Source organism: Triticum urartu, chromosome 1A, assembly GCF_056163025.1.
Source record: "Triticum urartu cultivar PI428250 chromosome 1A, HENAU_Tu73, whole genome shotgun sequence".
Lineage (NCBI taxonomy): Eukaryota > Viridiplantae > Streptophyta > Magnoliopsida > Poales > Poaceae > Triticum > Triticum urartu.
The window spans coordinates 267,952,308-268,024,396 of record NC_141873.1 but is presented as its reverse complement, the minus strand read 5'-3'; the positions used below and the strand labels follow the sequence as shown (position 1 = coordinate 268,024,396).

Sequence of the window (72,089 nt, the reverse complement as noted above, 5' to 3'; positions counted from 1 at the left end):
ATGTCACATGTGTGTTCCTGATCTTAGTGTTCTCAAGAGTGTTGTATTAGGAGATAGACAATATAACTTGGGGGCCATTGTTGCATGTAGGTTGCATAATAATAGTATTGACGGAGATTTCTTTGGTGGAATTTATGCAACCCGTTTAGCTGATTTTCTTGAGATACCCATACGTGGAGATGATATTGAGTTGCCTCCTTCTTATTTAGATTATAATGCCATGGTTCGTCATAAGTTTGTTGAGAGGAACAATCAGTTCCTCCAGTACCGACTAATCTTCGACAGACGACGCACCTATCACGCCGCTCTCCCTGCTTCTGCTTTCTTTGACTCTCAGGCAAAAGGGAGATATGTTATAACTAGGGAGGAGGCGACCGAGTACGAGAGGAGGGCAGAGGCAACTCGCCTCCAAGCTTCAGCTCATCAGGCAATTGCCACTGCATCTCAGTACGACCCCTGCTAACTTTGATCCATGGGCATAGACCAACTTAGGCCAAAAGCCTAAGCTTGGGGGAGTACGTATCTCTCACCGACATTAGATTCATGTTCACACACTCATGCCAATTGTCGGTGCTCATATTTTTTCATTGTATCATCCATGCTAGTTTATTTTCATTTTCTCGCTTTCTTGTTGTGTGTTTGAAAAACCTTAAGAAAAACCAAAAATATTAGTTGTAGCTTTTAGTTAGTTTACTTTTCATGCCTGTGGTAGTAGTAATTAAAAGAAAACCCAAATAGATTTCTCGTTCTTCTTTTGCTTGTTGGGAGCTTTCCCGTGTAAATAATTTTGTTTCTTTTCTTTTCTTTGGGGGTCGAGAGGATAAGACCATAATGAAAATGTTGAGTGGCTCTCATATGCATTATTGCTAATCTAACAAAGAGCCCATATTACCTTGTATTCTCTCTTGAATTGAATGCTTGCAGATTCCAGCTTATTCCAATGCACGTGCACTATTATTATTATCCACACTATTCGGCCATGCAAGTGAAAGGAAATAATGACGGTATATGATGGACTGATTGAGATGAGAAAACCTGGTATGAACTCGACCTCTCTTGTTTTTGTAAATATGATTAGTTCATCATTCCTGATTTAGCCTATTATGAAAGAAACATGTTTGCAATGACAATTAGAGATTGTAGTTGCTTATGCCATGCTTAATTGGCTAGGAGTTTATAATGGTTTACCTTGCGTGCCAACATGCTATTAAAATGGTTGTGATGTGGTATGATAGGGTGGTATCCTCCTTTGAACGATTCGAGTGGATTGACTTGGCACATGTTCACACATGTAGTTGAAACAAAATCAACATAGCCTCTACGATATTTATTATATCCCACTCATGCTTGCATTTGGTGTTGATTAATTTTAATGCATGTTCATGACTGTTGTCGCTCCCTAGCTGGTTGCTTCCCAGTCTTTTTCTAGCCTTCACTTGTACTAAGCGGGAATACTGCTTGTGCATCCAACTCCATAAACCCCAAAGTTATTTCATATGAGTCCACCATACCTTCCTATATATGGTACCTACCTGCCGTTCCAAGTAAATTTGTATGTGCCAAACTCTAAACCTTCAAATAAACATTCTGTTTTGTATGCTCGAATAGCTTATGTATCAACTAGGGATGTCTGTATCCTCCATGCTAGGCGGGTTATTCTCAAGAGGAGTGGACTCCGCTCCTCATTCACGAGAAAATGGCTGGTCACCGGGATCCCCGGTCCCATTCTCAAATCAAATCGAAATAATTGCAAACAAAATTCCCCCAGGATTGTTGTTAGTTAGAGGCAACCGTTGTTTCGGGCAAGCCATGGATTGATGCTTGTTGGTGGTGGGGGAGTATAAACTTTACCATTCTTCTTGGGAACCTCCTATAATGTGTGTAGCATGGAAGATATCGAGATCTCTCGGTTGTTATGTTGACAATGAAAGTATAACGCTCAAAATATTATTCATCTCTATTTCAAAACCGAGCTTTGGCACCTCTACAAATCCCTGCTTCCCTCTGCGAAGGGCTTATCCATTTACTTTTATGTTGAGTCATCATCCTCTTATTAAAAAGCACCAGTTGGAGAGCACCGCTGTCATTTGCATCCATTACTATTAGTTTACGTTGAGTATGATTGTGAATGGATCTCTTTTACCATGAATTACAATGTCTAGTCAGTCCTTGATCTTTAAAGGTGCTCTACATTTATGTTTTGCGGTCTCAGAAAGGGCTAGCGAGATACGATCTTGTTATATCATATTATGATTGTTTTGAGAAAGTGTTGTCATCCGAGATTTACTGTTATTGCTCGCTAGTTGCTTATGTCATTGATATGAGTAAACATGAGACCTAAATGTTATTGTGAATATGGTTAGTCCATAATCTTTGCTAAAAACTTGAATGATGGCTTTACATATTTGCAACAACAAGAGCAAACAGAGTTTGTAAAAGTTTTTCTTTATCACTTTCAGTTTATCAACTGAATTGCCTGAGGACAAGCAAAGGTTTAAGCTTGGGGGAGTTGATACGTCTCCGTCATATCTACTTTTACAAACACTTTTGCCCTTGTTTTGGACTCTAACTTACATAATTTGAATGGAACTAACCCGGACTGATGCTGTTTTCAGTAGAATTGCCATGGTGTTATTTTTGTGCAGAAATAAAAGTTCTCAAAATGACCTGAAAATCAACGGAGATTATTTTTGGAATATATAAAAAATACTGGAAGAAGAATCCACGTCAGGGGGCCCACACACTGTCCACGAGGGTGGGGGCGCGCCCCCTGCCTCGTGGGCCCCCTAACGCTCCACCGACCTCAACTCCAACTCCATATATTCACTTTCGGGGAGAAAAAACCCAGAGATAAGGATTCATCGCGTTTTACGATACGGAGCCGCCGTCAAGCCCTAAACTCTCTCAGGAGGGCTGATCTGGAGTCTGTTTGGGGCTCCGAAGAGGGGAATATGTCGCCATCGTCATCATCAACCTTCCTCCATCACCAATTTCATGATGCTCACCGTCGTGCCTGAGTAATTCCATCGTAGGCTTGCTGGACGGTGATGGGTTGGATGAGATTTATCATGTAATCGAGTTAGTTTTGTTAGGGTTTGATCCCTAGTATCCAGTATGTTCTGAGATTGATGTTACTATGACTTTGCTATTCTTAATGCTTGTCACTAGGGCTAGAGTGCCATGATTTCAGATCTGAACCTATTATGTTTTCATGAATATATGTGAGTTATTGATCCTATCTTGCAAGTCTATAGTCACCTATTATGTGTTATGACCCGTTAACCCCGAAGTGACAATAATCGGGATACTTACCGGTGATCACCGTAGTTTGAGAAGTTCATGTATTCACTATGAGTTAATGCTTTGGTCTGGTACTCTATTAATAGGATGTGTTGAGGCATATCTCTCTCGATGTGGTTTTGGTGATTGATGACAATGTGTTTGCGGACTAATCGTGTGCTTTGAGCATTTCAGAGATTCATCCTTGGCATGAGACGATTTCCTTCCCTCGGAGTGTCACTCAAGATGGCGTAGCTCTTTCGTTTCTTTCTCTATGGACTAGTTGCATAGAGGGCACCGTACTATCAAGAGGGGTCCACTTTGGTATTGCTTGGGTGGAATCATCACGTACACATCCGCTTCTCACCCTCCGGGCCCTTCCGCTTCTATGGAGAGATCTTCTGTCTTCTTGTGGGTTTTGTCTGGGTCCCAGCAGTAGTACCATGGTACCCAGTGGTAGTACCGCTGAGGGGTCACAAGCGGCAGTACCGCTCCGCAGCGGTAGTACCGCCGGTGCCTCCGCAGCAGTACTACCGCTAGCTTGCCAGGTCCCTACCACGTCGATTCGAGGGGTCTTTTTCTGTGTCGAATTGTGCAGTACCTCGCTGCAGCAGTAGTGCGGTAGTACCGCCCTTCCTCCGCGGCAGTACCGTCCAGTTCCCTCGTTCCCTTCGCCTTTCGTTCTGCGCGGCAGTACCGCCGAAGGGAGCGATAGTACCGCTTAACCCAATGGCAGTACCGCTGCCTCCCGCAGTAGTACCGCCCTCTGCGGGGCTGTTTAGTGGGGCAACGGTTGGATTGTTTCCCCCACTATAAAAGGGGGTCCCCTTCTTCTCTGTTGACTTACCTCTTCCCCCTCAAGCTCCATTAATGCTCCAAGCTCCATTTTCGCCCGATGTATCTCTCTAGCCAATCAAACTTGTTGATTTGCTCGGGAGTGGTTGAGAAGGCCCCGATCTACACTTCCACCAAGAGATTTATGATTCCCCCACCTATCCCTAGCAGATCTTGTTACTATTTGGTGTTTGAGCACCCTAGACGGTTGAGGTCACCACGGAGCCATAGTCCATTGTGGTGAAGCTTCGTGGTATTGTTGGGAGCCTCCGATTAAGTTGTGGAGATTGCCCCAACCTTGTTTGTAAAGGTCCGATTGCCGCCTTCAAGGGCACCAATAGTGGAATCACGACATCTCGCATTGTGCGAGGGCATGAGGAGAATACGGTGGCCCTAGTGGCTTATCGGGGAGCATTGTGCCTCCACACCGCTCTAATGGAGACATACTTCCCCTCATAAGGAAGGAACTTTGGTAACACATCCTCGTCTTCACCTGATCCACTCTTGGTTATCTCTTACCTTTACTTGTGCAAGCTCTTTAGTGTTACTTCTCTTGCTTGTTTGTTTGTTGTTGTTGCATCATATAGGTTGCTCACCTAGTTGCACATCTAGACGACCTACTTTGATGCAAAGTTTAATTTGGTAAAGAAAAGTTAAAAATTGTTAGTTGCCTATTCACCCACCCTCTAGTCAACCATATCGATCCTTTCAATTGGTATCAGAGCCTCGTCTCTTTACTAAGGACTTTGTCATCCGAAGAGTATGGTTGATACCATAGACGGTGTGGAGGAACACTCCGGTGTGAATCCGATCTCGTCTACGGGCAATGGGGGAACCTCGATCTCTCGTGAGGAGTTCAATGTGGCCTTGGAGACATTGAAAACCTCCATGACGACCGAGGTTGAAAGCTTGTTTACCAAATTCATTGAAGGGCTTAAACTATCCACCGCACCATTGAATGTGGGTGTTCCCACTGACAAGGTGACGGATGCTATCTCCGACAAGGGGGAAGCTAGTAGTGAAAATGCTCCTTCTTCTAGTGGTAAGATTGGCACCGGCATCTTCGCTCATGTGGAACCACCACTTGTTTATGGTGGACCGGTTCCTTCCACTCATTTGAATCATGCCGGTCCTCCCCCTAAGATTGTGAAAAATGAGGACTTTGATTCTTGGGTTTATCGCTTTAAGCGTCATTTAAATCATGTGAACACTAATCTTTGGAGAATCATTGAAGAATGTTTCCATCCGCATGATCCAAGCAACTTCACTCCTCGAGAAGCCGCGGATAATCAATTCAATGAGAATGCTCTCTTTATCATTCAAGATGCAATTCCACCTGAAGATCCACCTCACCTTCGGCCCTTCGCCTTGGCCAAAGATGCATGGCTTTGTGTTGTCTCTTTCTACCAGGGAAGCGCAAGCATTCAACTCTCCAACTATGAAGTAGTGCAAGATGAAGCCGATGAGTTTGCAATGAAAGAAGATGAAGAACCTCGTGAGCTTTATCGGAGAGTAACCAAGCTCGCGGTCTCACTCCGAGATCACGGGAGCAAGGACACGGATGACAATTGGATCAAGCGCAAATTCCTCAAGGCAATGATGCCTTACCACAAGGCCATGCCCTCCGTCATTCGTCAAAGGCCGGACTTCCACACTTTGACCTCAAGTGAAGTGTTGGATGAGTTTGTGGCTATGAACATCTTGGACAAGACCGCCGACAATGCGGTGCTTCGTTCTCAAAGGGCAAAGAAGCCCAACCTTGCATTGAAGGCCAAGGTTTGTGTTGAAGAAGAAGAAGAAGAAGAAGAAGAAGAGGAAGAAGAGGAAAGAAACCCCGAAGATACAAAGTATGCCTATCATGAACACTTGGCACTTGCTTCAAGGCAATTTTGGAGTAAGAAAAACTCAAGGCCAAACTTCAACAAGAACAACTCAAGTGGCACGAAGAGCAAGCAACGTGTAAGGACTTGCTACAATTGTGGCAATGTGAGTCATTTTTTTGCGGAGTGCCCGTATGAGAAGATGGAAGACAATGGTGGCAAGCTCATTCGAAAGGACAAATCCAAGTCTTTCCCCAGCAAGAGCAACTTCATCAAGAAAACCCCTCACAAGGCATTTGTGGTTCAAGAAGAGTACCATGAGGATGATGATGATGATGATGATGAAGATGGTGAGTCGGTTGCCATGGCCTCCGTTGCCATTGCAAAAACTCCATGACTATCTCTCTTCGACTCACCCAATGAGAACATCACCGCCAAGTGCCTCATGGCTAAAGCCACCAACAAGGTAACTCCCAACATCAAAACTACCATCATTAATAATCCTTCCTTGACGGATTGCATTGATGAATGTGAGGGATCTAATGTGGAGGAAAATGAGTTTGAGTCCTTTATGGGTAAACTCAAGGGTAAATCCAAGAAGCATTTTGTTGCTCTCTTGGAACAACTTGGTGAAGCCAATGACGTGATCGAGTCTCATGAAGATACCATCTCCAAGATGGAGGGGCATAGTCATCACTATGCCGATGAGATTTCGGATCTTTCCAATGCTCTTGAGGAAGAGCGTGGTCTTCGTTTGGCTCTTGAGGAGTCATACAATGATGATCATGTTAAGTTAAAGAAAGATTTTGATCATGCTCTCGTGGTTTCCCGTGTGCTAAACTCCGAGAAGGCCAAACTTGGGGTTGAACTTGCTAGACTCAAAGAGGAGTTTGATCTACTGGACAAGGCTCACAAGGTCTTGAAGGGTGCTCATGCTACCCTCAAAGAGTATCATGATCAACTCCAAGTAAAGCTAACCAAGGAGAAAGCCACCTTTCCTCGTATGATGTTAGTTGATAATGCAAATGCAACTACCCGTGTTGTGAGCATGTGCATATTGTTGAGGAGAACTCTAAGCTAAAGGTGCAACTTGAGAAAGGTCTTGTGTCTTGCATACAAGGCGAGAAGAGCCTCAACGACCTCTTGACCAACCAAAAGGGAGTTTTGGCCAAGGAAGGGATTGGGTACGTGTCCTAGTCCAAGAACGAGAAGAAGAATGACAAGGCCAAACGACCTCCTCCTCTCAAGCAAACCTTTGTGAGGGAGGGTGAGGGTGCTACCAAGGAGAAGGAGAAAAACTCCATGAAGGGTAGTGGTGCCAAGAAGGGAAATGCTCCCCTTCCCAACAAGGCCGGCGACTTTAACCCTTCTTATGTGTTGTGCCGCGCTAGAGATGGGCATGTTTATGCCAAATTTGTTGGTTCTCCTTATGAGTACATTGAATGGTCTATTTGGGTTCCTAAGACCCTTGTTACTAACATCAAAGGACCAATTACAAAATGGGTACCTAAAACCAAGCATTGATCTCTTGTAGATGTTAGCTTCCGGTGGGGGATCATGGTTGCTCGATAGTGGAGCTACTAATCACATGACCGGAAGCAAGGACTTGGTGGTGGACGTGCAAAAGATTCCATCCATGCCCACCAATGTTGAGTGGGGTGATGCCTCGTCTTCTAAGGTATTGGGACTCGGCAAAGTTGTCATTTCTCATGATCTTACGACCGAGAAGGTCATGCTTGTTGACTCCTTGCATACAATTTACTTTCCGTTCGTCAACTAGAACTCATGGGCTTTTCCACTTTCTTTGATATTGATTCCGTGGTCCTCTTGTGGAGCAAGACTCTTAAAGTAGCCTTTGTTGGGCATGTCGAGAATGGTCTCTATGTGATTAACTTTTTGAAGCGACCCACTAAGACCGCGACATGCCTAATGGCTAAAGTTGACATGGGATGGCTTTGGCATCGCCGTTTAGCCCACGTCAATATGAGATCTTTGCAAAGTATTCTCAGAGGGGACCATGTCCGTGGACTAACAAATGTTAGTTTTTCCAAAGATCGTGCTTGCAGTGGTTGCATTGAAGGAAAGCTACATGAGAAGGCTCACCCTCCCACGACTATCATCTACTCGAAGAGGCCTTTGGAGCTCCTTCACTTGGATCTCTTTGGACCTCCATCCTTTGATAGTATTGGGGGTAGAAAGTATTGCTTGGTGATTGTGGATGACTATTCAAGATACACTTGGGTATATTTGTTCAAGAGGAAGAGCAAGACCCAACAAACCGTCATCGACTTTACAAATGAAGCTCAACGACAACACAATGCAAAGATTTTGACAATAAGAAGTGACAACGGCTCCGAGTTCAAGAACTACACCTAGGATGAGTTTTTGAGTGATGAGGGAATCAAGAATCAATATTCCGCACCCTATACCCCTCAACAAAATGGTGTAGCAGAGAGGAAGAACCGGACATTGATGGATGCAGCAAGGACCATGATGGCGGAGTTCAAGTCTCCATACAACTTTTGGGCCGAAGCCATCAACGCCGCATGCCATGCATCTAATCGGCTCTACCTCCGCAAGGGCTTGAACAAGACTCCATATGAGATACTCACCGGTAACAAGCCCAACCTCAAGTACTTCCGAGTGTTCGGGTGTAAGTGCTTCATTCTCAAGAAAGGTGTCCGTTTGTCTAAATTTGAGGCTAGAGCGTATGAGGGCATATTTGTTGGTTATGCTACAAACTCTCATGCTTACCGTGTTCTCAGTAAGTTCACGGGACTTATTGAGGAAACGTGTAACGTGGAGTTTGATGAGAATAACGGCTCCCAAGTGGAGCAAAGTGGTACTTTGTGATGTACGTGATGAAATTCCTCCCCAAGCCATAAGAAGAATGGGTATTGGTCATATCCTACCCATTGAGGAACCCCTTGTGGCCGAAGGAGAAGGACAATGTTCTACTCAAGTGGAACCTTCACCAACCCAAGACCCACATGCTTCCGAAGAACAAAGCGAGGGCCCTCAACCTCAAGAACAAGACCAAGGGCAAGATCAATCTCAAGATGGTGTTGCAACATCAAGTGATGCCCAAGGTCAAGCTCCCTCCATCGAGCAAGTTCAAGATCAAGTCCCACATGATCAAGAACAAGCTCAAGATGACGCTCAAGATGATCAAGTGACCACTCCTTGTCTCACCCCCGAGGAGGAATTGGAGCGTCGTGCCACCAAGGTTTCTTCCAAGCGCTCCACCAAGGATCATCTCATGACGAATGTGCTTCGGAGCTTAAGAAAGGGGGTAAGCACTCGTAGACAATTAGCAAACTATTGTGAACATCATGCGTTTGTCTCTTGTGTCGAACCCCACGAGGTCTATGAGGCGCTCGAAGATCCGGATTGGCTCAATGCCATGCATGAAGAACTCAACAACTTCGAGCGCAACAAAGTGTGGAGATTGGTGCCAAGACCGACGGGGAATCACAATGTCATTGGAACCAAGTGGATATTTAAGAACAAGCAAGATGCCCATGGGATTATCATTCGCAACAAGGCTCGTTTGGTAGCACAAGGCTACGCCCAAGTCGAGGGTATCGACTACAGTGAAACCTTTGCTCCCGTTGCTCGTCTTGAATCCATTCGCATGTTGATTGCATATGCTTCTCATCATAACTTTAAGTTACAACAAATGGATGTGAAGAGTGCTTTTCTTAATGGTCCTATTAATGAATTGGTTTATGTCAAGAAACCCCCTGGGTTCGAGGATCCCTACTTTCCTGATCATGTGTATCAACTCGATACGGCACTCTATGGCCTTAAACAAGCCCCACGTGCATGGTATGACCACCTTACCGAGTTGTTAAAAGACCGTGGTTTTGAAGGTGGGCTAATCGACCCCACTCTTTTTACTAAGAAGGTCAAAGGGGAGTTGTTTGTGTGCCAATTATATGTTGATGATATTATCTTTGGTTCCCCTAACAAAGCTTTCAATGAGGAATTTGCCGCTCTCATGACCTCAAAGTTCGAGATGTCTTCCATGGGAGAGTTGAAGTTCTTTCTCGGGTTCGAAGTGAAGCAAAGGAGAGAAGGAACTTTCAGCAACCAAGCCAAATACACTCAAGACATGCTTAAGATATTCAAGCTAAGTGATGTCAAGCCAGCGTCCACTCCCATGCCCACCAAGTGCCAAGTTGACGTTGATCCCAATGGTAAAGCAGTGGATCAAAAGGTATATCGCTGCATGATTGGCTCCTTGCTTTACCTTTGTGCATCTAGACCGGATATGTGTTGAGTGTGGGAATTTGTGCACGGTTTCAAGCCGCACCTAAGGAAAGTCACTATGTGGCGGTCAAACGAATCTTTCGATATTTGGCTCATACCCCAAACTTTGGCTTGTGGTACCCAAGAGGAGCAAATTTCAAGCTTGTAGGTTATTCGGACTTGGATTGGGCGGGAGACAAAGTGGATAGGAAGTCCACTTCCGGAGGGTGCCAGTTTCTTGGTTGCTCTTTGGTAAGTTGGTCTTCCAAGAAGCAAAGTTGTGTGTCTCTCTCATCCACGGAAGCGGAGTATGTGGCTGCCGGTAGTTGTTGTGCACAACTTTTATGGATGAGGCAAACTTTAAAGTATTACGGTGTCACTTGTGACAAAGTGCCTCTTTGGTGTGACAATGAAAGTGCCATCAAGATTTCCCTCAACCCCGTGCAACACTTCAAGACAAAGCATATTGAGATTAGGTATCACTTCATCCGGGATCACATTAGGCGAGGGGAGATCGAGCTCAACTATGTCAACACTCATGATAACCTTGCAGATATCTTCACGAAGCCTTTGGATGAAGCAAGATTTCGCGAGTTTAGGCATGAGCTAAATATCATTGATTCGAGCAATGTGACTTTAACCCCTGCACACCCCACCTCACTCAACGTGTTGTCTAGTTTAGGTGTAGGCATGAACATAGGGGGAGTGTTGTTCTCTCAATGAACTTTCCCTCCCCTCATAATGCATAAACTAACCAAACTCTTTCACATTAGCCATTTCTTTATGGCACTTGTGAAAGTGCAACTATCCCTAGGTGGTTTTGGTAATTCCTAACAACATATAGCTCATTGAGCTAACATTATTCCAAGATTAATATTTCAGGAAAAGCTCAATGAATGGCATGGCATGGATGAGGAAAGTGGACCCCTAAAAATACTAAGGCCAAAAAGATTGGCTCAAGCTCAAAGCTCAAGACTCTACATTTTATATTTTAGTGATCCAAGATCACATTGAGTCTATAGGAAAAGCCAATACTATCATGGAGGGATGAGGTGTTGCTTGATGAGGTTCTTGCTTCATAGTGCTTAGTGATATGCTCCAAAATCCTCAACTACCTGCCCACATCCACATATGACCTAAACCAAAAGTCAAACTCGGCCCCACCGATTCTTTCTATCCGGCGCCACCGAGTTCAGATGTCATAGCCACTGCCACAAACCCTAGGCAAATCGGTTTCACAGATAGGGATCTCAGTCACACCGAGATGGGGTTGTAATCTCTCTGTTTCCCTTCGTAACGTTTCGGTCCTACCGAGATGAGCGATCGGTCCCACCGAGATTGCAATGTAAACTCTCTGTTTTCCCTTCGTAACGTTTCGGTCTCACCGAGATGAGCGATCGGTCCCATCGAGTTTACCTGACCAACTCTCTAGTTAGCTTATTACCAAAATCGGTCACACTGAGTTTGTGTAATCGGTCACACCAAGATTACGTTATGCCCTAACCCTAACCATATCGGTCCTACCGAGTTGCATCTCAGTCCCACCGAAAATCCTAACGGTCACTAGGTTTGCTAAATCTGTCCGACCAAGTTTCTCAGTTCGGTCTCACCGAGATTGGTAAATTGTGTGTAACGGTTAGTTTTTGTGTGGAGGCTATATATACCCCTCCACCCACTCTTCATTCGTGGAGAGAGCCATCAGAACATACCTACACTTCCAATACACATTTTCTGAGAGAGAACCACCTACTCATGTGTTGAGGCCCAGATATTCCATTCCTACCATATGAATCTTGATCTCTAGCCTTCCCAAGTTGCTTTCCACTCAAATCTTCTTTCCACCAAATCCATATCCTGTGAGAGAGAGTTGAGTGTTGGGAGACTATCATTTGAAGCACAAGAGCAAGGAGTTCATCGTCAACACACCATTTCTTACTTCTTGGAGAGTGGTGACTCCTAGATTGGCTAGGTGTCACTTGGGAGCCTCCGACAAAGATTGTGGAGTTGAACCAAGGAGTTTGTAAGGGCAAGGAGATCGCCTACTTCGTGAAGATCTACCGCTAGTGAGGCAAGTCCTTCGTGGGCGATCGCCGTGATGGGATAGACAAGGTTGCTTCTTCGTGGACCCTTCATGGGTGGAGCCCTCCGTGGACTCGCGCAACCGTTACCCTTCGTGGGTTGAAGTCTCCATCAATGTGGATGTACGACAGCACCACCTATCGGAACCACGACAAAAACATCCATGTCTCCAATTGCGTTTGAATTATCCAAACCCTCCCCTTTACATTCTTGCAAGTTGCATGCTTTACTTTCCGCTGCTCATAGACTCTTTGCATGCTTGCTTGAATTGTGTTAAGATTGCTTGACTTGTGCTAAGATAGCTAAAATCTTCCAAAGACTAAAATTGGGAGAAGGATAGATTTTTAATTGGTCAAGTAGTCTAATCACCCCCCTCTAGACATACTTCCGATCCTACAAGTGGTATCAGAGCTTTGGTCTCCATTTGCTTTGATTTCCATAGCTTTTGGTGGTCATAGCCTTGGTTTCACAACCTAGGAGAGTATGGCGTCTAGCAAGGAAAATTATCACCGTAGAGGTCCTTACTTTGATGGTACTCATTTTGCTAGTTGGAAGCATAAGATGAAAATGCATATTCTTGGACATAACCCCGCCGTTTGGGCTATTGTGTGTGTTGGCTTGCAAGATGAATTCTTTGATGGGAGAGAACCGAATCGTGAAGCTACCGCGGAATATTTGAAGATGCTACAATACAATGCTCAAGCTTGTGATATCCTCTTCAACGGATTGTGCCCCGAAGAATTCAACAAAATCAGCCGTCTTGAGAATGCAAAGGAAATTTGGGATACTTCGATTGATATGCACGAAGGTACCGACTCCGTCAAGGAATCCAAGTTAGATGTGCTTCAAAGTCAACTTGACAAGTTCTAAATGAAGTATGGTGAAGGTGTCGCTGAAATGTACTCTAGGCTTGCTCTTATCACAAATGAGATTGCCGGCTTAGGAAGTGAAGAGATGACCGACAAATTCATCATCAAGAAGATCCTAAGAGCCTTGGATGGAAAATACGATACCGTATGCACATTGATCCAAATGATGCCAAATTACAAAGATCTCAAGCCAACGGAAGTCATTGGAAGAATTGTTGCTCATGAGATGTCACTCAAGGATAAGGAGGAGCTCCATAACAAGTCAAGTGGTGCTTACAAAGCCTCATGTGAAGCCCCCACATCATCAAGTGAGAAACAAACCTTCAATGAAGAATTGAGCTTAATGGTGAAGAACTTCAACAAGTTCTACAAGAATAGAAGCAAAGAGAGAAGTTCCAAGTCAAGGTCCTACAATGACAAAAGATCTTCTAGTCGAGAGCGAAACTGCTACAATTGTGGAAGACCCGGACACTACTCCAATGAGTGTACGGCTCCCCACAAGAGAAGAGAAGATTCTCCCAAAAGAAGAAGTAGAAGAGAAGAATCACCATCAAGGGAGAGAAGGAGTAGGGATGATCGATATGAACGAAGACCCTCTTGGAGAAGCAATGATTCGGAAAGGAAGGACAAGTCATCAAGAAGCTACACAAAATGAAGACATCAAGCTCATGTTGGTGAATGGGTATCCGGCTCCGACTCCGACAATGACTCCGAGAGAAGCTATCACTCCAACTCCGAATATACTCAAGATGAAGGTGTTGCCGGTCTAGCACTTGTGTCAACCAACTCCTACGACATATTTGATTCACCAAATGGAGGAATTGGAAGATGCTTCATGGCCAAAGGTCCAAAGGTATCACACCCCGAGTATGTTGATTTCAATAGTGATGAAGATGACTTGTTAGGTGATGATGATTTACTTGTTGACAACTATAGTGATGAATACTATGATGAAACGAATGACAATGATAAGGAGAAGATTTCTTCTTACATTGTCAAGCGTTTACTCTTATCCACTTACATGCCTCAAGTCAAGTCTAGTAACAAGAACAAGAAAGATTCTTCCTCTAGTAGTAACAATAATCATGCTAAATCCAATGTTGTTGCTTCTAGTAGTTCTCTTGATTCCACTAATGATTCTCTTAGCCAAGTTACACTTGAGCAAGAAAATAGCTTATTGAAGGCAATTATAGAGAAAGGTGTTTACAAGAGCCTTGCTGGGAGTAAGCAATTCGAGGAAATTGTACGCAAGCAAGGAAGGAACCGGAAGAATCAATGTATTGGTTTTGAATGAAAGTTCAATGCCAATGGAGTTGAGTGGGAAGAAGATCAATACCCCAAGACAAAGTTTGTTCCTCAACAAGAGAAGTATGATCTTACTTCTTCCAAAGGGACACAAGCTGAAGATGATCTTCCACCACAAGACCACAAGCAAAAAGGCAAGGACAAGCTTCAAGAGGAAATTGATGCATTTGAAGAAGCTCCTAAGGCCTTGGTCAAGTGGATTCCCAAGACTACATCAAGTTCCACTTCATCAAGTACAACTAAAACTCCGAGGATTCCCATCAAGATGGTGTGGATCCCGAAGAAGAAGAACTAGAGAGTTCTTGAGGGTGACTCCGCCAACATACTTCACTCTTATCATTTTGGCAAGAACAAGTGCAATCAACTTCCACATCTTGCACTAGTTCAAGGAGTCACAAACCCTCTTGTTGGTAAGACAAGGGACAAGGTAACCTAAAGCTTTCATAGACATCATCTTGTGTGTGCATCACTCTATGTATATGGATACACTTGTTTGTTCCTTGTGGGACTAACCCGTGCAGGTATTGAATGTGCAACTCACTCCAAAGGATAGCTCCGAATGATCTACATCAACATTGAGCATCCACATCTTCAACACCTACATGAAGTCATCATCGACAAAACCCAAGGTTAGTTCATCCCTCTTAGGGGGGATCTCACATCTAGGGGGAGCTTTACTCTAAAAATTGAGTTAAAGCAACTCTAATGGTGTGAACACAACAACGCTTTATGTAAAAGTGGTAACCCCACTTGTGCTTAAATGATGAGTATGACCTATGATCAAATGTTCTCATTTGACTCCTAAGTCAATATACTCATATATAGATGACCTAGTCATCGCCAATTGCTTGATAGATACTAGAATTGTTTGTGCATGCTTTGCCACATATTTCATTTGTCATTTTATTGTGTGAGCATGTTGGTTGCATAATTTTTTTTTGACTGGGAACTGTGGGGCAAAACCCCCACAGCAGATCAAAACTTTATTGAAAAAAAAACAGATACAACAAGTTGATTACAAGGAGTAACCAGGTTACAGGGAAGAGGAAAAAAGAAAAGAAAACCCTACAAAAGTAGCTTAGGGGGAGGTAAGAGATCCACTTGAGCAGGTCATCCTTGTAAGCAGCTCTGATTCTGTGCTGCATAAGGCTAATATCCTGCCTAAACGCAAACCTCCATTTATTGAAACTGGCCCTCTCATTTCTGAACACTTTGGCATTTCTGATGATCCAAATATGCTGGTTGCATAATTTAATCATTCGAGGACATCCACTTGTTGTTTTGATTGATTGGTTCCTTTTTCTTTTGTCCAAGTGGATGGACAAGAATGCCTAAGAACCTTCTCTAGCTATCTATGCTTTTCTCGTCTCAAACTCTATTCATGCTGCATCAGATTCGAACCACTCTGTGTGAGGAGCACTCAGAGTCCCCGATTCGTCATAGACTAAAACTTCCAAAACTTCTTTGTGTGTTTCGGTCTGACCGATTCATCCATTTCGGTCATACCGAGATCACTAAGTTGATCTAGGTTTTCAATCTCGGTGCAACCGATTTGAACTTCTCGGTCACACCGAGTTGGAGTAACTGCTTGCACTTATGCATCTCGGTGCCACCGAGTTGTTCCACTCGGTCACACCAACAGGGTCAGGCTATATATATCCACGGGTCAAATTTTGGAAAACTTTCCAAACCTCCTCGCCCGCACATAGCCTGCTCTGCCTCCCCGGGTCTCCGGATCATCCTCCTCGTCGCCAGCCGCCTCTTGTCGCTGGTCTCCGCCGCCGTCAACGGGAATCATCTCCGTCGTTGCCGCCGTACCGAGTTCATCACCGAATTAGGGTATGAACTTGATCACTATGCTATCCTTATCTGATTCCTAGCACATTGTGTTCGCCATGTATCTTGCCACGATTGAGATCATTCTATCCATCGAAAACACTCCGTAGTTTAGTCATGAATTGAGAATTTAGGGCTAGGTTTCCGCCGAAACCATCTCGGACCCACCGAGTTGTGGAACTCGGTACCACCGATTCGGCTCAGGCCATTGCACATGTGATTCTCGGTCTGACCAAGAATTGCAAATCGGTGTGACCAAGTTCAGGACTTTGTGAAACTCTAGCAGTCTCGGTGCCACCGAACTGTGACTCGGTCTGACCGAGTTCACTAGTTTAGGTTCCAACAGCTGCTTCGGTATCACCGAGTTTACAAATCGGTTGATCCGAAATGCTTTCTGTGAAAAACTAAAACTAAGTTTTTGACTCATTCTTTTGCAAAAACCTCTGCATTTTGTGATGCTCATCCACTCTATCTCATCTATATCTATTCACAGGGTCTACTGTCAGTGTTTGCAATATGTCTGATCAGAGTGACAGCCAGAACAAGTCAGAGGAGCAGGTTCACTTGAGTAAGGGCACTAGTCCCTCTAGCAGCTCTGATGATGGTAGCAGGAGCACCCCAAGCAACTTACCCAAAGCTGCCACCAGGGCCATAAAGAAGAAAACTTCTGAATTTGAGGATGAAGACTATGTGGCAGTTGAGGATGAGGCCACTTCCAAGATGAAAGTGGTTAAAAAGGAATATAGCATTGCTGCTGCAAATAAGCCAGGTCTAAAGACCAAGAGGCCAGCAGGAAGACAGGCAATGTCTAAAGCCAGAACCTCTACTCAAGTACCTTTGGAATCTGAACCCAAAGAGGCTGCTACAGAAGGGAAGAAAAGGAAAGAGAGGGTCAAAAAGACCATTGCCAGAGTGCTTGGGAGATCTTCAATCATGAGAGATTCTGAAGAGGAAGAGGAAGAGGATGCAGCACCAGCACCCAAAGCTCAAAACCTTATGGGAGATGCTATAAGGCTAGGGGCTGTTCCATCTAAGCTTAAGACTACTTCTAAGGCTGCTGCTCCAGCTCCAAAGCCAAAGCCAAAGAGGAGCACCAGGAACATCCCTGCTGAGGAGAAGAACAAGGCCCAGTGCCTGAATCTGAAATGGAAGAAGAAGATGATGAGTTACCTGTCTTGAGGAAGTTGAAGCCAAAAATTCCAGATCACAATGATGCTCATCTAGTAGCTGAGAACATGAAGATAAGAAAGGATTCAGGATTGAGGATATGGAGAGAGTCAGATCCATATGCCACCAGAAGGAGAACTGCTGTGGACTACATGTTCCATACCAAAGAACAGCAGGATTTCTATGAGACAGTGTTGCTTGACAAGAAGCCCATAGTGTGTGACATGAGATGGGTTGATTGGAAATTCATTGAGGAAAATAAGGATCGCTTCCCTGATGTATATGACAGCTTCAAGGCGTGTAGAGTCTATGAGTTTGTGGCTCATAAGCTCACAAAGTGGAATGGTGAGCTCATCATGCAGTTCTACTCCACATCTCATTTCTACCCAGATGGAAGGATTGTCTGGATGTCTGAAGGCACTAGGTACCAGTCAACAGTTGCAGAATGGGCTCAATTGATCAATGCCCCAGAAGAACAAGAAGATGACTTGGATGTCTATGCCAAGAAGAAGAAGGATCACAACACCATGGCACACATGTACAAAGAGATCCCAGATGCTGCTCTTGAGACACACAAGTTTGGATCTGTATATTACCTTCTATCAGGCTTGCCAACAATCAACTGGATCCTCAGGCACACTCTCTTGCCAAAGTCAGGTGATCACAAGATGATCAAAGGCCATGCAATAAACTTGCTTCACATTTTTGATGTCCCACAGAAGTTCAAAGTCATGAGCCTTATAGTTGAAACTATCAAGAGGACAGCTGTAGATCAGAAGAGGAGTTGTGGGTATGCCCCACAGATCCAGGAGCTGATCAAGTCCAAGATGGGCACTGGCACATATTTGCTGGACAAGGAGAACCTGCCCATCTACCCAAACTTCGAGGACAACACTGTGGTTATGAATGAGGATGAACCATCTTCTGTGCACATTCAAGGAAAGAGGGAGAAGGCAAAGGTTGAGAAAGCTGCAAAGATGCCAACCATGGAAGAGGCATCTCAGTATCTTCTGAAGAGCAAGCAAGATCAGCTTGGCTACTTGATTGCATCCACTCTAAGGATTGAGAAAGGGCTTGCCACCCTTACTTAAAACCAGGAGAGCCTGGAAAGGATCGTGGAGCAGAAGTTCTATGACTTGGATGTGAAGGTAACTGAGATCCAGTCTGTTGTGGAGCAACTTCAGGATGATATGCAGGAGAGGAAGGGCAAGACAACCATTGATGCATTTGCCAGAGTGCCTAGAGCGTAGAGATCTGCTGCAGTGCCTGTTCCAGACAACAGAGCCACTTCATCTGCACCAGCTACAGCTTCAGTGCCACCAGCTCCAGCACCTACACCATCAGCTCCATCTACATCGATTGAAGCCTTCGTTCTTGGAGTTATCCGGACACCACCACCTAAAGACCAAGCCTAAGAGACAATTTAGTACTATGCATTTTCTAGGAACTTTTTGGTAACTTGTTGCCAAAGGGGGAGAAAAATGTATAGATCATAGGCTTCGAGAGAGAGAGCGTTGCTTTTTATTCTCTCTTGCTTTGGTGGTTGAACTTTATTTGCTTGTTTGAGATACTTTCTGTCTGTGTGATACTTGGATGATCATGTGTGTTTGATCATATTCTACATTAATGCTTGTTGGATGACATTATCATTTTATCCCTATATGATCATTCACTTTGCTTGGTGATGAGTGCATGTATTTAATAATTATCATTTTGAGCGCTCCACCAAGATGTATGTGACATGGAATAGTAACCCATGAGCCTAACTCTCTGTGCATTTGCAGTCCAAAGCAAATCATAAACTATGCACAAATTTAGGGGGAGCTCTTGCTTTTCACATACTTCTCAAAGTGATAATGTTTTTCACTCTTATTATCATTCGTTGAAGCTTTGATCTATATGTTGTCATCAATTACCAAAAAGGGGGAGATTGAAAGTGCAACTATCCCTAGGAGGTTTTGGTAATTCCTAACAACATATAGCTCATTGAGCTAACATTATTCCAAGATTAATATTTCAGGAAAAGCTCAATGAATGGCATGGCATGGATGAGGAAAGTGGACCCCTCAAAATACTAAGGACAAAAAGATTGGCTCAAGCTCAAAGCTCAAGACTCTACATTTTATATTTTAGTGATCCAAGATCACACTGAGTCTATAGGAAAAGCCAATACTATCAAGGAGGGATGAGGTGTTGCTTGATGAGGTTCTTGCTTCATAGTGCTTAGTGATATGCTACAAAACCCTCAACTACCTTCCCACATCCACATATGACCTAAACCAAAAGTCAAACTCGGCCCACCGATTCTTTCTATCCGGCGCCACCGAGTTCAGATGTCATACCCACTGCCACAAACCCTAGGCAAATCGGTCTCGCCGATAGGGATCTCGGTCACACCGAGATGGGGTTGCAATCTCTATGTTTCCCTTCATAACGTTTCGGTCCTACCGAGATGAGCGATCGGTCCCACCGAGATTGCAATGTACACTCTCTGTTTTCCCTTCGTAACGTTTCGGTCTCACCGAGATGAGCGATCGGTCCCATCGAGTTTACCTGACCAACTCTCTAGTTAGCTTATTACCAAAATCGGTCACACTGAGTTTGTGTAATCGGTCACACCAAGATTACGTTATGCCCTAACCCTAACCATATCGGTCCTACCGAGTTGCATCTCAGTCCCACCGAAAATCCTAACGGTCACTAGGTTTGCTAAATCTGTCCGACCAAGTTTCTCAGTTCGGTCTCACCGAGATTGGTAAATTGTGTGTAACGGTTAGTTTTTGTGTGGAGGCTATATATACCCCTCCACCCACTCTTCATTCGTGGAGAGAGCCATCAGAACATACCTACACTTCCAATACACATTTTCTGAGAGAGAACCACCTACTCATGTGTTGAGGCCCAGATATTCCATTCCTACCATATGAATCTTGATCTCTAGCCTTCCCAAGTTGCTTTCCACTCAAATCTTCTTTCCACCAAATCCATATCCTGTGAGAGAGAGTTGAGTGTTGGGAGACTATCATTTGAAGCACAAGAGCAAGGAGTTCATCATCAACACACCATCTGTTACTTCTTGGAGAGTGGTGACTCCTAGATTGGCTAGGTGTCACTTGGGAGCCTCCGACAAAGATTGTGGAGTTGAACCAAGGAGTTTGTAAGGGCAAGGAGATCGCCTACTTCGTGAAGATCTACCGCTAGTGAGGCAAGTCCTTCATGGGCGATGGCCGTGATGGGATAGACAAGGTTGCTTCTTCATGGACCCTTCATGGGTGGAGCCCTCCGTGGACTCGCGCAACCGTTACCCTTCGTGGGTTGAAGTCTCCATCAACGTGGATGTATGATAGCACCTCCTATCGGAACCACGACAAAAACATCCGTGTCTCCAATTGTGTTTGAATTCTCCAAACCCTTCCCTTTACGTTCTTGCAAGTTGCATGCTTTACTTTCCGCTGCTCATAGACTCTTTGCATGCTTGCTTGAATTGTGTTAAGATTGCTTGACTTGTGCTAAGATAGCTAAAATCTACCAAATACTAAAATTGGGAAAAGGATAGATTTTTAATTGGTCAAGTAGTCTAATCACTCCCCCCCTCTAGACATACTTTCAATCCTACAACTTGTGCTTCAAAGATGAGTGATGGTCATGGGCCCAAGGTTAAAATCTTCGTGGCACCATACTTCTAAACTCAAACATAGGTGGCATCGGCCATCGCCCTCTCATAGAGAGTTAAGCCCTTTTTTCCTTGTCCTCTTTGCGGCTGAGCGATACTACCACTGCGGTTGCGATACTACCGCTTATGAGGGTTAAGCGGTACTACCGCCCTCACCAGCGGTACTGCCACTAAGGGGCGGGCGCTGGGGGTTATATCGGGGCGGGGGAGTTATTTTCTCCCCATACCCATTCGCCCCCACTCGCTCGTCTTCCTCGTCGCTCCAGCGATGCCTTGCCGCGGGAGGGCACCGGCTGGCCGCCGTTTTCCGGCCGCTTCTCTCCATTTCCTCTGGTGGAGTCGTTCTACATCTCGTCCTCCAGCCATGGATGCCGGTATTGCCTCCGTTCTCAGTTTCTCTTTGCCTAGATCTTGCATCTAGTTCTTAGGGGCAATAGGCATTGTTTTCTAGTTTTTGGCAATGAAGGGGCTTGTGGTGGATGGAGTTTGCTTCTAGGCTCTTTGCATTGATGTTTGGTAGGATAAATTTTTGAATTTGGCATCCCGGTAGTGCCAGATCTGACCACGGCAGTAGAAAACCGATGTTCCCCATTCTGAGCGGTACTACCCCTCACCTTGAGCGATACTACCGCGCGAGCGGTGCTGCCGCTCACCATATGAGGTACTGCCACACGAGCGGTACTTCCGCGGGTAGATGGCGGTACTACAGTCGGATGCCCACTTCCCATATTTTCTACCTCACCTTGATCCTCTTTGTCTCATTTGGTGGCTTATGCTCTCTTCTTTCATTTGTTTCTTCTGCTCGTGTGTTTGGTTCCAGGTGATGATCATCCTGAGCAGCAGGTCCGCCGTGTCAACCCCGAGCGTGCAACGTCAAAGTGCTACCGCACCTCAGAGCCAGCAGGTGGTTCCTCTAGTACTCAACCTCCACCAGCAGGCGCATCCTCAAGTGCTCCACCACCACCTCACCAGTCGAAGAGATCCTCCAACAAGCCAAAGGGAAAGACTGTGACTGAGATGACTTCCAAGGAGTTTTGGGCAAAGCATCGCCGGAACCCCTATGAGGAAGACCAAGATCCCACTTTGGTCAACCGCCCGTTCTGGAACCGCTTTCAGTTTGCCATCTATTTTGATGTGATCAAGGCCAAGAAGAATCTGTATGTTCATGTACGCTCCATCGACACGGATGCTATGGAGAAGGACCCTGAGTACTTTGGCAAAGCCCTTCAGATGTGTTCTCAGCTGAACATTCTCAGGATCATGCAGTTCAACAAGTATTTTGATGCAGATTTGGTGGCTCAATTCTTTGCTACCGTTCATCTTGGAACTGATGTCGACAGAACTCTGACTTGGATGACCAATGGCAAATTGCTTTCTGTCAAGTGGCAGGCCTTCATGGAGTTACTTAATGTGGAAGATCACGGGCTTGAGACTCCAGTCAGCTTCCGCCCTCACCGCAATGCTACATCCACTCACAAGCAAGCCCTTTGGCCCTACTGTACTGTGAAGGTTCACCCAGTGACTAAGAAGGAAACCTATGAGATGTCTGCCTATCCGGACATTCTTCATCGTGTCTTCCGTGAGACTCTCTTCCCTCGCATTGGGAATCTGGATATGGTCCACTCCTATCTCGTGGACATGCTTCTTTTCTGCCAGCATGACAAGGAATAAAACACTGGAGAGAGCCTGGACATTTCTCATGTGATGTGGTCTGAACTTCTCTCTGCCATTTCTGAGTGCAAGTGCCCGATATATGGTCCATTCATCATGAGGCTCATTGAGAAGGCCTGGGCACATGTCTATCCCAGAGTGATGTTGGAAACTGGAGACTTGGTTTCTCATGAGATGAAGCGTCTACGGAAGAAGGACAATTGGGGCACCCCAGTGCCTAAACCTGGGGGCCCATCTACTGCTGCCGCTGCCATGGAGACTGAGGCTGAGGCTGACAATGAGGACTATGAGCCGTCTGGGACAGAGCCCTCTTGGCGAAAGAACCTCAAGCACAAGATGAGGAAGCTCTTCTACATGGAGTCACACGGCCAGTACATGACACATGTGGCGGAGAAGAAGGCCAGGGGGCGTCACAAGGAGCTCATGCGTCAGTTGGGTGCAACCGTTGTTAGTGGTTCTGAGGGATAGATCACTAAAGAGGAGGAATGGATTCACCAATATTACCCTTGGACCGATTCAGACGCCGAGCAGTTTCCGACCAACGACGAAGATGCAGACGATCACGCTGAGATGCGATGTTCGAGATCCTCAGCTTGCCATCACCTGGAGCCATAGCATCGCTTTTTGCCCTTTTGGTGTCTCGATGCCAAAGGGGGAGAGAGTTTAGGGATTTGTGTTGTTGCCGTGTTGCGAGTGTGTCTTTGTGTCTTGTGTTTTCTCGTGTGTCTTCTCGTTGTCTTTGTTTGGTTTGGTTTGGTGCCAGTAAGTGTCAGATTTCGGGCTCCGCAAAACCCTTAAGATTCGAACACAGGGGCGTGACGAAGATCTCTCCCACTACACGTCCACCTAGCGCCTCGCTCTTCTCCTGGTGGTGGGAATGGAATGCAAGCAAGCAAACAAGTAGAGCACACAAGAGTTTACCCAGGTTCAGGCCACCTTGCGTTGTAAAACCCTACGTCCTGCTTTAGTGGATTGGCCTCACGAGGGCTCGAGTATGAACAAATACAGTGGTTTCCTGAGCTCAGGAGGTGAGCTCAAGAGGGGTGAGGAAGCGGATGTTCTTGCTCCTTTGCTATGCTATGTCCCAATGGGTTGGTCCCTCTCTATGCTAGGAACCCTAGCTACTTATATAGACGGCTAGGGTCCTCTTCCCCCGAAATGTTCAGGCGGGAAGGGAATCCCACAATGGCCATTTGAGGGGGAACACAAGGACGCTCCTATCCTAACAAAAGGTGGTCTTCGCCTGCAAAGAGGGCAGGCAGTGACGCAGTGGTGGGCTCGGCGATGACATCCTTCCTGCCGTCCTTGCAGTCTTCGGTCTTGTTGCACCAAAGGGGAAACCTTTGTCTCGCCCCTCAGGAACCTGCGCTTGCGCGATCTCCTTTGCACCGATATGGAAACTATGCCCGCTGGCACGGTTCGTCATGGCTTGCGTCACTGCCTCCTCCCGAGGCAGCCCTTGCCTTGAGATCTCCGCCCTCCCAAAGCAGCCTAGCCGAGGCCACTCTTGGGAGAGGTCTTGGTTGCCCCTCCGGAGCAGCCTAGGTGAGTCCGCTCCCTAAGGAGGTCTTGGTCATTCTGCTCGCGATGGCTGGCCCCCTCGCGAGGGTCTTGAGCAGCTGGTCGATCAGCTGGGCCCTACCGGGCCGTACCAGGAACGTGACGTGGGCCACAGACAGGCAAGTCTGGGTACCCTGGTTCCTAGTACGCCGACAGTAGCCCCCGGGCCCAAGGCGCACGCGGAGTTGGCTTCTGGGCGAAGAATAGTCGAGGACGGAGCGCCGCGGGCCCCAAGGACTGCGGGCCAGGCTGGCGCGTGACGGTTGGATGGGACGTGGCGACTCCACTCCCCACACAGCCTTGGTAACCGTGTGACTAGACGACTCCCTGGCGCAGGCGACACGGCCATCATGGCCATGACCAATCGATGGTTGGCCTTCCTCACCCTATAAATGAGGCCCGGGGGGGAGCCCCCAGGCCATCTTCAAGCCAGCGCCGCGATCTTCTCTCCTTCCTTTGTTCCCTTTCGCCCCCAAGATCTTCATGGCGCCGCTGAGGAAGTCCTCCGCCGCAGAGAGGGGCAAGGGTGTGAAGGAGCTGGTCTCGCCGCCGCTGAAGAGGGGCCGGGGGCGCCCCCGCAAGCATGCCGCCACGGACATGACAGTTCCTTGGGGAAGCGGGCGCGGCTTCTCGGGCTCCGACGGGGTCGCCGGCGAGAGACGTGGAGTCTCTCCTCTCGGTGGGGGCGGTCATGGCCGCGGTGGTCGAGGTGGCGCAGGGGGGCGACCAGCACCGATATGTCCCCCGTGCCGGTAACTCCACTCCTCCGACGCGGCCTCCGAATTCGTGATGTGGGTGGAGAAGCCCGGCAGCATGTGGCTCTGGCTTCCCCGCTGGTTCCACGCCGAACTTCTGGAAGAAGGGCCCGACGGCATTTGGCTACAGGCCGACGGGTGCTGTAGCGGAGCCTTCTGGGTGGGGGTCGAGGTCCTTGCTTCAGGCTACGTGTTCCTTGGTCATGGCTGGCAATCCTTCACCCATGCGCGCCGGCCGCGGGGAAAGTGCACCCTCCACTTCAAGTACAACAGGGTGTCTTCGCTGCTCGTCAAGGCCTTCTCGGAGGGAGGAAGGCGGCTTGGGTGTTGCCCAGAGGTGGACGACGATGAGGAGGGTGGCAACGGTGTCCTACGGAGCAGTCTCCCTCTGAAGACGAGCTCGGCCTCGGCAGGCTCAGTGGGTCCCCCCTGTGTGGCAGTAGCAGCTCGTCCAGCGGCGGCGGCTATCCTGGGCGGCCGCTCCGCCGCGCCAGGCTCACCGAGGAGGAGGGGCCCTCACGCCGCTGCTCTTCGGTGAAGCGCGGGGAGTAGGGCTCCGTATTGGTTGAGGTGCTGAATATGCCGATCCACGAGCACCGAACCCGCCTGGCCCTTGTTTTTGATTTTCTTCATTTCCTTCCTGTATTTAGTTTAAGCTGCCTCGGGTGGGCGTGTAATGAACAATGGCATGTATGCATGAAATGGAAGTCTGCTATTATTTTCGTTCTGGATGAAATTACTTAGCTTGTGCACCGTTATCGTCGTGAGACGAAGTCCTGAGGCGGGTGGCCTCCTGATGTCACGAGCCCCCAGGCGAGTCATGAGGACCGCCGGGCTCGGAGGCCCCGAGCGTAGATGAGCCCTGGTGAGTTGAGGAGGGCTTGCGCCCTTGATCTCACTTGAGAGCGCGGAGCGAGGACTAATATGCCAAGGCCTGAGCAGGCTTGGCGAAGTAAGTCATGAGGGCTGAAGAGCCTGACACCAGAGCCTGGGCAGGCTGGGCAAGGTGAGGTCGTGAGGTCACGGTAGCCGAGAGCTGAGACCGGCCGTATCCCAGCCACCACGTGCGAGGTGCGCGAGGGAGGATAAGCGGCACAGCCTGGCCCGAAGAACTGAACTTGAGAACAGTGCGAGAAAAACGAGCGAAACCAGAGCAAACTGCAATAAACTTGAAAAACTTCATAGCATGGGGTAGAGGAAGGGCTGACAGCCAAGGAAGTAGAAAAGGCTGACAGCCAAACACCAAGGCAAAAAAAGGAAAAAGGTCGCGTCCGACCCCTAGATACGTCTTCTTCCCAGCGCGGAGCTAAGGACTGCCACTGGGACGTGGGTGGGAGCCCGATCTAAGGGCCCGTAGGCAACGCACAGGTGACTCCAAGGCGTGTACAACCCCAGCTCATTATTACGTGAGAGTGTCATGAGCGGAGACCTTCACGGGCATGGAGCCTTGATTGTCTTCATGGGCACGGAGCCTTGATTATGGATAGAACCTCCTGAGGTGCTGAATGTTCCAGGAATTCTGGATGAGTATCCCATCCTGCGTCTCCAGGCGCACAGCGCCGGGCCTAGAGACACGAGCAATTCTGAACAGGCCCTCCCACATAGGTGAGAGCTTGTGTAGCCCTTCCCTGGAGAGGACGCGCCTCAGGACCAAGTCTCCAACTTCCAATGTTCTCAAGCGGACGCTGCGGCAATGATACCGCCGCAGCGCCTGCTGATATCGCGCTGCCCTGAGCGCAGCACGGCGGCGGCCCTCCTCGCCAAGCTCGAGGTCCATCCGCCAGGTGGCGTCCTGGCGTTCCTCATCGAAAGCTAAGACCCGTGGGGAGCGACTCTTGACCTCGTGAGGGAGGACCGCCTCCGCACCATAAACGAGAAAGAACGGGATTTCCCCCGTAGGTTTGGTTGCGGTGGTGCGGATTGACCACAGCACGGACTGGAGATCGTCGATCCATCCCCTGCCGCAGGCCTCGAGCTTTTTCTTGAAGCTGCGCGTCTTGAGGCCACGCAAGACCTCTGCGTTGGCGCGTTCGGCCTGCCCATTGCTCCTGGGGTGGGCCACTGAGGCGTAGCAGATCTGCGTTCCAAGGTTAGCACAATATGATCTGAAGAGATTGCTCGTGAACTGCGTATCATTATCCGTGATGATGCGGTTGGGGACGTCGAAGCGGGTTACGAGGCCCTTGATGAACCTGCCTGCCAATCCTGCGGGAATCGTGCGCACCGGCTCCACCTCGGCCCACTTGGTGAACTTGTCGACTACGACATAGAGGAAGCGGTAGCCCTCCGTCGCTCGAGGGAACGGTCCCAGGATGTCCAGCCCCCAGACCGCGAAGGGCCAGGAGAGCGGGATGGTCTGAAGATCTTGCGCTGGCTGATGGATTTGCTTGGCATGGAACTGGCATGCCTCGCAGGCTCGCACGAGCTCCGTGGCGTCGTCCAATGCCGTGGACCAGTAGAAGCCGTTGCAAAAGACCTTGCCCATGAGGGTGCGGGACGACGAATGATGGCCGCAATCCCCTCCGTGGATGTCGGCTAGCAGCTCTTGTCCTTGCCTCCTCGAGATGCATTTTAGCGAGACGCCATTAGGGCGCCTCCTGTAGAGCTCACCATCTTGGATGCAGTAGGCCGAGGCCTGCCGAGCCACGCGTTCCGCGCCTTCCTCCTTCTCCGGCAGGGTGCCGCATAGTAGGTATGCCTTGAGTTCCTCAGTCCAGCAATCTTCCTCAGGTTCGGCGGTGAGCAGCAGGCTGGCTCCGGAGGGCGGTGCACAGGGTGGTGCGCCGACCTCGGGAGCCGCTGGCAACCCCTCATGCGTGGATGCCAGCTCTGGGGTAGGTGGTGCTGTCGATGGCCTGAGCAATCACTCCTCGAAGACACCTGGTTCCTGCGGCTCTCGTCGGGAGGCCCGCTTGGCGATGTCGTCTGCTTCCTTATTCGTGCCCCTCGGCACGTGCTGCAGCTCCAGTCCTAGGAACCGCTTCTCCATCTTGCGCACCTCCTCCAGATAAGCTTCCATGTGTTCGTCCTTGGGCTTGTACTCTTTGTTAGAGAAGTTGACGAGGAGCTGCGAGTCGCCTTTGATGGTGAGATGCTTCACCCCTAGTGCGGCCGCGTCCTTGGGCCCGATGATTAGGCCCTCGTACTCTACGATGTTGTTGGAGACCTTTTCGCCACGCTGGAAGCAAAGTTGCACAACGTAGCGGAGCTTGTCGTGAGTGGGTGATACTAGCACGGCACCATCGAAATATACCACCCATCCTTCCGGAGTTTCGTTGCCCGGGGCCAGCGAGCGGTCCTCGCCAGCCCCCTGGTCTGGAGCGTTGGTCCACTCTGCCACGAAATCAGCCAGCGCTGCCCCTTGATGACCCGCGTGGTGCTGAACTCCTGCTGGAATGCCTGCAGCTCGATTTTCCACTCAGTAACCCTCCCAACGACGTTCGGGCCCCGGAGTACCTTCTCCAGGGGGTAGGCTGAGACGACCTTGATGGGATGGCCTTGAAAATAGTGGCGCAGCTTCCTGGAAGCAACGAGGAGTGCCAGCAGCAGCTTATGGGGCATGGGGTAGCGCGAGCGAGCGTCGTGGAGCACGGTGCTGACGAAGTACACGGGATGCTCCATGAGGGTTGGTGATGCGGGATCCTTAGGCGCTTCTGATGGCTCAGGAGCTTTACATAGGCCGGCAGGGTCGCCAGACGTTGTGGCCGTGTCGGCTCCGGAGGTCGTGCCGTGAGTTAGCGGAGTTCCGGAGGGCATCGGGTCTTTCCGTGAGCTCTGGCCCCTGACCCTTTCCTCTCGTGCCACTACCAACGCCGCGCTGGTGGAGTGAGGCGTAGCGGCGAGATAAAGGATCAAGGGTTCCTGAGGCCTTGGCGCCACCATAACCGGCGGGCTGGTGAGGTACTTCTTGAGATCTTGGAAGGCAGCGTCGGCCTCTGGAGTCCACTCAAAAGGCTCCTTCCTCTTCATGAGCTTGAAGAAGGGGAGGGCGCGCTCGCCGAGCTTCGAGATGAAACGCCCCAAGGACGTCACACATCCTGCAAGTTTCTGCATTTTCTCAGGGTCGTGGGCGGCTTCATTCTCTCGATGGCTTTCACCTTCTCCCGGTTGGCTTCAATGCCCTGGTGCGAGACCTGGAATCCTAGCAGCTTGCCCGAGGGGACCCCAAACACACATTTTTCCGGGTTGAGGCATAAGTTCACCTTGCGCAGGTTGGCGAACGTTTCCTCCAAGTACCCGATTAGGGTCTTGGCCTCCTTGGACTTGACCACGATGTCGTCGACGTAGGCCTCTGCGTTCCTCCCGAGCTGAGGGCTGAGGGTGATGTACATCAGCCGCTGGAAGGTGGCACCTGCGTTCCTCATCCCGAAAGGCATGCAGATGTAGCAATAGGTCCCGCATGGGGTCAGGAACGACATCTTCTCTACATCTTGTACTGCCATTTTGATCTGGTGGTAGCCCGAGAAGGCGTCGAGGAAGCAAAGCATGTCGCACTCGGCCATTGAGTCCACGATCTGGTCGATGCGAGGGAGAGGGAACGGGTCCTGAGGGAAGAACTTGTTGAGGCTCGTGAAGTCGACGCACATGCGCTCTTTGCCTCCTTTCTTCGGGATGATGACGGGGTTGGCCAACCATTCTGGGTGGCGCACCTCCCGGATAACGTCTGCTCCTTCTAGCTTTTGGACCTCCTGGACGATGAAGGCCTGCTTTTCCGGAGCCTGCCGCCGCGCCTTTTGCTTGATAGGTCGTGCGTTCGGGCACACCGTGAGGTGGTGTTCGATGACGTGCCTAGGCACCCTGACCAGGTCGGTCGCCTTCCATGCCAACACATCCTTGTTCGCCCTGAGGAAGGCCACCAACGCCTCCTCTTGCTCTGGAAGAAGGCTCGCACCAATGGTGAAAGTGGAGCTCGCGTCTCCCTCATCGACGGGTACCTGCTTGGTCTCGGCGCGATCCTGAGAGAAGAGCTGTTTCTTTTTAGCTGGAGCGGCTTCGGCGGCCTCCGGAGCCCCCTCTATGCTTGGGCGAGCCACGGTAGCGGCTCGATAAGCGTGCTCGAGGACCTGAAGAGCAGCCTTGGTGTCTCCTTTGATGGTGATGGTGCCACTACTCCCGGGCATCTTGACGATGTTGTAGCCCGGGTGAGTCGCCGCCATGAACTTGGCCAGGGCCGGGAGACCGAGGATGGCATTGTAGGGCAGGTGGATAGGCGCAACGTCAAAGTCGACAAGCTCGGTCCAGTAATTGGCGTGCGTCCCGAAGGTGACGGGGAGGCAGACCTGCCCGAGCGGGGCGGCCGAGCCTGCGACCCCCGAGAAGGGTTTGGTGCGGAGGAGCCGCCCGTAGGCCACCGGCAGACGACCAAAGGCCTCCGGAGAGAGGATGTTGAGCCCGGCGCCGCCGTCGACGAGGGTCCTTGTGACGGCCACCCCACAGATGGTGGGGGTACATACCGTGGGGAGGATGCATGTGCCGGTTGTAGCTCTGGTGCGGTCGTCGGGGCCGAAGACTATGGTGTGCCCCTGCGCGCCAAGCCCCCGCAGGGCCTCCTGCGGCCGAGCGGCGGCCCCCAGCCGTCGAAGGTGTGATTTAGCGTGACGGGTCGACACCGGCGCCTAGGATCCTCCGATGATGCAGGCGACCCCGTGGCACGGTGACGCCCCGCCGACAGCATCCAACAGCTTGCCGGGGCGAGGCACCCAAGCGTCAAGTCCCGCGGCAGGCGGCCGGTGTTAGAGCATCTCCTGGGCCGTTAGAAGCGCCACCAGCGAGGCCAGGGGAATCGGGAGTGGTGTAACGGGCCGCTCCCCAGTGGGCGGGCCGGCGATGGGGTCGTCGATGTGGGGGACGAAGCGCCCGTGAGCAGCGCGGTCCGTCGACGCCGCCCAGGCAACGGGAACGGCCCCAGCCTCCGCGCGGATGAAGCAGGCAGGTTTCGCCATGGCGTCGTAGGGTAGAAGAGGGGAGGCGAGGTCGTCGGAGAGGCGAGATCTTGACACACCCCCTACCTGGCACGCCAAATGTCGGATTTCGGGCTCCGCAAAACCCTTAATATTCGAACACAGGGGCGTGACGAAGATCTCTCCCACTACACGTCCACCTAGCGCCTCGATCTTCTCCTGGTGGTGGGCCTCGCGAGGGCTCGAGTATGAACAAATACAGTCGTTTCCCGAGCTCAGGAGGCGAGCTCAAGAGGGGTGAGGAAGCGGATGTTCTTGCTCCTTTGCTATGCTAAGTCCCAATGGGTTGGTCCGTCTCTATGCTAGGAACCCTAGCTACATATATAGACGGCCAGGGTCCTCTTCCCCCAAAATGTTTAGGTGGGAAGGGAATCCCACAATGGCCATTTGCGTGGGAACACAAGGATGCTCCTATCCTGACAAAAGGCGGTCTTCGCCTGCAAAGAGGGCGGGCGGTGACGCGGTTGTGGGCTTGGTGATGACATCCTTCCTACCATCCTTGCGGTATTCGGTCTTGTTGCACCAAAGGGGAAACCTTTGTCTCGCCCCTCGGGAACCTGCGCCTGCCCGGTCTCCTTTGCACCGATATGGAAACTGCCCCCGCTGGCACGCGCTGGCGCCCGCTAGCACGGTTTGTCATGGCTTGCATCACTGCCTCCTCCCGAGGCAACCCTTCCCTTGAGATCAACGCCCTCCCGAAGCAGCCTAGCCGAGGCCACTCTTGGGAGAGGTCTTGGTTGCCCCTCCGGAGCAGCCTTGGTGAGTCCGATCCCTGAGGAGGTATTGGTCGTTCTCCTCGCAATGGTTGGCCCCCTCGCGAGGGTCTTGAGCAGCTGGTCGATCAGCTGGGCCCTACCGGGCCGTACCAGGACCGCGACGCGGGCCGCAGACAAGCAAGTCTGGGTACCCTGGTTCCCAGTACGCCGACAATAAGACCTAAGTTCTAGACATATGGTGTGAGACATATGCTACCCTATCGCTACCTTATTACTTATGTCTATTCAGTACTGTAGTATCTTATGAGTTGCATGCTTATCCTGTTTTATAGCCTGCTATCATATATCCTGTGCTTAGAATTGTTGGACTATAAAATATAGGGGGAGTATTGATCCGAATGTTTGTGTCTTGCATTCCAAAGGCTCCACTAACTACGTGCACACATTCAGGGGGAGCCCATCTATATTTTGTAGTTCTAAGTATCCATTCTGTTATATCTTTTCCTTGTGCAAATCCCTAGTTGTCATCAATCCACCAAAAAGGGGGAGATTGTTGAGGCATATCTCTCTCGATGTGGTTTTGGTGATTGATGACAACGTGTTTGCGGACTAATCGTGTGCTTTGAGCATTTCAGAGATTCATCCTTGGCACGAGACAATTTCCTTCCCTCGGAGTGTCACTCAAGACGGCGTAGCTCTTTCGTTTCTTTCTCGATGGACTAGTTGCGTAGAGGGCACCGTACTATCAAGAGGGGTCCGCTTTGGTATTGCTTGGGTGGAATCATCACGTACACATCCGCTTCTCACCCTCCGAGCCCTTCCGCTTCTACGGAAAGATCTTCTGTCTTCTTGTGGGTTTTGTCTGGGTCCCAGCGATAGTACCGTGGTACCCAGTGGTAGAACCGCTGAGGGGTCACAAGCGGCAGTACCACCGGTGCCTCCGTAGCAGTACTACCGCTGGCCCGCCAGGTCCCTACCGTCTCGAATCGAGGGGTCTTTTTCTGTGTCGGATTGTGCGGTACCTCGCTGCGGCAGTAGTGCGGCAGTACCGCTCATTTGCAGCAGTACCGCCCTTCCTCTGCGGCAGTACCGTCCGGTTCCCTCGTTCCCTTCGCCTTTCGTTCTGCACGGCAGTACCGCTGAAGGGAGCGGTAGTACCTCTTAACCCAGCGGCAGTACCGCTGTCTCCCGCGGTAGTACCGCCCTCTACGGGACTTTTTAGTGGGGCAACGGTTGGATTGTTGCCCCCACTATAAAATGGGGTTCCCTTCTTCTCCGTTGACTTACATCTTCCCCCTCAAGCTCCATTAATGCTCCAAGCTCCATTTTCGCCCGATCTATCTCTCTAGCCAATCAAACTTGTTGATTTGCTCGGGGGTGGTTGAGAAGGCCCCGATCTACACTTCCACCAAGAGATTTTTGATTCCCCCACCTATCCCTAGCAGATCTTGTTACTATTTGGTGTTTGAGCACCCTAGACGGTTGAGGTCACCACGGAGCCATAGTCCATTGTGGTGAAGCTTCGTGGTATTGTTGGGAGCCTCCGATTAAGTTGTGGAGATTGCCCCAACCTTGTTTGTAAAGGTCCGGTTGCCGCCTTCAAGGGCACCAATAGTGGAATCACGACATCTCGCATTATGCGAGGGCATGAGGAGAATACGGTGGCCCTAGTGGCTTATCGGGGAGCATTGTGCCTCCACACCGCTCTAATGGAGACATACTTCCCCTCATAAGGAAGGAACTTTGGTAACACATCCTCGTCTTCACCGGATCCACTCTTGGTTATCTCTTACCTTTACTTGTGCAAGCTCTTTAGTGTTACTTCTCTTGCTTGCTTGTTTGTTAGTTGTTGTTGCATCATATAGGTTGCTCACCTAGTTGCACATCTAGACAACCTACTTTGATGCAAAGTTTAATTTGGTAAAGAAAAGTTAAAAATTGTTAGTTGCCTATTTACCCCCCTCTAGTCAACCATATCGATCCATTCAGGATGCCTTAATATCCCTTAGTTTCCGCTAGGACCCTGCTGCCACGGGAGGGTAGGACAAAAGATGTCATGCAAGTTCTTTTCCATAAGCACGTATGACTATATTCGGAATACATGCCTACATTACATTCATGAACTGGAGCTAGTTCTGTATCACCCTATGTTATAACTATTGCATGATCGATCGCATCCAACATAATTCTCCATCACCGATCCAATGCCTATGAGCTTTTCATATACTGTTCTTCGCTTATTTACTTTTTCGTTGCTACTGTTACAATCACTATAAAACAAAAAATATTACTTTTGCTATGTTACCACTACTATCATATTACTTTGCTACTAAATACCTTGCTGCAGATATTAAGTTTCCAGGTGTGGTTGAATTGACAACTCAGTTGCTAATACTTGAGAATATTCTTTGGCTCCCCTTGTGTCGAATCAATAAATTTGGGTTGAATACTCTACCCTTGAAAACTGTTGCAATCCCCTATACTTGTGGGTTATCAGCCGTCATCAGAGGACATCTCCAGCTGGGAGGCTACACCACGGCGGCGGCGCAGCCCCGGCGTAGTGTAGTGCGTGTGGCGTCCTTGTTGGGTGTGTGTGGAACACCCACCACATGCTTCGCCGTTGGTGCCCGTCGGCAGCTGTTGCCGGCCGCCATTGCCGCCACACCACCGTCGAAAGCCAGGGCCGTCGCCCGCTCTCCCGCGGCGACCTGAAGGTGGGAGATGGCCGTCGTGACCGCCACCTAAGGATGACAATTTTATCCATGGACATGGATACCCATGGATATCCAACCTGAATGGATAGGGTTTGGATGTGCTTTTGCGCCCATGGGCAGTGCCCAAACCCGACCCGGTTACTCATGGATAGGGCATGGACATAATCTTGTACCCATGGATATATCCAAACCCGACCCGACAGTCTGACATAACGGGCAATATTCTGCTACCCCTACCCCATAGTCACATGCCCCACTATAATTTTATCCTTTATCTAAAACATCCAAAAGAAATTACACAATCCCCACCATAACATACTCCAATGCACCTTCTCATCCTATTATCTACACTAATTAAATGACTAGTCATTGAGAATCGGTGCCATCTCCTTGAGTTACTCCTCTCATAGACCTAGAGGTGGCCGCCGCTGCCAGCCGCTACCCCCACGTAAGGTGGATCGCTGCTGCAGCCACTATTGGCCTACGACAACCTAGCTCCATATCTCCTTGACCCCTCCGTCTTCACTTTTCCACACACTCATTGATGCATGGCCGCAGCAGTGGGACAATGCAAGGGCTATGACTGCACGGCGGGGAGTAAGCATGCCAATGCGGAGTGCACATTGTGCAATGAGTTATGTCTTATGTATAGGTCTCGAGAGGACCCGGTGGATATCCAATGGGTATGGATATCCATCGGATTTGGACATGGTCACAATTTTTTGCCCATGGATTTTTTTATGGATGGGCTAGGACTGCCTCCATGGATATGGATATGGATTTGATATTGGTCAACCCGATCCAAACCCGACCCATTGCCATCCGTACCGCCACCCCACTGCCGGCCACTGTGGCCATCACCCGCTCTGCCACCGTGGCCCGAAGGCGGGAGGTGGTGGTCGTGGCCGCCACCCCGTCGTCGACCGCCGGGGTCATCACCCGCTTGGCCACCGCCGCCCTAAGGCAGGAGGCGGAGGTGGATGCTCGCACGTGCGACAACGACCTTATGCGCTACACTGAGTTCCTGCGGGAGGATGAGGAGCGCCTTGTCGAGCATGCAAAGAGCCTTACCACCGCAGTGGCAGCGGCACAAGCCGCCTTAGAGGGGAGGAATCGGGAGATCTACGAGGAGAACCACCGCTTTGAGAGGGGTCGTCTGGAGCGGCAGAGGGCGTTTGAGGCGAGCGTCACTGAAGCTGCATTAGCAGGAGGCCCCGCATTGTGGTTGCCCAGCTCGTCGGTAGGGTCCTCCTCCTCCGCCTCTTACTAAGAGCGCTCGGCAGAGGAGAGGTAGCCGGAAGTAGTACAAAGCCCCTCCGCAGTAGTAGTAGTATGTAGGGGCTATTTTGTTCAGTTCATCTGACTATAGATGTGGTGGAACTGTACAACGTACTTAAAATAGCTAGTATATATAGTTGAACTAGCTATTTCAATACGTGGTTGGCAACAATTGGGGAAAAGTTTGGTCGGTTCAGCTGTCGAATTGAACTGTTTGTATAAACTAAGAACGACTGCTTAATCTATTAATGAAATATATGCTTAATTACTGAATTTTAGTTACAAAAAATAGATACTGCTAGTGATTTTTAGCTTCATATTTTGACAAATCGAAGTGTCACAAGGATTGACAGATCTTACCAAATTGTCTGTACGTGGTTCCACACGGGTCATCCAAACAATCGTTTGCATTGAAGGGACGCACAAATCCTGCACTGCTCTCACTTTGCATATGGGTGTTCTATCTAAAATGTTTGCGATCAAGAGCTGCAGAAATCTTGCTTGGCACATTTTCTATTGGCTTCGTGGGGAAGCTGTCGGTTTGCATACATGTGTTCTAACTAAAACGTTTGCGATGAGTATTTTATATTTAAAAAGCGAACTAAACTGAGGCTTGGGCGCCATTAATGGAGAGGATGTGAGCAAGGCGGGTGGCCATGGAAGTCAAAGGGCTCGCTTCCGAGTGAGCCTGCGCAGCATACAACTCGCATGCTTCCCGGTGAGCCTGCGCACTCAAGGACAGCTTGCACGCCTCTTGGTCAGCCTATGCATCGGACGGCGCTCACACGCCTCCCGTTCAGTCAAGATCAAGCAGTTGTCCGCACGACACCTCCTACAGCCATTAAAACAAAGACACATGGCGTCACGTGAATGGTTAACAGAATTTTGGATTTACTAGAATTTAAAAACCACGCATCTCAATGTTTTGCCGGCAATAAACGGTGCCCCGGTGTTTGAAATTCATTCCCATTTCTTACATGGGACCTAAGCATGCACCCAAGGACACAGATTTGATTTTTCAACCAATTTATATGCACTGGAGCATGTGCATGTAGTTCAAATTTGAATTATGCACATAAAATGCATTGAAAATTCAGTTAATGCACAAAAATGTCCATACGAACCTCGAAAAATCACAAAAAAATCACACAACACTCCTGTTGTTCTATGTTGACACAAGAAAAAAATTGAAAGCAATAAGAGGGAATGGATATTGTTTCGTCCACAAAGGTGGGACGTTCCCTACCGAAAACCATCATGCTTGTTGTGCGAAGCTCCGGTTTCTGAGAAGCATATACCCAAACCTGCCCCAAATGGGACAAAATTTGTACCATAGCATGTTGATGCCGCTCCATGATAGCATGCCAAGTTTCATGAATTTCAGACGAGTTTCGGATTTACTAGAAATAAAAACCATGCATCTCAATGTTTTGCCGGCAATCAACGGTGCCCCGATGTTTGAAATTCATTCCCATTTCTTGCATGGGATCAAAGCATGCACCCAAGGACACAAATTTGATTTTTCAACCAATTCATATGCACTGGAGCATGTGCATGTAGTTCAAATTTCAATATGCACATAAATGCATTGAAAACCTAGTTAATGCATAAAAATGTCCAAACTAACCCCAAAAAATCACAAAATTTCACACAACACTCCTGTTGTTCTATGTTGACATGAGAAAAAAATTTGAAAGCAGTAAGAGGCAATGGATATCGTTTCGTCCACAAAGGTGGGACGTTCCCTATCGAAAACGATCATGCTTGTTGTGAGAAGCTCTGATTTGTGAGAAGCATATACCCAAACCTGCCCCAAGTGGGACAAAATTTGTACCATGACATGTTGATGCCGCTCCATGATATCATGCCAAGTTTTATGAATTTTAGACGAGTTTTAGATTTACTATAATTTCAAAACCATGTATCTCAATGTTTTGCTGGCAATCAACGGTGCCCCAGTGTTTGAAATTCATTCCCACTTCTTGCATGGGACCTAAGCATGCACCCAAGGACACATATTTGATTTTTCAACCAATTTATATGTACTGGAGCATGTGCATGTAGGTCAAATTTGAATTATGCACATAAAATGCATTGAAAACTCAGTTAATGCATAAAAATGTCCAAACGAAGCCCGAAAAGTCACAAAAATTACACAACACTCCTATTGTTCTATGTTGACACGAGAAAGAAATTTGAAAGCAATAAGAGGCAATGGATATCGTTTCGTCCACGAAGGTGGGACGTTCCATACCGAAAACAATCATGCTTATTGTGAGATGCTCCAGTTTGTGAGAAGCATATACCCAAACCTGCCCCAAATGGGACAAAATTTGTACCACGGCATGTTGATGCCGCTCCATGATTGCATGCCAAGTTTCACGAATTTCAGACGAGTGTTGGATTTACTAGAATTTAAAAACCATGCATCTCAATATATTACCAGCAATCAACGGTGCCCCAGTGTTTGAAATTCATTCCCATTTCTTGATGGGACCTAAGCATGCACCCAAGGACACAAATTTGAGTTTTCAACCAATTTATATGCACTTGAGCATGTGCATGTAGTTCAAATTTGAATTATGCACATAAAATGCATTGAAAACTCAGTTAATGCATAAAAATGTCCAAAGGAACCCTGAAAAATCACAAAAAATCACACAACACTCCTGTTGTTCTATGTTGACACGAGAAAAAAATTTGAAAGCAATAAGAGGCAATGGATATCGTTTTTTCCACAAAGGTGGGATGTTCCCTACCGAAAACCATCATGCTTGTTGTGAGAAGCATATACCCAAACCTGCCCCTAATGGGACAAAATTTGTACCACGGTATGTTGATGCCGCTCCATGATAGCATGCCAAGTTTCATGAATTTTAGACGAGTTTTCGATTTACTAGAATTTAAAAACCATGCATCTCAATGTTTTGGCGGCAATCAACGGTGCCCCGAAGTTTGAAATTTAGTCTCATTTCTTGCAAGTGACGACGAATATGTCCAAATATTGGTGGGCTGGATCTCTTGACAGAAAAGGAATGCATTGGCAATCGTGGGATAAGATGTGCATTGCGAAGTCACAAGGAGGGATGGGATTCCGAGACTTGGAAATTTTCAATGATGCGATGTTGGCAAAGCAAGCATGGAGGATTCTTGAGAATCCAAACAGCTTGTGTGCACGAGTGCTTAAAGCACGCTATTTCCCTCATGAGGATTTCCTAACGGCGGGATGCCCCGCGAGTGCATCCAAGACATGGAAAGCAATCATCATAGGGAGAGAGATGTTGAAGAAGGGACTCATTCGGCGAATTGGTAATGGAGAGACCACCGAAGTGTGGCATGATCAATGGATAGATGGAACTATATCTATGAAACCGTTGGGAGCCCTCAAGCAAAACTCAGTCATGTTAGTGTTGGACTTGATTGACCCAGTGTCAAATCAGTGGGATAAGGAGCTCGTTCAGAGCATTTTCTATGCCCCAGATGCGGCAGCTATTCTTGCCATGGCAAGACCACGTGTGGCAGGCGCGGATGTGTGGGCATGGTCACGGGAAAATTCTGGTATCTTCACAATCCGGTCGGCATACAGACACGAGGTGCAATCTAAGCTACGGGTGGCTGAGATAGTTGGTTGATCTTCCGGTGAATCGATCATGTGGAAGGCATTATGGAAGATCAATGTGCTTCCAAAGATCCGGGTGTTTTGGTGGCGCGTGCTAAAGGAGTTCTTGCCTTCCTTTGGTGAGCTCAAGAGGAGACACATCAAGCAGCTACCGCATTGCCCGATGTGTGGACATGACAATGAAACGCTGTTTCACTCGCTTATGGAGTGTGACCACGCAAAACGTTTTTGGGAAGCAGCTGAGCGCTTCTTTGGTATTGATATACCACGGTTACACCCATTGTCATGGTCTCGAGATCTGTTAGATCAACGTTTGTTCAAGAAGGAGGTGGCGGCTATTATGATCACTGTGATGTGGGCTGTGTGGCACTCCAGGAACAGTTATACTCATGCTGAGTTAGTATACCACCCGGTCAAATCAATGGTGATTATAGAAGAGATTATCAGGGTACTGGAAATCCCTGAGAGGAGGAAGGCCCAAGTTACTACTCCCCGGAGGTGGCTACCACCTGAGGATGGGTGGATAAAGGTCAACACCGATGGAGCTACGGACGCGGGTCTAATATGTGGCGGGGCAGGCTTCATTGCTAGAGATCATCATGGAGCACTCGTTAGAGTGGTAGGATCATGATATGATGGAGTTACTGATCCCTTATCCATTGAACTACTTGCATGCAGAGACGCGATCCTAATGGCACGAGACATGGGCTTGCAGCAGGTGGTGTTGGAGACAGATTGTCAGGAGATCCAGCGACTCTGGGAAGCACCTCAGAGGTCGACGTGTTTTCACCTCATCATGGAGATGAAGGAGATGTCTACTTTCTTCCAGGGATTTAGGCTACGGTTTACGTGTCGCCAGACTAACATGGCGGCACATCGTCTAGCTAGGCATTCGATAAAACTTTCTGTTGTTATGCAATTTTTTGGTACAATCCCTGGGTGGCTGACTGATTGTTTGCAGTCAGACATGCTAGCGCCTAATGAATAAAGAGTCGGAAGGCATTTTAGCTTCAAAAAAAAGTCCCATTTCTTGCATGGGACCTAAGCATGCACCCAAGGACACATATTTGATTTTTCAACCAATTTATATGCACTGGAGCATGTGCATGTAGATCAAATTTCAATTATGCACATAAATGCATTGAAAACTCAGTTAATGCATAAAAATGTCCAAACGAACCCCGAAAAATCACAAAAATCACACAACACTCCTGCTGTTCTATGTTGACACAAGAAAAAAATTTGAAAGCAGTCAGAGGCAATGGATATCGTTTCGTCCACAAAGGTGGGACGTTCCCTACCGGAAACCATCATGCTTGTTGTGAGAAGCTCCGGTTTGTGAGAAGCATATACCCAAACCTGCCCCAAATGGGACAAAATTTGTAGCACGCCATGTTGATGCCGCTCCATGATAGCATGCCAAGTTTCATGGATTTCAGACGAGTTTTGCATTTACTAGAATTTAAAAACCAAGCATCTCAATGTTTTGCTGGCAATCAACGATGCCCTGGTGTTTGAAATTTATTCCCAATTCGTGCATGGGACCTAAGCATGCACCCAAGGACACATATTTGATTTTTCAACCAATTTATATGCACTGGAGCATGTGCATGTAGTTCAAATTCGAATTATGCACATAAAATGCATTGAAAACTCAGTTAATGCATAAAATGTCCAAACGAACCCCGAAAAATTACAAAAAATCACACAACACTCCTGTTGTTCTATGTTGACACAAGAAAGAAATTTGAAATCAATAAGAGGCAATGGATATCATTTCGTCCACAAAGGTGGGATGTTCCCTACCGAAAACCATCATGCTTGTTGTGAGAAGCTCCGGTTTGTGAGAAGCATATACCCAAACCTGCCCCAAATGGGACAAAATTTGTACCACAACATGTTGATGCTGCTCCATGATAGCATGCCAAGTATCATGAATTCCAGACGAGTTTTGGCTTTAATAGAATTTAAAAACTAGGCATCTCAATGTTTTGCCGGCAATCAACGGTGCCCTGGTGTTTGAAATTCATTCCAATTTCTTGCGTGGGACCTAAGCATGCACCCAAGGACACATATTTGATTTTTCAACCAATTTATATGCACTGGAGCATGTGCACGTAGTTCAAATTTGAATTGTTCACCTGAAATGGCTAGGAAACCAATTTAATGTATAAAATGTTCAAATGAACCCTGAATAATTCCAATTCCTTTACGACACACATATAGTTGCATGTTCACTCCAGATAAAAGGTCTAGCAATTCAAACACCGTCCATTGCCGTTGTGACCCCATTATGTAATTCAAATCAAGATGTAAAATCAAGTAGATCGCACACAGTTTATTATCAGCAACCGTGTGAGATTTAGTACAAAATATCTTGGAGCACCGTCGGTGTATAGTACGGCCATGGCTTACGCGAGAAGGTGCGTCGGCTACAGTCTACAACCGGCGTCTCAAGTGCACTAGCTCGCTCCCCAAATATCATTTCATTGTTCAATCGTCGCTAGTGAAAGATGGGCACGTGGACCCACGTCCTGAGGGCTACTTCGGTGGCCCACCCCGGTGAGAGCGCGGCCGCAGCCGCCATGCGCGTGCTAACAAGGTGCATGAGCACGGCCGCAATTTGCGGCCGGGCGGCAAAGGCATCCCAAACGGCCGCTGTTGCTTCTCAGGTGGATGACCACTATAACCATCGAAATTCAAACCAAAACTATTGACGTTCGAACTCATCACACACGGGTTAAGCTATCTGAATTGTTTGTGATGTCCACATATCGTACACAGTTCTGAATAAGGGACCGTGTCTGATGACAGTTTGCGCGCCAGTTTTTTGGCTGAAGCGATTCCAAATTTTCGGCTTCCGCGGAAATATCTACCTCTCCACCCCTCCGCCTTACCAAAAGTCACATTAACCCTCTTTCCGCCTTCCTTTCCAATTTGAAACCATCACTCCTTTCTTGCAGCGCCGCCGCCTTCTCGCCGGCGAATCTCCTTCACGCTGCTCAGCCTCCTTTATCCAGGCAGGTAATCCACACCCGACCCCCATCCTCCTACTCCTTCCACATCCCACATGCCCCGACCGCCGTCTGCTACCTCTTTAGCTTGCGTTGGATTTCCCCGAAGAGGAAGGGATGATGCAGCAGAGTAACGTAAGTATTTCCCTCAGTTTTTGAGAACCAAGGTATCAATCCAGTAGGAGGCCACGCTCAAGTCCCTCGTACCTGCACAAAACGATAGCTACTCGCAACCAATGCGATTAGGGGTTGTCAATCCCTTCACGGTCACTTACGAGAGTGAGATCTGATAGATATAATATTTTTGGTATTTTTGGTATAAAGATGCAAAGTGAAAAGTAAAAGGCAAAGTAAAAAAGCAAAGCAAGATTAAAGTTATGGAGATTAATATGATGAGAATAGACCCGGGGGCCATAGGTTTCACTAGTGGCTTATCTCAAGAGCATAAGTATTCTATGGTGGGTGAACAAATTACTGTTGAGCAATTGACAGAATTGAGCATAGTTATGAGAATATCTAGGCATAATCATGTATGTAGGCATCATGTCCGTGACAAGTAGACCGAAACGATTCTGCATCTACTACTATTACTCCACTCATTGGCCGCTATCCAGCATGCATCTAGAGTATTAAGTTAAAAATAGAGTAACACCTTAAGCAAGATGACATGATGTAGAGAGATAAATTCATGCAATATGAAATAAACCCCATGTTGTTATCCTCGATGGCAACGATGCAATACGTGCCTTGCTGCCCCTTCTGTCACTAGGAAAGGACACCGCAAGATCGAACCCAAAGCTAAGCACTTCTCCCATGGCAAGAACTACCATTCTAGTTGGCCAAACTAAACGGATAATTCGAAGAGACTTGCAAAGATAACCAATCATGCATAAAAGAATTCAGAGAAGATTCACATATTATTCATAGATAGACTTGATGATAAACCCACAATTTATCGGTCTCAACAAACACATCGTAAAAAGAAGATTACATCGAATAGATCTCCACGAGAGAGGGGGGGAACTTTGTATTGAGATCCAAAAAGAGAGAAGAAGCCATCTAGCTACTAACTATGGACCCGAAGGTCTGAGGTAAACTACTCACACTTCATCGGAGAGGCTATGATGATGTAGAAGCCCTCCGTGATGACGGCCCTCTTCCGGCGGAGCTCCGGAACAGGCCCCAAGATGGGATCTCGTGGATACAGAAAGTTGCGGCGGTGGAATTAGGTTTTTGGCTCCGGTTCTTATCGTTTGGGGTATGTAGGTATATATAGGAGGAAGAAGTACGTCGGTGGAGCTCCGAGGGGCCCACGAGGCAGCGGGGGCACACCCTAGGGGGGGCGCGCCCCCACCCTCGTGACCACCTCTCTGATGCCTTGGCATAGGGTCCAAGTCTCCTGGATCACGTTCGGTGAGAAAATCACGTTCCCGAAGGTTTCATTCCGTTTGGACTCTGTTTGATATTCCGTTTCTTTGAAACACTGAAATAGGCAAAAAACAGCAATTCTGGGCTGGGCCTCCGATTAATAGGTTAGTCCCAAAAATAATATAAAAGTGGAAAATAAAGCCCAATATAGTCCAAAACAGTAGATAATATAGCATGGAACAATCAAAAATTATAGATACGTTGGAGACGTATCAGGCATCCCCAAGTTTAATTCCTGCTCATCCTCGAGTAGGTAAATGATAAAAAGAGAATTTTTGATGCGTAGTGCTACTTGGCATAATTTCAATGCAAATCCTCTTAATTGTGATATGAATATTTAGATTAGAAAGATTCAAGAAAAAGTTTATATTGACATAAAAATAATAATACTTCAAGCATATTAACAAAGCAATTATGTATTCTCAAAATAACATGGCTAAAGGAAGTTATCCCTACAAAATCATATAGTTTGGCTATGCTCTATCTTCACCACACAAAGTATTTAAATCATGCACAACCCCGATGACAAGCCAAGCAATTGTTTCATACTCTAACTTTTTCAAAACTTTTTCAATCTTCTCACAATACATGAGCGTGAGCCATGGATATAGCACTATATGTGGAATAGAATGGTGGTTGTGGAGTAAACAAAAAGAGGGGAAGATAGTCTCACATCAACTAGGCGTATCAACGGGCTATGGAGATGCCCATCAATAGATATCAATGTGAGTGAGTAGGGATTTTCATGCAATGGATGCACTAGAGCTATAAGTATATGAAAGCTCAAAAAGAAAATAGTGGGTGTGCATCCAACTTGCTTGCTCATGAAGACCTAGGGCAATTTGAGGAAGCCCATCATTGGAATATACAAGCCAAGTTCTATAATGAAAGATTCCCACAAGTATATGAAAGTGATAACATGAGAGACTCTCTACTATGAAGATCATGGTGTTACTTTGAAGCACAAGTGTGGTAAAAGGATAGTAACATTGTCCCTTCTCTCTTTTTCTCTCATTTTTTTATTTTTTTATTTGGGCCTTCTCTTTTTTTATGGCCTCTTTTTTTATTTGGGCTTCTTTGGCCTCTTTTATTTATTTTTCGTCCGGAGTCTCATCCCGACTTGTGGGGGAATCATAATCTCCATCATCCTTTCCTCACTGGGACAATGCTCTAATAATGATGATCATCACACTTTTATTTTTCTTACAACTCAACAATTACAACTCGATACTTAGAACAAAATATGACTCTATATGAATGCCTCCAGTGGTGTACCGGGATATGCAATGAATCAAGAGTGACATGTATGAAAAAATTATGAACGGTGGCTTTGCCACAAATATGATGTCAACTAGATGATCATGCTAGCAATATGACAATGATGGAGTGTGTCATAATAAACAGAACGGTGGAAAGTTTCATGGAAATATATCTCGGAATGGCTATGGAAATGCCATAATAGGTAGGTATGGTGGCTGTTTTGAGGAAGGTATATGGTGGGTGTATGATACCGGTGAAAGGTGCGCGGTATTAGAGAGGCTAGCAAAGGTGGAAGGGTGAGAGTGCGTATAATCCATGGACTCAACATTAGTCATAAAGAACTCATATACTTATTGAAAAAATCTAGAAGTTATCAAAGCAAAGTATTACGCGCATGCTCCTAGGGGGATAGATTGGTAGGAAAATACCATCGCTCGTCCCCGACCACCACTCATAAGGAAGACAATCAATAAATAAATCATGCTCCGACTTCATCACATAACGGTTCACCATACGTGCATGCTACGGGAATCACAAGCTTCAACACAAGTATTTCTAAAATTTACAACTACTCAACTAGCATGACTTTAATATTATCACTTCCATATCTCAAAACAATTAGCATGCCTCAATCTTTTCTTAGTATTCAACACACTCAAAAGAAAGTTTCACAAATGTTGAATACCAAGCATATTATTATTAAGAAAATTACCATGCTATTAAGAGACTCTCAAAATAATTTAAGTAAAGCATGAGAGATCAATAGTTTCTTTAAAATAAATCCACCACCGTGCTCTAAAAGATCTAAGTGAAGCACATAGAGCAAAATTATAACGCTCAAAAGATATAAGTGAGGCACATAGGGTAAAACTACTTAGCTCAAAAGATATAAGTGAAGCACATAGAGCAAAACTACTTAGCTCAATAAGATATAAGTGAAGAACATAGAGAAAAACTATAATGCTAAAAATATATAAGTGAAGCACATAGAGCAAAACTATAACGCTCAAAAGATATAAGTGAAGTACATAGAGCAAAACTACTTAGCTCAAAAGATATAAGTGAAGCACATAGAGTATTCTATCAAATTCTAATTAATGTATGGCTCTCTAAAAAATTGTGTACAGCAAGGATGATTGTGGCACACTAACAAACAAAGACACAAATAATACAAGACGCTCCAAGTAAAACACATATCATGTGGTGAATAAAAATGTAGCTCCAAGTAAAGTTACCGATAGAAGTAGACGAAAGAGGGGATGCCTTCCGGGGCATCCCCAAGCTTTGGCTTTTAGGTGTCCTTAGATTATCTTGGGGGTGCCATGGGCATCCCCAATCTTAGGCTCTTGCCACTCCTTGTTCCATAATTCATCAAATCCTTACCCAAAACTTGAATACTTCACAACACAAAACTTAAGGTAGAAAACTCGTGAGCTCCGTTAGCGAAAGAAAACAAAAGACCACTTCAAGGTACTGTAATGAACTCATTATTTATTTATATTGGTGTTAAACCTACTGTATTCCAACTTCTCTATGTATTATACACTATTTACTAGCCATAGATTCATCAAAATAAGCAAACAACACACGAAAAACAGAATCTGTCAAAAACAGAACAGTCTGTAGTAATCTGTAGCTAGCGCAAGATCTGGAACCCGAAAAATTCTAAAATAAATTGCTGGACGTGAGGAATTTATCTATTAATCATCTGCAAAAATAATTAACTAAATATCACTCTCCAAATAAAAATGACAGCAGTTCTCGTGAGCGCTAAAGTTTCTCTTTTTTACAGCAAGTTCAACAAGACTTTCCCCAAGTCTTCCCAACGGTTCTACTTGGTACAAACACTAATTAAACAGAAAAAACACAACCAAAACAGAGGCTAAATAATTTATTTATTACTAAACAGGAGCAAACATCAAGGAATAAAAATAAAATTGGGTTGCCTCCCAACAAGCGCTATCGTTTAACGCCCCTAGCTAGGCATAAAAGCGAGGATAGATCTAGGTATTGCCATCTTTGGTAGGCAATTCTTAGATGAGGCATCTATTTCCCTTAGGAATTTCTTTCTTTCTAGTGATTATCAAACTTTTAGGCACAAGATCGAAAAATTCATTCGTACCCATTGGTTCCTTAATGATAGCAAAAAGACTGGGATGAATACTTATAGATTTAAGATCCGCAGTTTCCTTACTAGATGATTCACCCTTATTTTTAGGAAAATACATAATCTTGGCAATTTTAGTAGGAGGACTTGGAGTATTCCTTACGGAAGAAAAAGCGGTTCCCAAGTTTGTAATGATACCCTCAAGTTTATCAATTCTAGTAGAATCCAAGTTTATCTTCTCATTAACTATGGGTTCCTTTTCCTTAATATTTTTCAAAGCCATTCATACCTTAGATCCATATTGAGTAATTTGATAGTGGATATTTTTATCTAGATTTTCAATTAATTCAATAGTAGCAACTTTATTTTCAATAATTCCAAGTCTTTGCATAACATGCTCCAAAGTTAACATGGTTCCATTAACCAAAAGAGGTGGTGAGCCAAATAAATCTAACATAGCATTATAAGAATCAAAAGTATGGCTACCCAAGAAGTTCCCTCCGGTAATGGTATCGAGGATAAATCTATACCAAGGATTAACACCTACATAAAAATTGTGGAGAAGAACTGAAGTAGATTGCTTCCTGGTAGATCTATTTTGAGCATTGCAAATTCTATACCAAGCATCTTTTAGATTTTCTCCCTCCCTTTGTTTAAAATTTAGAACTTCATTCTCGGGAGGCAACGGAGAAGATATGAGACTAGACATGACGACAAGCAAACAAACTAGCACACGAGCAAACAAGAGCAAGTGGAAAAGAGGCAAATAGAGGAAGAGAGGGAGGATAGAGAGAGAGAGGGCGAATAAAACGGCAAGGGTGAATTGGGGGGAAGAGGAAAATGAGAGGCAAATGGAAAATAATGTAATGCGAGAGATAGGGATTGTGATGGGTACTTGGTATGTTGACTTTTAGCGTAGACTCCCCGGCAACGGCGCCAGAAATCCTTCTTGCTACCTCTTGAGCTTGCGTTGGATTTCCCCGAAGAGGAAGGGATGATGCAACAGAGTAGGGTAAGTATTTCCCTCAGTTTTTGAGAACCAAGGTATCAATCCAGTAGGAGGCCACGCTCAAGTCCCTCGTACCTGCACAAAACGATAGCTACTCGCAACCAACGCGATTAGGGGTTGTCAATCCCTTCACGGTCACTTACGAGAGTGAGATCTGATAGATATAATATTTTTGGTATTTTTTGTATAAAGATGCAAAGTGAAAAGTAAAAGGCAAAGTAAAAAAGCAAAGCAAGATTAAAGTGATGGAGATTAATATGATGAGAATAGACCCGGGGGCCATAGGTTTCACTAGTGGCTTCTCTCAAGAGCATAAGTATTCTACGATGGGTGAACAAATTACTGTTGAGCAATTGACAGAATTGAGCATAGTTAGGAGAATATCTAGGCATAATCATGTATGTAGGCATCACGTCCGTGACAAGTAGACCGAAACAATTCTGCATCTACTACTATTACTCCACTCATCGACCGCTATCTAGCATGCATCTAGAGTATTAAGTTAAAAACAGAGTAACGCCTTAAGCAAGATGACATGATGTAGAGAGATAAATTCATGCAATATGAAATAAACCCCATCTTGTTATCCTCGATGGCAACGATGCAATACGTGCCTTGCTGCCCCTTCTGTCACTGGGAAAGGACACCGCAAGATCGAATCCAAAGCTAAGCACTTCTCCCATGGCAAGAACTACCAATCTAGTTGGCCAAACCAAACGGATAATTCGAAGAGACTTGCAAAGATAACCAATCATGCATAAAAGAATTCAGAGAAGATTCAAATATTATTCATAGATAGACTTGATCATAAACCCACAATTCATCGGTCTCAACAAACACACCGCAAAAACAAGATTACATCGAATAGATTTCCACGAGAGAGGGAGAGAAGAAGCCATCTAGCTACTAACTATGGACCCCGAAGGTCTGAGGTAAACTACTCACACTTCATCGGAGAGGCTATGATGATGTAGAAGCCCTCCGTGATGACGGCCCTCTTCCGGCGGAGCTCCGGAACAGGCCCCAAGATGGGATCTCGTGGATACAGAAAGTTGCAGCGGTGGAATTAGGTTTTTGGCTCCTATTCTGATCGTTTGGGGGTACGTAGGTATATATAGGAGGAAGAAGTACGCCGGTGGAGCTCCGAGGGGCTGACGAGGTAGGGGGCACGCCCTAGGGGGGGGGCGCCCCCCACCCTCGTGACCGCCTCTCTGATGCCTTGGCGTAGGGTCCAAGTCTCCTGGATCACGTTCGGTGAGAAAATCACGTTCCCGAAGGTTTCATTCCGTTTGGACTCCGTTTGATATTCCGTTTCTTCGAAACACTGAAATAGGCAAAAAACAGCAATTCTGGGCTGGGCCTCCGGTTAATAGGTTAGTCCCAAAACTAATATAAAAGTGGAAAATAAAGCCCAATATAGTCCAAAACAGTAGATAATATAGCATGGAGCAATCAAAAATTATAGATACGTTGGAGACGTATCACCGGCGCGATCGCGACACCTTCCACCCAAATCACCGGCCCCTCCACCAAATAAGCGCCGGCCTAAGCCATGGTGCACATAGTATAGCCAGTACCTCAAGGAGCATTTGGCAGCGGAGAAGAAAATCACGGCCGCACACGCAGATGAGGTCGTGATGGCTGCCATTCATGCCGACCCCCAGATCTTGGAGGAGCACCTTTCCAATTGCTAGCTATACCCGTTAAGCATGCTCGGTTTACCCGTTGCGTGTGCTACTCCTACCTTTCCTTCACAAAATCTAGTGAATTGTGCTATCTAATTTCACCATGCAATCTGTTGCTCTAGTGTATATGTTCTATATGTCGCGCAGTGTGGTGCTCACTTATTCACTGTTTTGTTAATTAGTTGTCGTCTTCAGTTAACTGTTTGGTTCAATTCTGCAAATGTGATGTTCAATTCTTCAGGCTGCAATTTTGTATTGTCTCCCATGTGAGAAATAAATCGAATTTATCTTTAGAAAATTGTGGGTGCATTCTGCTATTGTATACCATGTGAGGAATAAATTGAATATGGATGTAGTAAATACATGAGAAACAAATACAATTGCTACAATTGGTTGTAGTTAACTATTTGGTTAACTCTCTGATCTTCTATTAGGAGTATTATATCGTGCAATGTGGTGCTCAGTTAATGTTTGGTTGATTTGTTGTGGTGTTTAATTAACTGCTTGGTTCAATGTTATATTGTGCAATGTGGTGCTCAATTAATGTTTGGTTCATTTGTTGTGGTGTTTAGTTGACTTCTTGGTTCAATTCTGCAATGTGATGTCCAATTGTCGTGGGTAGAATTTTGTATTGTTGTGCATGTGAGGAATAAATCGAATTTGGCTGCACTTAATACATGATAAACATATACAAGCGCTATATTTCCTAGTTCTTAATCATGCTTGGTTTGGGTAAATGGGTTTTCCATGTGTCTTTAATTAATCTGATGAATCTGCAATGTGCTTATTTTTCATCAACATATTTTACTGATAGCATGCGAACTCTTACTTAACCTGATGACTAACTACCTTATATATGTTGCAGGGAAACAATGGGAAGCACTGAGGTTTACAATCGAGGTTAGCACGTGCATGGTCCGTTGTCTAAGAGGTTTTGACCCACTGTTCGACCCTTTTTGCATATGGGGAAATGAGTTGTCCATGAATATCAATCAAATCAAGAAACTCAGAAAGATTGTTAGGATAAATAAATTAGCGACAAAAAACAACAAGATCTTTGTCTGCACAATGAAGAAGACATCAGTTCACTACAAGATGGTACTAACTATTATACCTTGCCTTTTTTATTCCTTTGCCCCATTTCCAATATAGAGAAGATATTTATGCACATCCTTGTTTTCAGGCCTTTCCAAAGCAGTTCTCTGATGATGACCTCTCAAACCACCTCTATGGTCAGGAGGCGAGGAAGGCTTTCATACAACACCCACGGTTCAATATTGAAGTGTTCCTGAAGAGGTCGAAGGAAGAATGATCAATCATCCACAGGCACTGGCCTAAAGTTGCAAAGACCTTCAACATGAATGAAGGCTCAATATTCGCCTTCCGCTTCAGCAGTTTTCCAGATGAGATGCATCTGTTTATATACCATCTATGATGCTAATTTCGAAAGGTTCTACATGTTGCATGTGGAACTTGGTGCTAGTGCAGTTGTGTAATGGGATAGCTGAGTGCTGAAGCTATATTATGTTGTACTCTGATGTATTTCAATTATGAAATTCTGCTTCATTAATATGGAAGTGAAATATATTGTGTGCTTAATATGAATGTCAATTAGATTAATAAATGGATTATTAATAATAGGGCCATTAGCCTGCTAATGGCGAATTAGCCTGCTAATTGGATTTTGATATTGCAAACGGTTGTTGAAAAAATTCCATGGGTGATAACCTCAGGCAATGCACACAGTTTCTAGGAATAAGCCGTGTTGGATCAATGAACAATCACACACGACTTTCTCTTGAAAACTGTTTGCATTAGGCCACCTTGTGCAAACGTTTAGCACATAAAAACTGTGTGTCATGGACAGCCTTTGCCACACAGTTTCTTCTACGGACCATGTGTGCTACATTCAATAACGCAAACGATTTAATAGGAAATAATTTGTGTGATGTACCTATGAACAGAAACGTTTTCCTTGGAGCGACTATGTGGGATGTGCATATGAACAGAAACATTTAGGGAGGACTGACTGTGTGGGGTGTACTTGCGACCGGAAACAATTTCGTCGTATAATTGTATTTTTTTAGCTCTACTGTACGTATTTCGTATATGAGTGCTCGCCGGTCGCACACGACCTCATTTTGCCGAACGTGTGTGCTAGGAGGGCAAATCCCCGACGGTTTCTGGGTCATGTGGGAAGGACCCCCCTATCGCCCACACTCACTTGGCGACGGTTCCAGATGCCGTCGCGGAAAGGAGTTTTAAACTGTTTGTTTAGGACCGACGCGCACGAGTGAAATATGTACCTAAAAGCACCAAGTTAATATTAGAAGTTAAATAGCAATTTCACAATGATGTAGTACAACACTCTTTTATAATACTCTCTCCATTCCTAAATATTTGTCTTTCTAGCGATTCCAACAAGTGACTACATACGGAACAAAATGAGTGAATCTACACTCTAAAATATGTCTATATACATCTGTATGTGGTAGTCCATTTGAAATTTCTAAAAAGACAAATATTTAGGAACGAAGGAAGTATCTTATAACATCCAATATACTCGCATATTAGATGAATTAACATCTTATATTATGAGCCGGAAGGAGTTTAGTGCATTCTTACAAATTATCGGTTGATTAACTGCCGTTGTATCCATGGGTTACAGTTAGTTTGAGCTAGTTTGGGCTCAAATAGCCCTAAAGTATATCTAAACATGAGGGCTAGTTTGAGCTAGTTGCATCTATAACCCACCCAAAAAACTATCCAACCCAAGAAGTGCTAATTGGAGCTAGTTCTCCTAGTGCATTTATCAAATTTAACCCTGTCATCCAAAAAACTCTTTGGATGGAGTTAGTTCAGGGTTAGTCATGAGCTAGAAACTAACTCTAACCTCTAGCTAAGTTGAGTATCCAAACAGGGTGGTGTTGTTGTTGTTGTTGCGGCTCTTCTACGTATATCTAGACATCATTAGAACATTAATGTAACACTCTTCCTTGTTGCTATGTAGCCTAGGATTGCATATTTAGACATTAAGTACAGTGCATGTTGCTATGTAGCCTCAGATATATTACATATGGCCCTAGTTAACCTATAGATAAATGGGTTGCAGATATTTCAGTTAAAAGTCCAATTCACCGATTAGTCCCTTATCAGCCCCCGACCTATATGGTACCAGCTACCGATATCCTGAATTGTGAGTAGATATAAGCCATGGGATGAAACTAACCTCGATGGAAAACAATAGTCGTCCCAAAATTGTCCTATGTTGGTACATCGAGAAGCATGTTAAGCACAACAGGCTAAACATCAACCAAAATTATCCATGGAAGACAAAATAATCTCCAAAAGATAGCTTCAATGTGCAGGTTTAAGCATGCTAGTAAAGCAAAACAAGTGGAAAGGTGTGTTAACTACAACAAGCCTAACATTTAACAACAAGCAAACATAGTCATTCAAACTGATATTGTGCCGGTCTAAGTACATGTATTGTTAAATAAAAATGGAAAGGCATGTTAACTACAAGATGCAGCAACCAAATGTAGTCATTCATAGTGGTATTGTTGAAACTGGTACTGATGAAATTGAACTGCACATTTCATACTTGCACATATAGAACATCACGTTGTGAATAACTGGAATAAACAAGGCATACTATGAACAACCAAAGATAGCATTTGAAACTGGACATATGGTAACTACAAACAACCGAACAATCAAAAAACTTTAAAAGATGCATAGGCTAGCTATAACAGGCTTAATAGCAAGCAAATATATGCATTCCTGTTAGTATGTTTAAAACTAGATTGATGAAATGTACTGCACAATAAATAATTGCACATATAGAGCATCACATTGTGAACAACTGAAATAAACAAGGCATACTGCAAACAACCAGATATAGCAATTAAAACTAGACATATTCTCACTACACTACAAAAGGGACTCGACAAAACAAATCATGTGTTTCCCCCTGTGAAGAGGCACAACAAAACAAATCATGGGTTTCCTCACTTGTCACCGATGGGCTCGTTCCCACGGGAAGAGCACGGATCCTGGATGCGCTCCATGTTGCCGCAGATGGGCTCCTTCCCCTTGGAAGAGCACGACTGTAGGGTGCCTCCCTGCTGTCGCAGACGGGCGCTTTCCCCTTGGAAGAGAAGATGGGCTCTTTCCCCTTGGAAGAGCCTGAGAGGGTGCCCTCCTCGTGGTCGCCATCGATGATGTCTGACTTGGAAGCTGTGGATCCCAAGCCAGCGTCGCAGAACGTGTCCTTCAGAAATGACAAAAGGGGCTCGATGGCGATGTAGGATGGAAGATTGTTGACAGCGAGCCAGAGGAGATCAGCGGTGGGGCCATGGATGAGATCGATGGCGGTTGAACCCGAGGGGTTGGGGTGGGCCACTTAACCAGTGACATAGCCCGCCCCAGGCCGTCACTGTCGTTGACCTCGATGTTGTAGCCGGCGGCCGAGACATGCCCACATACTCTAGCCCGCTGCTTGAGTGCCCGCCGCCAGTAATGGTCATCAGCTTCCTCGGCGACGTCAGGTGAAGAGACCGCGATACACCTCTTTTGGGCCAGTCGCTCCTCAAGCTCCACGAGAAGCGTAGCCGGGCTTAGGTTGCGACGGTCTAGAGTGGGGGATGGGAATGGGGATCTATGGGAAAGGGGGCATTTGGCAGGCATCATCTAAGAAACTCAGGGCGGCCTGGGTATGGAGATTGGTGGGTAAGCTGCAGGGGCAAACCAGCAGATGTTGATAATGGAGGCCTTGCGGCGGCGGCAACAATGGCGGCGGGAACCTTGTTAGGGTTTCAAGCGAGGGAGGGTTGTGTGTGTGCGCGCATGACCGAGGAGGTTTTGGTGTGTGTGTGGGGGGGTGTTTGAGGAAATGACACGGGTACTGAAAATTTTACTACGCGAGAGTCAAACGCAGGAGTGAAATGCCGGGGCTATTGAAAATTTTGATGATAGTGCATCGCACACGGTCCAAAGATAACAACCGTGTGTTATGAAACAGAAAAACCCTCGAGGTAGGCATATATTTTCTAGGGATGCAGGTGGGATTGGAAACAAGATACATCACACACAGTCCGGAGATAACAACTGTGTGTTATGATACAGAAAAACCCTCGAGGCGGGCAGATATTTTTGAGAGGGGGAGCCTCATGGAGCCCAATGTACTATGTGGATGTGTGTGTGACAGGGGCACCGTCGTGGCACACTGTTAGTTTGAGTGAACCTGTCTATAGATCATCCGACTTGTCTAATGTTCATAAATTTGGCGAAAAATGACGCGGAAGAGGGTCAGAACACGAACACACTTGTGTGTGGACCAAATTTATGTATGAAAAGGGTGGTTTGATTTTCAAATACCAAATGCAACTTCGATGTGGCACCTATCTCGCAAAGCGCATGGTATTGCTAGCCCCCACCCCCCCTCGTGTCGGCACGAAGGAATCCTAAGCTATGAATGCATGTCCACTCCCCCCAAACGAGGTTCACCTGGCAAAGTGTGAAGTAGCTAGCATCCCTCTCCTCCCTTGTGTCGGCACGAAGGGAATCCTAAGCTATGAATGTATGCCCCCCCAACCGAGGTTCACCTAGAAAAGTGTGAAGTAGCTAGCAGCCCCCCTCCCTCGTGTCGGCATGAAGGGAATCCTAAGCTATGAATGCATGCCCCCCCAAACCGAGGTTCACCCTAGCAAAGTGCGAAGTAGCTAGCAGCCCCCCTCCCTTGTGTCAGCACGAAGGGAATCCTAAGTTATGAATGCATGCCCCCCAACCGAGGTTCACCTACCAAAGTGCGATGTAGCTAGCATCCCCCCTCCCTCGTGTCATCACGAAGGGAATCCTTAGCTATGAATGCATGCCCCCCACAACCGAGGTTCACCTAGCAAAGTGCGAAGTAGCTAGCAGCCCCCCTTGGGTCGCTACGAAGGGAATCCTAAGCTATGAATGCATGCCCCCCCCAACCGAGATTCACCTAGCAAAGTGCGAAGTAGCAATGCCCCCCCCCCACACACACACTTTCAGTCGGCGGGCCAGAGAGGCATATCTCACCAAGATGGATCGTAAAATGGACCAAGAATAATCCACCTTGGTCGTACAAACTCTCTCTTGTTGTTGTTCAAAGTGATGGTTGTCCATGCGACCCTGGAGATGGGATAGCTCACCAATAATCACGCAAGTAGCTAGTCCTCGAAGACAACCATTGCATGCATGTGGCCCAAACATATGTATGGAGAGGTGTGTTTCTTAGTAACAAGGGAACAACTTTGATGTGCACCATGATTTCGAACTAGAAATCCCCACACTGAGTGAGGGTTAGGTTGACGATGCATATGTATGTTACACCACACTTCTAGCCAACGACAGGGATTCATGCTTGCATGCGTGCATAGTATATGCACCCAAACTTAAGGTCTGAATCTCACCATGACCTATACTACGATAACACAAACCAAATGAAGAATCTGCCATGGTAACCTATCTTGTTGTTGGTCAAGGTGATCATGGATGTCCATGCGGGCCCACAAATATATAGGCTTGTCGCTGATAACCACGTGAGGGAGTGTACCATTCAAAGGAAACCACTACATGCATATGTATGGAGGTGATGCATGCATGCATGTTTGAATACCATTTCACAACATTGATGTGGCGCGTGCGTCAAAAATCATACACTAGCTCCCCACACCGAGCGAGATCGGTTCATGACATGTCGTTGTACTAGCCACTTTGACTCGATGGGAGGGATTCATGCGTACACATGCATGTGTGTGGGCTCAAACTGTATCATGCATGTCATCCCAGAGCATGACCTATATATATACCATATTACAAGAAAAAATAATAATCCCCTCCTAAGTCAAATTAACCTCTCTTGTTGTCAGGAAAAAAGTAGTGATGGACCAAGCGGGCCCACAGATGAAAAGCATCGATATCGCTAATAACCGCTTAAGTGGGTGCGAGAGGACAAACACCACCGCTTTGCATGTGGGCCAAACATTTATATGTTGAATACCCAAAATGCACAACTTTGATGTGCCACATGCCTCAAAAACCATAAACCATGCACCCACATAGAGCGAGGTTCATGAAGCATACTACATATGATGGTCCCCTTGCCTCCTCTTCATCGCATACTATATGCTCCTGCCATAATATGTACAACCCAAAAGAATCCTCATCGATGGTAAAATTAATTAACCTCTCCCGATGTAGGTCAAAGTGATGCATGCATGCATCGACAATGGCCTCGTGGGCCCATAGATGGAAGTGTCACACATGAGTGTCCTAGCTAGGATAACCATCGTGTGCATGCATATGGCCCAATGAGGTGTTGTGTGATGTTTGAATAGCCAATTTCACAATTTTTATGTGGCACGTGCCTCGGAAACCAAAAAGTCCCGACACTGAGTGAGGTGTACTTGTTCACGGACGCGTACATATAGTATATATGCTAGTCCCCTCCCACCTCTTAGATGCGTACTATATACCACCATAACACAAATAAAAAAGATTCTACCTTGCTGGTCAAATTAACCTCACTGCCGGCTGTTCGTCAAAGTGATGGACGACGACCTCGCGGGCCCACAGAAAGCATCAGACGCAAGTATGAGTGTCATGTAGGACAACCATCGACTACATGCGGCCAAAACATGTAGGTATGAAAGTGTTGTGTAATGTTTTAAATAACGATTTCATGACTCTGATGTGGCACCGGCCTGCTTAACAAAACAGCCAACCCACACGGTGGCTCACAACTTGTAGTGTACTGCGAGCCACCCGCCACCCCCAGATGCACACACCCACACACACCGCGAATCCACCGCAACTACGATCCATGTGAAATTAGTTATCCCGCGGTGAACATATGTTACCAAAGGAGGGGCGTTTTAATTTCGAAAAAATCACAAAGATCATTAAGACGTTTTAGTACATTAATTGATTGATTTTCTTCGGGTATAATGTGCAAAAATCAAATTTGAGCTACGTGCACACGTGACAGTGCACCTAAATGTATTGCAAAAACACATGTGTTTACTGGGTGCATGTTTACTCCCCGTGCGACAAATTTCAACCATTGAGAATCTTGATTGTTAAATTATAGTACATCCAAAACTTATTTGAAGTTCATGAAACTTATCATGTTGTCATATGGACACCAATACAAAGTGACATTGTACTTTTTTTGTCAAATTTGAGACTAGTTTTGATGTAATCTTTATCTAATTACAAATGGGAGATTATTAATAATTGGGAACCAATATCTCAAACGGATTATTTATTCAAACCGTGAGCGTTAGACCAACAATGGATACGTGCCATGCTTCGGTTAAGCAATAAAGCGGCAGCATTAATCTTCCAAATAGAAAAACAATATACGTGCCACCGCGCGACCCGTGTGGCGTGTGAGCAGGCGTGAGTTGACGGGACGCATGCGAGCAGTCCGCCGTGCAGGTAGACGGGAAGGCGTGCGTGCAGGTGTGTGAATTGACGGAGGCGTGCTCGCTCCACAGTGTCACCGGGAGGCATGCGAGTAGTTGTGTGAAATTTTGGTAGGCATGCCAGTAGTCCGGTGCGCAGGCTCATCGGGGAGGCGAGCCATCGGTTTGAACGCCGCCCGCCTCTCTCCCACAACTCCCACTACTCCATATTAATGGTGCGCCCGAGCGGCCGCACCCCCCATCCTCGCTACACACACACAATCCTCTCTCTCCGCTTGCATCCTCGACGCCGCTCTCAGTGCTCAAAGCCGTCAGTGTATGAGGATGCCACCGAAGCACCCCATTGGAGGGAGTGGCGACACTGGGGCTGCTAAAGCATCAGAGCACGGCGTGGAGATGGAGATAGAGGTTGCCATAACCACCAGTGAGTTATCACTGCACCCTGACGTCGTCGAGCTTCCACAGCCGGAGGCGGAGTTCCACACCAACTCTGGTGACGACCCCGGCGACGACTCCGACGACCACTCCGGTGACGACTCCGACGACGACAGACAGCTGGTTAGTCATCTATACCCATTCATGTGTCAAATAGATCATAGGGTTTCTCTGGTTACTCCTTCCTCCCCCTTTTTGGAATAGAAATCCTATGGTTATGTTCTCCCGATCCATTAAATCTAAGTAAGTTTTGTTTGATCCATGTAGTGTATTGATTGTTTGAATGGTACAAGTGATTAGTACTTTCATCTGTGCAAATGATTTCTTCTAGTAATCCGACTAGGGTTAGTGTTCGTGCTAATAATTCCTAGCCAGGACCTGACAATTGTTTTTGAATGACCTACATATGTTTGTGCCATTATTTTCTTCAAGATTGGTCTGTACTTAGACGACTATGCTTAAAAATCGAACCATAATCTTTGGCTATGTATAAATAAATAGCCATAAATCCCTAATCCTATTTTACAGCATGTAATCATTGATTTGATGCCAAATTTGTTTTACTATTTGTATAGGTGCTGTCTGACGATGTGGACAGCGAGGATAAAGATGGCCAGAGGTACAAGAGGCAAATCCTGACGGAGCTTTATGCCTGAATACATAACAGGCGTATTAGGACCTAGAATGGCGGCTATCGATGCCCATTTTGCAACCACAAGCTTCATGACTCGTATCTAAGTGTTCCGGCGCATGCAAGAGGACGGGTCGTTGGCTCCTTCAAGCAGAATTATTCTCGCAGGGTGGCACACGACGCATACGCCGAGTGCCTGGAGAAGCCTTAGGATCGTGCCGGCATGTGAGATGAGATGTGGGATAGATTGAACTATGTACGCTTGAGTATGCTTACTGACAGTTGAACTATGTACTTTATGGTTGAACTATGCTTATGTATGTTCGTGTACGCTTATTATCTATGTCTGAGCATGTTTAATCTGTGTTTACTTATGTCTAACCATGGGATATGGATGCAACCAGTTCGGTTGATGGAATCTACCTCCGTCTTGGTTTATTGCCCCCCTTTGTAATTTGTGTTAAATTTTGACCAAAGGTTTAACTGACAAAATGTTAGTGCAGGTCAGCAAAAACTATATCGTTGGATGGGTATTTGAGCATAGTGTTCATTGATTTAATTTTTGGTGACATGCATAAACATTTCTTAGTTAAATATTTGGTCAAAATTTGGTAAAAATTACAAAGAGGGACCAATAAACCAGGACGGAGGTAGTACGTTAATCACACACGGTTCCTAAAATTGGAACCGTGCGCAATGACTTTCATTTTGCCTGTTGCGTCAATCACACACGGTTCGCTCTAGCAAACTGTCGCCTCCAAAATTCTTTGTGGGACAGAAAACCCTCACCACCCAATTCAAAAAAGAAAAAAGAAAACCCTCACCATCCCCACGTCAGAAAAACCCTCACCCCGCCCGCCACCCCCTCCGGTCCCCATTCACACCTGCACAAGCTCTTCTGCATCTATGCCATGGCACCGCCTATCGCGGCGGTAAACACTTAGCTCCCCGCTTGCCGCCGCCGCCAGGCTGCTGGCAAAGCCCACCACATTTCGCCACTTCCTCTTGCCGCCGCCTATCACCATCGACTTTATCGATGCTGCTCGCGGTCGACCCAGCTCCACTCGATTGGGGAATCTGCCATACCGAGGGTTCTTTCTCATGGACGACAAGGTAACTGATTTAATGAGATATTATCTCATCTCTTATCTGATCCCAGTTCATCTGCCTCCTTTAATCACCCGATGGAAATTGTCGTGAATTCATTTTTATTCGAGCTGATTTGAGGGTTTTCTTTCATTCATAGAATGTACAGTGCACCGACACATCAGGGCTTCGCGACCTCCGCCAGAGATTCCATCTCACCATACCAAATCACTGGAGGACGCGCGCGGTATGTTCAATCTCACCCTAAATCGTTTGGCATGACCTACTTTCCTGAACATATTCTAAATATTGCTACATTTGGACAAAAGGTGCCACATGCACCATATACGTCAAAGGGGATTATTTCCCTCTTCTTTCTTTATTAGGAAAATTAATGATGTATTGTTCTTTCGATTACTCTCATATTTCCATGACATCATGTTTACCTTATCTGTTTAATTATAGTTTTTTGTCCTTCGATTTCAACTGTTGTACAGTTCTTTCAATTTGGGCCCATATTTGCATGTTACCATATTTTGTTTAACAATCCTACCATTTTCTGCCGCGCATCCCTTGCTATGCAACAGATTATGTAGTGCACAATCTTTCCCTTTACATAGATCAATACTGCACGGATGTCATACTGCACACGAACCATGGATTTACAATCGTTGGTACTATAGGACTTGATGAATGTGGTGACTCCTATTTTGGCACTGGCTTTTGGAAATAAATTTCTAAGTTTTATGTAGGAAAAGCTGGCACTAAAATTGCACTACACATAAAGTGCCTGGTCATGAGATATATGCTAACTTCCCCAACAAAATCATCCATCCAGACTTTGTTCGAAGTAAGTTTTCTTTTCTACTATCTGTATGTTGACTTACCCAGCAATGTCAAATGAATTGTGTAGTATTTAAGCAACCAATTGTTATTCCCTTTTCTTACTATATTCCTACCTAATAACTTCTAGTTACCAATACACTTTTCTATTTCCCTGTTTGAACTAAATATTCCCTGTACTCCCATTTCTATCAGAAAGCGCCGCTGACAAGGAGACTCCGGAGGTGGAGAACGGGGTTGCCAACAAGTAGAGGCGGGGCGAGCTAGATCCGCAAGCGAGTCCAGCAGTCCTAGACTTCATCAGCAGCCTCCCCGATGATATGTTGACAGTCAACATCTCCTTCCTCCCAATCAAATATGGGGCGCGGACAACCGTCCTTTCCTAGCGGTGGCGCCCCCTATGGAACTCCATCCCTCTTGACCACATTGACACACACGAGCTCTGCCATGGCTATCGCAAAACCTTGGATGCGTTCTCCGAGATCCTCGGCAGTCACCTTGGCCCAACCAGAGGCCTTAGAATGGACAAGTTCAGTTCCAACGGCAAGGACTGAGCCAAGCTTGACGACTGGTTCCGATCCCCCGCCCTAGATCAGCTCGAGGAGCTCACTTTTGATGATGGGCATATGCGGTCGCTGCCAACGTCCGCACTCCACCTTGCGCTCACGCTGCACGTCGCCAAGTTCAGGAATTGCCATTCCCCCCTAATGACGCGCCTGCACTTATTCTACCAGGACTGAAGCACCTCGAGCTCGTCGCCGTCTGCCTCTCAAACGGTGACATGGAGTGTCTGCTCCATGGTTGTACTGCACTCGAGTACCTTCGTCTTTAGGCGATCAATGGGTTGAGTACCTTCCACATCACGTCCATGACTCTCCGGACTATTTATGTGTGTTGCTGGTGCGGCAGGAAGACATCACAAGATGTGTACCACGGTATGGTCATTGAGGACACACCTACACTTGAGAGATTACTTGTAGTTGATCAAGAATGTCCATGTCGGTGTCAAAACTGGAAGATCTCGGGTTGGGGGTCCCAAACTATGCGTCTACGGATCGAAGGTAACAGGAGGCAGGGAGTACGATGTTTTACCCAGGTTCGGGCCCTCTTGATGGAGGTAAATCCCTACTTCCTGCTTGATTGACTTTGATGAGTATAGGGGTTACAAGACTTGATCTACCACGAGATCGTAATGGCTAAACCCTAGATGTCTAGCCTGTATGATTATGATTGTCTCTACATATTAAACTCTCCGGTTTGTACAGAGTCGGTTTACAGAAAAGGAACCTTCATATCCGTACGCCAAGCTTGCCTTCCACGTTAAGGAGTGTCCCATCCGGACACGGGGGAAAGTCTTTTGTCTTGTATCTCCACGACCCATTAGTCTAGTCCATATCACATAGCCCGGATGCCTGAGGACCCCATAATCCTGGACTCCCTTAGTAGCCCCTGGACCAGTCTTCAATGACGATGTGTCCGGCACGCAGGTTGTGTTCGGCATTGCAAGGCGGGTTCCCCCTCCGAATATTTCAAAGTAGTTGATCGTCAATACTATATACAGCTCTGTACAATAGTCATACCTCTGAATCACAAGGGCAGAATACAGATAAGTTCTATCTTCTTAAGATTTCACTGGTGAGACGTTATGTCCGGCCATTTTATCATTTCAAACCGTTTTTTGGCCTCCCGTTTCGCCTTTCGAGACGCAACCACCGACGACACATCTTGTCAAAGCGAAGATCGTGCCCCCTTATTATGGGATTCTCATCAATACGGGTTTGGGAGACCCCACCGTGCCGTCTGCACGACCCCTTGGGAATAGGTGAGTTTTAAGGCTTATGAGGGGGGCACTTGATATTCACGGTCTTTATAAGAGGATAATGATCTGTCTTTTTACCCCACGCCTTCTTCCTCAGCACTCCCATCGTCAAGATCCAGCGCCTGAGTGTCAATCTTTCCCCTCGCCCCCAACCTCTCTGCCCATGGCCGGATCTGGCTCCCAAGGCAAATGGATGGCCTCCTCCGTCACGGAGGAGAACGTTAAGGAGCTCCGGGTGGTAGGGTATTTGACTGCAGAGATCGCACACAGGCTTCCCACCCTAGAGCAAGTCATCCCCTCTCCAGGCCTGGGTGAAAGAGTGGTATTTATCCCCCACTTCATCCGCGGACTAGGCTTTGCCCTCCACCCCTTCATCTGCGGTCTTATGTTCTACTACGGGCTGGATTTCCATGATCTAGCCCCGAACTCTTTCCTTCACATCTCGGCGTTTATCGTCGTGTGTGAAGAACTCCTCCGCATCCCTCCACACTTCGGCCTCTGGCTCAAGGTTTTCAATGTAAAGCCGAAGGTGGTCAGCAAGCAGCATGCAGAGTGCGGCGGTGCAATGATAAGCAAGCTCCCCAATACCACGTGGCCAACAGGAGCATTTGTGGAAACCGTAAGGGCATGGCAACAAGAGTGGTTTTATATTACCAAACCCTGTGGCACCAAGTGGGCAGCCATTCCCAAATTCAGATCCGGTCCGCCTATGCGGCTCGCATCATGGATCAACAAGGGCCTGGACTGGGAGTCCACTAATGAGGTCCTGGTGCTGCAGCAGTGCATCAAGAACATAATGGACAAAGGCACCGATCTCTCCAACATGATCCAGGTGATGCCTCGCCTGCCAACGCCAGAAGACCCGTATGTGGGATTTCAATCCGGAGGGCCCTCGAACTGTGCAACATTTCTTTGGCATAACACACGAAGGGATCTAGAAGTTACTCTTCAAGGCCCTAGAAAAGAAGTGGCCCAGGAAGACAGAAGACATCAGGCTCGAGATCGCGCATCCTGCTTCTCCAGTAAGCGTTATGTTTCCTAACATAACCTAAATCCTTCAATCAAAGGGGCATGCTAAGTTTGAATTCCTTATTCAGCGCTGGACAGCCAAGGCGGAGCGGATATGGTGTTCGGCTCCTCTGCCCGAAAACCCAGCCAATCCTCTATTAACGAGAATGCTGGTCCCGGTGCCATACCAGGTGCCGGTGAAGAAGGACAAGAAGAAGAGAGAGGGGGGGGGCTTTGGACGCAATGTCCGGAGAAGCTGAAGCCCAAACCTCTCACAAGGGCGACAGTGATGACGAGGAGGAGGAAGTAGAAGATCCTCCTCGCAAGGGTAAGAAAAGGGGGGCCTCCGAAGACCTGGAGGCCGAAGCATCCAAGGCGAACAGGATCATCCTCTCCAATGACTCAGAATCAGATGCCGAGGCCATCCCGATGCATCATCGCTGGACGAAGCCCAAAGCTGACTCGTAAGTTGCTCGGGATGTCTCACATATTGTCCAATTCTTTATGAATTGTGATGATAACTCTAGGTTCTATATTTTCTAGTCTGGCCCGCAGTCTCCCCCAACTATCCTCATCCTCGGGGGACCTTCCATCAGAGATGATGGAGAGCGAGTCGCCTCCATTAGCTTCCCCGCCGCAGAAGGCGGATGACGCCAAGGTGTCATCGCATAGGCCCTCCCCGACCCTTGAAGAGACGCGGGGGGGGGGGGTGATTTAACGGCACCAAAAGGTGATACCTCAGCTGCCGGAGGACTGGGGGGTACGACCCTCATGAAGACTGGCAACGGGAGCCACAGTCGATCCGAGCCCCATCCGCGTACTGCTCCGGAGACCAATACGACCCCGAAGTATAGTAACTGACCCCCTGTAGGAGAAAAGGGAGTGGCGGCCGCTGTTAATCCAGAGGTGCCGAATACCACGACGGATGCTCTTCAAAGTGCATCCGTCCTAGACGAGCACCACATCCTGATGGGTGCGGTGTCTGAGAAGATTCAGTCCGCCAAAAGCGGGCTGAATGAAGCCTTCTCCTGCCTGCTAGCAGGCTTCGAGGTACGCAATGTAATGTTTTTCATCTTTTTTACGAGAAATATGCATGTATGTAGATAGTAGCCGCTGAGACTCCGTTCGGCTTTTTGAAAGAAAAGCGAGCAGAGGATCAATAATTAGTTGTCATGTGGTAACATGCTATTTTATTTGAAAACAGGCCTCTCTGTTAGCGGCGACTGCCCAGTCAGCGGAGATTTCCGAACTCAAACAGAAACTGGAACGAGCCGATGAGGATCTAGTCCTTGTTAACATGCGGCTCGACCAGGAGCAAGGTTTAAGATACATCTTGCTGTATGCCTGTTTATTTCCATGCTTTTGTGGAAGTTGAAGAGCTTTACTATGCATGGTTGTATAGATGGTGCCACCGCGGTGGAGACCCTTAGGGGTGAGCTTGCTCAAGCCAAGTAATAGGCAAGGGTAAGCCAGGCAGCTGCTGACAAGGCAACTATGGGCTTAACGGCCAAACAGGCCGCTTGGCGCCGTTTTTTGGAATGGGTGACCGAGATGGAGCAAAAGCTCAAGGAGACCGGCACGAAGTGCGAGTCGCTAGAAATGGAAAACAAGGGGAAGGGGACCGAACTCGCCCAAGCCCTTCACGATACTTCGGAGGCGCGATCCAAATCCCGCGCAACACACGAGGAGATCCGTCAAGCCGGACAAATAGCGGCTGGTAAGCCCTTCCTTTTACAGGCTAAATTTGGGGTCCCGAAGTATGCCTTGCTTAATCGACTGTGGAGTTCTCCAGACGTGTATGCGAATCTGCCGAAGAGCGCTGCGGATGCCGCCGACTTCTTCTAGGCCCAGGAGGGGTATGCGACGGAGAAGCTCTTCTGGTCGCAGTTTGTGGGGCAGGAGCGCCCACTTCTGCTAAATGACCAGATGGCACAATGGGCGGAGCTGCATAAGATGTTTAGCACAACCATGAAGGACGTCATACTCCGGTTATGGCCCACCGAGGCCATTCCGGCCTTGTGTAGCGCCTTATCGATGCGCTGCCCCGGATTGACGCCGTCAATAGGTGGTCCTGTATAGAAGGAGCACATATGGCTTTCGCCCATGTCAAGATGCACTGGGTGAAAATGAATGCCGAAAAGGTGGTAGTTAAGGGTCCTCCCGAAAGCAAGTCCCACCTCACACCAGAGCGCTATTTTGAGGACGTGCTAAAAGGTGCTCGCCTTATAGAGGGACAATGCTCTAAGGACGTAGTATTCAAATAAAAGAGTTCAAACTGTCCAGGGGTTTGTGTTATAAACTAAGTGTTCTGTAATGTATTCATTCCTTGATGAAAAGTTTTTATCCTCCAGTGCGGCCGTTTATTATATCTGAGAGTTCCCAGTCGTCGGCTTCAGCCCCCATGTAGATGCTAATGGGGTGTTCAGAATTGCACATAACTACACTTAACCCAACATCTTGGTCCTTGAAGGAGGTGTCAGTGCAGCAAACTAGGCAATCAGACTATTCGATTTTATTGCTCTCACATAGCTATAGGAGTTTGACAATGGGTCTATTAGGTAGCCCTTGGTATGTATGCGGCTACCCGGATGTGGATGCGTTACATATGTGGCCGGGAAATGGTCCTTCGTGTAATATAGAAAAATCTCTAAGGATTGTAATGAATCGCCAAGTGGCTGACCAGCTCTCGTCGCATCATGACAGTCAGTTTTTTGCTTTCTCTACTGAGGTGATTAACCGGACGAACCAGAAACACAATCACAGTAGTTCTCCCTTTACTACCCTAGCCGATCAGACGAAACTTAAGGTAGCAAGCACAGGAGCCGAGCAACCCAACTATTGACCAAAGACATGATTCGGAGCCGATGCATATAATGCTGAGCTCGGGACAACGAATTGTGCTATAAAGTTGTTTGGTCTTTTGTTTGGCAACGCACATGTTATCCTATAGAGCCCTGGCAATTTTGTGCCGAGGTGTGTGAGTGAGACAACTGTAAAGATGGAATGAAGTCTATAAGTAAAGACGGTTCCGAATAAGAATTTGTTTCACTGGGATCTGATTGGTACGTCAAAACGTAATCTTATACTAGAATTTATTGCAATCCCCAAGGCCATTTTACATGTCGGGGGTCTAGGGCTGGGCGAAAAAAGCTTATATACAGGTTCTTGAGTGATGTTGTGGTTTGCAAAGTGCTTTGCACCTTCCTGCCGCATGTTTGTGCCGGTTTCGCCCAAATAAGAAAGATTCCTTTAAAGGAATGGTTTTCGGCCATTTATACAGAATCGGGCTCGGAAAGAGTCCTTGTGGGTTCAAAGAATGAGTAGGTTTTGATTCACCTGTGGTAAAAAAAGAAAAGTTGATTAAATAAAGGGGAAGGCCGTATAAGGCCGAACCTTTTTATAGGCTTGTCCGTATATTGCCTCCGCCGATGCCCAAGGTATTTTGAGTGCATAATTGTGCATGCACGGTACGAATTCCGCGGATGTACGTGGTGGTCGACGGAGGGTAGGCTGCTAATTCAGCCCTAAAGTTGCCAGACTGCCGCCATGTGGAACTGACTGGTCTTGCGTGGAGGAGTCCGGTGGCCTGATAGCCAAGGAGGTGTGCGGCTTCATAAGGCCGCTTTGTACTTCGGCCGTAATGGCCTCTATATGTTCCTCAGTGCGGAGGGAGCTCTCCATATTTCCATTGATTGTAATTACGCCACGTGGACCGGGCATCTTGAGCTTCAAGCAGGCGTAATGCGGGACCGCATTGAAGCAGGCAAAAGCGGTTCGTCCGAGCAGTGAGTGATAGCCACTGCGGAAGGGGACGATGTTGATGATCAAGTCTTCGCTTCGGAAGTTGCTCGGAGAGCCGAAGACTACTTCCAGCATGATTGAGCCCGTATAGCGGGCCTCTTTGCCAGGTATTACTCCTTCAAAGGTAGTTCTTGTGGGCTTGATTCTTGACAGATCAATGCCCATTTTGCGACAGTGTTGTGATAAAGTAGATTGAGACTGTTGCCGCCATCCATGAGGACTTGCATTAGGTGGCATCCGCCGATGATTGGATCGAGGACCAAAGCTGCCGAACCTCCGTAACGGATACTGGTTGGGTGGTCCTTTCGATCGAAAGTGATCAGACACGCCGACCATGGGTTAAATTTGGGCACAACCGGCTCTATGGCATAGATGTCCCGCAGTGCGGGTTTGCGCTCCCTCCTAGGGATATGTGTGACATATATCATATTCACCGTTTTTACCTCGGGGGGAAATTGCTTCTGTCCTCCTGTGTTCGGCTGACGAGGCTCTTGGTCATCATCGTCGCTAGGCGATCATTTTCCCTTATGTTTGGTGTTAAGTTTGCCTACCTGCATAAAGACCCAAAAATTTCTGTTGGTATGATTGGTAGGTTTGCCGAGGGTGCCATGAATCTGAAAAGGCCGATCCAGTATTCTGTCTAGACTGGATGGGCCATCTCTGTTCGCCGTGAATGGCTTTTTCCGTTGACCAGGTTTGGAGGCGCTGAATCCGGCGTTGACCGCCGTGTCTTGGGCTCCTTTGTTATTGTTTCGACGCTTGTGCTTGTTGCGTCGTGTCTTGCCATTGTTGTCCCTGGTTTCGGAGGTACCAGGGTCGCTAGTGCTATTGCTTCTGCGAGCAACCAGCTGTCTTCTCCCGCGCAAAAACGGGTCATAAGTGCGGTGAGGGCTGCCATGAACTTCGAGTTTTCTTGGCCGAGGTGTCGGGCAAGCCACTCGTCTCGGACGCTATGTTTGAAGTCCGCGAGGGCTTCTGCGTCCGGACAATCCACAATCTGGTACTTTTTGATTAGGAACCTTGTCCAAAGCTGTCGGGTCGATTCCCCGGGTTGCTGGATTATGTGGCTAAGGTCATCGGCATCTGGGGGCCAAACATAGGTACCTTGGAAGTTGTCTCTGAATGCATCCTCTAGGTCCTCCCAGCTACCGATAGAATTTTCTGGAAAACTGTTCAGCCAGTGCCATGTTGGTCCCTTAAGTTTGAGGGGAAGGTATTTGATGGCTTGTAGATCATCACCGCGAGCCATGTGAATGTGGAGAAGAAAGTCTTCAATCCATACTACGGGATCTGTTGTGCCATCGTATGATTTGATGTTCATGGGTTTGAACCGTTCTGGGAATTGGTGCTCCATTACTTCATCGGTGAAGCATAGGGGGTGTGCGGCACCCCTATATCGGGCCATGTCACGGCGCAGTTCGGATGAGGTCCGTATGCTGTTTTCGGCCGGGGCGTGGTTGTACTTGCCGCACCGGGATTGGTAGCCGTCCTATCGCGCGGGGGTGTGCCCCCGCGATCCATAGATTGATCTGGTCTGACATGCTCTATTTTCCAGGTTCTATTGTAGGTCATATCTGTATCCTCGAGCTATTGTTTATCTGCTTTTACGGCGAGGTGGAGCGGGCTGGTGTTCGGCTTGAGTTGCCATTCTTCCCTGGCCACGTGGTAGTTGATTGGGTCTGGCAGCTGTATTACATGCGGGCGGTACGGGCTCCAGCGCCTCGTCGTCCAATTGGGATAGCAACTTATGCTTCGGGTAACTCTTTGTTGGGTGTTCGAGTCCGTACTCTTCGCCCGCCAGGACATTAGTCCATCTGTCGTTGAGCAGATCTTTGTCAGCATGAAGTTGTTGTTGTATGTTTTTTAGGCTTCTAGCCATAGCTATTAGCTGGCGCTTGAAGCGCTCTTGTTCGAGGGGTTCCTCCGGCACGATAAAATCTTCGTCGCCGAGGGTTACATCGTCCTTGGAGAGTGGCAAAAAGTTGTTGTCCTCCGAGTTGTTGTTCCCTGTTTGTTCGTCAGGGTCAACTTGCCCGTCCTCCCAATCATCTTGTTCGGATGTTGGTAATTCTTTGTTGGGTCTTCTTGGTCTTTGGCATTCTCCGAAGTATCATTGTTTCCGGTGCCGGTATTGCCATCCTTTCCATGACGCGATTTAGAGCGGTGCTACTGACGTCGATGCTTCGGCGGTATCTCAGGAGGTTCGTCCTCGACTGGGTTTTTCTCATCATCGTCGTTGCCATCTTTCAGAGTATCCACCATGTATACGTCATTCAAGGAGGTGGCCGTCCAACGTCCGGTGACTGGCGGGTTTTGGGCCTGCTCCTCTTCGGCATCGTCATCCATACCGTCGATGTCTTCGGAGGCGTAATCAAGCATGTCGGTTAAATCCTTGATAGTGGCTATGAAGTGGGTGTTGGGTGTGAAGTAAAATTCCCATTTCCAGCCCCTTGTCCGGGTTGGGCGTGATTCAAAAGCGGTTCCTCTGTGATGATGAGGGGTCGCATTAGGTCGAACGCCTCGTTTAAGGGCGATGTTTGGATGGGGACCGAAGTTCCGTAGTCGAACTCGCGTGACGCGGACTTCGAGGGTTTGGAACTAATGTCCGGAGGAGAGCTCGGCTTTGTGATGACTGCTGGTGGCGATATTCTCTCCGGATCTCCAGTATTGAGCTCCATAGCTGTAGAGAGTCTGGCGGGATCTAAGCTCCTGTCTTTGGACCTGGTGACACGCTCCGGATCTAAGGCAGGAGCGGTGGTTGAGGCCGTGAACCCTTGGAAAATCAAGTCTCCTCGGATATCAGCGACATAGTTCACATTTCCAAAACTAATCTGGTGACCTCGGGCGTAGCTATTGATCTGCTCTAGATGGCCAACCGAGTTGGCCCGCAGTGCGAAGCCGCCGAATACAAAGATCTGGCCGGGGAGAAAACCTCTTGCGGCAGTGTTGTTGTAGATGATTGATGGAGCCATCGAGTCTTTTGATGGCGGCACAGTGGAACTCTCAACGAAAGCACCAATGTCGGTGTCAAAACAGGCAGATCTCGGGCAAGGGGTCCCGAACTGTGTGTCTAAGGATCGAAGGTAACAAGAGGTAGGGGACACGATGTTTTACCCAGGTTCGGTCCCTCTTGATGGAAGTAATACCCTACTTCCTGCTTGATTGACTTTGATGAGTATAGGGGTTACAAGAGTTGATCTACCACGAGATCGTAATGGCTAAACCCTAGATGTCTCGCCTATATGATTATGATTGTCTCTACGGATTAAACCCCTCCATTTTATATAGACACCGGAGGGGACTAGGGTTTGTATAGAGACGGTTTACAGAAAAGGAATCTTCATATCCGTATGCCAAGCTTGCCTTCCACGCCAAGGAGAGTCTCATCCGGACATGGGGGAAAGTCTTTCGTCTTGTATCTCCACGACCCATTAGTCCGAACCATATCACATTGCCCGGACGCACGAGGACCCCAGAATCCTGGACTCCCTCAGTCCAAAAAGAATCAATGTCATTTCTGCACCGAAATTAACAGTGGTGGGCTACTCGTCTGACAAATACTCCGAACTTGTTATTGGATCCACACCCGTTCAGGTACAACATCCGCCATCTACCTCTCCTTCTACATGTTAACATTATTTCTAATTTTGAAGGTGTTTGTTCGACTATCATTCAGGAAATGATTCGGGCAAGCTTGACCCCGAAACTGGGCACGATGAAGGTCTTGGCACTAGAATCTATCGGCCCCAACCTGGAGCAAGTTGTCAGTTTCCTGAGATACTTTATGTGCCTGGAGAAGCTATATATGGAGGTGATGTTCCTTTCCTGTTAAATGTTAAGCATAAGGGAGTTCAATTTGTGACACCTTTTTCCAAGTTTACAATGACAATGTACTACAATTTCTGAAGGATTCTTTTGGAGGATTTCAGTACATACATGTTCCACCCCCCCATATTGGTTGCTTGATCCATATGGTTACAATCAATAAGCATTACAATCAATAAGAAGGCTACATTTTTCTAGAATGTAATCAAATGCCCATATTAATCATGTCAGATCGAAGATGGCATGTTAGTGCATTCTACAAATCCTACAAACCAAATAGGCTTGTAGTAATGTTC

At 47.1% G+C, this 72,089-nt stretch overlaps 1 protein-coding gene across 1 annotated transcript; it reads right to left on the bottom strand.

Moving 5' to 3' along the window:
• Positions 1-27,962: 27,962 nt before the first annotated feature.
• LOC147990822 (uncharacterized) lies at positions 27,963-28,720 on the bottom strand. Its single transcript, XM_087538410.1, has 2 exons — positions 28,379-28,720; positions 27,963-28,277 (listed from the first exon to the last, which is right to left on the bottom strand). Exons 1-2 carry the CDS (start codon positions 28,718-28,720, stop codon positions 27,963-27,965), a joined length of 657 nt encoding a protein of 218 aa, XP_087394536.1.
• Between the last annotated feature and the right edge of the window lie 43,369 nt (positions 28,721-72,089).

Bases quoted from the DNA above. Each gene is read 5' to 3' on its own strand.
- LOC147990822 (XM_087538410.1), bottom strand. From the start codon at position 28,720: ATGGAGCATCCCGTGTACTTCGTCAGCACCGTGCTCCACGACGCTCGC. The intron at 28,278-28,378 runs GCAACGAAACTC...CTTTGCTTCCAG, and splicing joins GGACCGCTCGCTGGCCCCGG to CGTGGCGAAAAGGTCTCCAA.